The following is a 72,089-nucleotide window of genomic DNA, read 5'->3' on the forward strand; positions in this document are numbered from 1 at the left end:
ATTCAGAAGATTTCTTATTTGCGCATTCCCATACCTCCTCCAAATCACACCCTCGGTGGAAACTTTTGACCATCCAAAAAGGATAAGCTGGAGAACAAGCTTTTCTTCCTCTCATAAGTTCGAAGGGAGTGAAACCTGTAGCAACATGAGGAGAAATACGATAAGACCATACTAGGTCTTTAACCGCTTGAAAAATACAACTTTTAGACCTAAAAGCTGCTTGCACACATTCAACAACAACCCTATGGAACCTCTCGGTTTTACCATTGCTCTGGGGATAATATAAAGGGGTTCTAGTATGTTTAATACAACAGTTATTAAAAAAAACACTCATGTCCTTAGAAACAAACTGTACCCCGTTGTCAGTGAGAATTTCTTCCGGACAACCTTCCGTCATGAAAATTTTACTTAAGCAATCAATGACACTTTTAGAGTTGGGAACATTGATGGGTTCGACCTCCACCCATCTGGAGAGATGATCAACAAGAAAGTATTTAGAAGTATTAGGAATAACATGAAATGGACCAAGAAAATCCAAACCAATTTTCTGCCAAGCCCTGACTGGAGGAGGAACAATGGAATCAGTAACACCTTCTAAGACAAGTACCTTGTCACTAGTGTACAATGCTTAACTGCCTCTACAATTTGATTATCCATTTTTGGCCACCAAAAATTCGCTCCAACATTCCTCTTCGTAATAGTAGCTCCAAGATGTCCAGAATGAGCATCCGAAACTAATCTTTCTCTATAAACAGAGGGAGGAATGAATTTGTCACCCCTAACAATTTTGCCATTTTCCAAAGAAAGTTCAGAATTAATTTTCCAATAGATCTGAAGTTCAGAAGAAAGAGATTTTTCCTTTGGCCACCCTTTTTGTATATAAAAAATTACTTCTTTAAGGATGTCATCATTTTCAACTGCTTTAATCCAATCGTTTTCGGCGAATAAAATAAAGTCATGACTAATATTGGCCACAAAACACTCTTCAATTTCAGTTTCCCACTCTTGTTCATCAGAATCTTGTATGGGAAGTCTGGACAAACAATCTGCCTGTTTATTTTTACCTCCAGGGATGTAAATGGCCTTGAAGTTATATTCCAGTAATTTAGTAGAAAGCTTAGCCAAACGAGCGGTCGTACGTTTAATATTTTTGCCTGACAAAATATCGACTAATGGTCGATGGTCAGTTTGAAGGATCAACGGCCAGATGTAGGTGGCCGTTTCAGGCCATTTACCGATCGGTAATGGCCGATTTTGGCCGTTACCGATCGATAAATGGGTGACTGGTATGTAGGGGGCATTTTTTTACCGATTCGGTAAAATACAGATTCAGTAAATTTACCGCATCTGAGGCACCCAGATGTAGGTGGAACTCTTCTGAGTCCCAGAGGCCTTACCGAATCGGTATTTTACCATCAAATCCAATTTGATGGTAAAATACCGATTCCGGTGTGCATGCACATGTGTGTATGCACACCTATGCCATGTGACAGGCAGACCTGCCCTTAGGGCATGTATGCCTGCCACATTGCACCCAAGCCTGTTTTGGGGGTGCCAGAGGGTGTCAAAGTGACACCCCCTGCACCCTTGTGAAATTCAGTATTTACCGATTCGGTATGAGGTTCCGTGAGGCTCATGACAATGTTTTTGACTTGTTCGAATATGGACGAGTTTGGTATCTATGAACCGCAAATGACGAGTTTAGTGGGTGTACGCGTTTTCGCTACGCTAGCCTGAACCATTCGTCTTATTCGTGGGTTTCTCCATCTGAACCCACGGGTTCCATTTTAGATACGGCATCCATTTTGTCTCTTGCCCTCAAGTAGCCAGCGAACGGACACTGTCCGCTTCGTGACCCTGGGATTCCCAAGCTCCTGCGGAAGACACATGTTTCTTTGAGAGTGTCTTTATGACGAGGGGGATGACACTGCAAAGGCAGATGGCTCCGCTCGGGGCTCATCTTGCCGTGCCGGTCTATTGTTTCAGCCGTGCATGCATTAGGCACGAGTCCTTTGATCCTGCAATCACGTTTCCGATATTGCCCCCACACTCTCCTCTATCCGCTGTTCGTCTTTCCTTGCACCTGTTTCTGTCCCTTCCTTAATTCGTTTACAACTAGAGTGGAATGTGCCTAATGGTGAGATAATGTGCTTTTACAGTTGGGAACCGGCGATGTTACTGTAATTATGTTCCGGGCTTCTGAAACATGAATGCGACTCTTTTGTCATTTACTGTGGGAACTGAATTGTAACCTTTTGTCCGTATGTTGTGCAATGACGAAAATCTGTATAAAAGGAGCGATCCACTTGTACAATTTGAAGCAGTCTCCTAGAACCTACATGCATTGTACTTCTTGTGACTTCTGTGTTCCCTGCAGTAAATAAACCTCGATCTTTGACACCGAAGGAAGTGTCCCGTGTCTCTGTAATTTGTACGCCGGAACAGGTAACCCACGAAGGTTTCAGGTGTTGTCCCTGGCACCGCTGGACCTTAGAATAGTCCAGTCCTTCAGTTGGCGCCCAACGTTGGGCCACATTAACGGTACCGGTCCAAAGCCCGACGATCGTGAGGAACTTCGTGTGAAATCTCCGAGGGAAGGTGCACCCCGCTTCATCGATCCTGTTGTCGAAATAAGTGGCCCGAAGACTTTTCCCGCGAAGATTCCCACCTCCTGACGGCTGCGACGGACTGCTGCCCTGACTGTCGACCTGTTTTGGCACCTGGCATAGACCTTGGTACAGCGAGACGATAGACGGGCCTTCCTGGTGACGTCATTGATCTCTCAGTTAAGTATTTGTGGGTCGCTCCCAGTCCTTAGTTGTTGGTTCCTTCTTGGAACATTTGTTACTTTGCATTTTGGTACTTGGTTGTTTGCATGGTTCCATTGCATTTGTGGTTCTTAGTTGTTGGTTCTTAGTTGTTGGGATTTAGTTGACGATTGCAATTGTCAAGAACCGAGGGTCTTGCATTTTTGCGAGGACATCGTAATTCGATAACCCTTGAAGTTTGTCAGACGGTTAGTGTGCACGATGCCTGGCCATAGTTCTTTGTTTAATTGCTTTCAATGTTGCACAACGGATTCCCGGTTGGAGGACTCATGCCCGATACCTCCAGTCGGAACTCCAATCTATGAGTTATATAGTCGACATGGAGTGGGTCCAATTGCATATAATGATTGCTGGATCCGCTATACAAAAGATGACGTGTCCTTAGTTGGCCACCTCATGGTAGTTTCGAAACTGCAATTTTGGATAATCTAGAAACAAAATTGTTCAAAAGGAAAGTTAGGCCGGCCATGTTTGATTCCTTTCGGCTATGGCAGAAAGTGGCCAAGCAGAAGGAAATCAAACAGCTTAAAAGAAATAAGAGAGAAGGTATCGTTACGACGATGAGAAATGCAGAGCAATTTCAGCGAGACAAAGAAGAGAAGGAAAAATAAGTTTTCGATAGATTACAACGTATGGCGGTGGATAAATGTTATCCGGTTTTACCGTCTAGTACTGATAAGAAGGGAGAGGAAGCAGTAGAGGACCCTTTGTTGTCCTACCTACTGAAGTCACCACCTCCATATGCACAGGATACTACAGCTCCTGTGGTTCCTCCCGTTCCTCAACCTGTCGTTCCGGCAGCTGCTCCTCAGCCTGCCGCTGGTCCTGTTCTTGCGAATCCTCTTGTCCCTATTCCTTTACCTGCTCCTGTTCCACTTTCTGTCCCGGCTACCTCTGCTCTTGTGGCTACCCCTACTGTTCCTACCGCTCCTGCTGCTCCTGTATGTGGTCCTCATGTTGTTGCCCCTGTACTTTTCTCCTCTTCCCCGTCTGTTCGAAGACGCATTCCTAATGCTGTTGCTAATCTTTATTCGCCTTTTGGACCGATTCTTGGGTCCGATGTTTCTGATGTTCCCCAACGACGAAGTCAGCTACCTGGTGGTAGGGAACGTGCTCTCAATTCAATGAGCCCACACAGAGATTTGTGTTTGAGGAAATGTGCAAATGTTTACGTGAAGCGATAGCAAATGATGAGGTAAACAACGTACCGCCCGACGTAACTGAACTTCAGCTTCAGTTTTCGAGTGGTATGATTGTGGGTAGTAATGTTAGGCGTGCTGTAGAACATCTTCTATCCTTTCGTCCCACTGTAATACCTCGAGCACTGTTTAAAGATGATACTGAGGAATGGTTGGCAAAACCTGGTCAATATCCTATGCGAGAAGTTCCTCCAGTATGGATGCCAGGTAATCCTGGTGCTGCCCCTCCGGTCTTGCCGCACTTCCAGAGAGTGTTGATACACCTCCCATGGAAGCGATCGGAAGTTTTGCAGGTGAAACAATCATTGCCTGACCCCCGCAAAAATCCTGCAGGATACTATAAAGAGTTGTCCCAATTAGTAGATGCTACTATTATGAATCTTGCCGACATCGACATGTTGTTCGGCAACGTAGTGCCTCAACCGGTTTGGGCGAAAATCCGTCAAGAGAATCACGCCGCTGAATTAGGCGGTGATTGGGCTGCTCTTGCGGCGGCTGACGTACGACAAGTTGGTGGGGCTAAGCCTGAACAGCTCATTACTGATCTGCCCCAAAGAATCATTACGCTTATGAAGACGCTTATGCCAGCAATGAAAGTCAATTGGGATAAATTGTCTGCGTGTAAGCAAAAGAAGGACGAGAGTGTCTCCGATTTCTTTACGAGATTTGAGGAGGCATTCATCGATCACAGTGGTCAGGATATGAGCACCGAGGGAGGCCAGAGGATGTTCGTAGATAAATTTGTATCAAATTTGTTGCCTGACCTTAGCAACAAATTGAAAAATTCAGAGAGTTCGTGGGCCGTTTCTACCTCTGCCCAGATATTGGCCACGGCTCAATACTATGAAAATAGGGAGAAGGAGGAAAATGATCGTGCGGATAAGAAAACAAAGGATCTTAAAACTAAGGTTTTGTTGCAGCAAGCGTATCCTCCGCGCTCGAATCAAAATGACTCGCAACAGCAAAATCGATCGCAATCACAGTTTTCTAGGACGCAGTCGCGTACTGATTCCTCTACACCTAGATCTATGTTGGGGTATAATCAATGCGCATATTGTAGACTTGAGGGCCATTTGAAGTTTAATTGTCCTGCTCTACGTGACCGAAATAGTGGTGGTTCAACTAGAGGAGGTCGTAGTGGTCCCCAACAAGCTTCACGAGGTAGAGGTCGTGGTGTTACTCAAAATCAAAATGAGCGTTCTAATAATTCGTCTGATTCCAATAATTGCTTTGATCAGCGTGGTTCATCGTCGGGTAGATCTGCACAGTATCATGTGGATGATTATTACATCGAGCATGATATTGATGATAGTAATTACTAGGACAGCCACAGACAGAGAGAGGGAGTAGTATCAGTTCCGGTTGATCAGAGAGGGCCTTACGTCGCAGTCGCAACATCGGGCGTAGTTGAGCCTTTTCTGTTGGACACTGGTGCAGCGAAAAGTTCCATCATGCATTCGAAACTCCCTGGCGCACCTTTGTCTGGCTTAACAAATGTTTCCGTTGGATTCTCTGGCGCCCCCGTCAGCAATCTGGTCTCGAGCCCTTTGCCCCTTGCAATTGGGCCTCGTGAGCTGAAAGCTCCCTTGATTTTGACTACTGGTTGTGGTGAAAATCTTTTGGGCCTGGATTTGCTGAAGCGGTTATATGCGACTTTGTACTGTTCTCCTGCGGGAGTAGAGCTTACTTTGGGTCAGAGAGTGATCTCTCCTATGTATTTGTCATCTGATAAGCTCCCACCGGAATTGAGTTCTCTTCCTGCATCTTTGTGGGCAACGGGTCCCAATGGCGTGGGCCTGCTTGACATCTCTCCTTATGTTGTTCAGCTGAAATCGAATGTGCGGTTGCCGCGTATTCCCCAATATCGTATCTCACTTGATGCAGAACGAGCGTTGTTAGCGATCATCTATGATTTGATCGAGAAAGATGTTATCGAGGAAACTCGGGGAAACGTGTGTAATAGTCCTGTGTTACCTATTCTAAAACGAACTGATCCATCCAAGCCTCCTGTGTATCGTTTTGTTATTGATTTACGGGAGGTAAATAAAATTGTGATTCCACAATTTCCTGTGGTGCCTGATATTACGGCTTTACTGACTCTGATTCCAGCATCTGCCTCTTCGTTCTCAGTGATCGATTTGAAGAATGCTTTCTTTAGCATTCCGATTGCTGAGGAAAGCAGAGATCTATTCGGTTTCTCATTAGGAGGTCGCAGCTTTAGATTTAAACGCGCTCCTCAGGGCTACTGTGAGAGTCCATCGATCTACAGCCAAGCCCTTAAGAGTCAACTTGATGCGTTTGTGTTACCCACTGGTGCGGCCTTGATTCAATACGTTGATGACCTGTTAGTGGCTGCTGACACTAAAGAGATCTGTAAAAGTGCTACAGTTTCGTTGTTACAACATCTCTGTGATTTGCATCACAAGGTGTCACCTTCTAAGCTACAATATTGTTGTCAAGAAGTAACCTACTTAGGTCACTTATTGTCAAAGGAGGGAAGAAGGTTGACCCCAGAGAGAATTGCAGCGATCGCTCGAATGACTGTGCCAACAACTCAGAGAGATGTGCGTGCCTTTCTAGGTATTACGTCATACTGCAGGCAATGGATTCCAAATTTTTCATTGCTAGCGAAACCATTGGTAGCCCTCACGTGCAAGGATGTTCCAACTCCTTTGCCATTGACGGAAGAGTGTCAGAAAAGTTTTTCTGAATTACGTGATGCGCTGTGTTCGGCTCCTGTGTTAGGTACCCCTGACTACAGCAAGCCGTTTACACTATACGTTCACGAGAGAGAGGGTTGTGCGTTGAGTGTCTTAACGCAGCAATTTGGTGGTAAGCAGCGTCCATGTGCATATTTTTCCTCGACCTTGGACCCAGTAGCTAGAGCATTGCCGAGTTGTCTAAGAGCGACAGCCGCAGCTGCGATGTCCATTCGACAATCTGCAGGACTGGTCATGGATAATATGCTTACGGTGATGGTTCCGCATGCAGTTGACACTCTCTTGAACCGTACACAAACCCAACACTTGACGAGCGCAAGGTTGTCTGGTTATGAGTTGACGCTTTTGGCAAGTCATATACAAATTAAGCGCTGTAATGTGCTAAACCCTGCAACATTGTTGCCGACTAATATGGAATCAGATGAGGTATCACCCCATGATTGTTATTTACGAACTGAGGAAGAAACGAAGGGCCGTGTTGACCTAAAAAACACTCCATTGATAGACCCCGATGGTACTTTGTATGTTGATGGTTCGTGTTTTAAGTTGCCGAATGGTGATGTGACGACTGCGTATGCTGTGGTGACATTGAGTACGGTTGTGGTAAACTGCGAGATTGAATCAGAATTCCGCACAGGCGGCAGAGTTGATTGCGTTGACGAGAGCGTGTGTTTTGTCTAAGGGCAAACGAGTGAATGTGTTTACTGACAGTCAGTATGCGTTTGGTGTTGCACATAGCTTTGGACGATTGTGGAGAGAAAGGGGATTTATGACATCGCATGGTACAAAGATCCAGCACGGACAGCTTGTGAATGATCTTTTGGATGCACTTACGTTGCCTAAGCAAGTGCCAATTGTTAAATGCAGTGCGCATCGGAAAGTGACGGATGATGTTGGTCGTGGTAATGCTTTTGCGGATGAGATTGCTAAAGAGACAGCTAAAAACCTTGCAACCCGAATGTATGTTGCAAGTTCAGTTAGGTGGCCGGCGGAGACTGGTATGTGTGAAGACACTGTTGAGAGCGTGAAAGCGATTCAGAATGAGGCCACTGAAGCTGAAAAGTGGAAAGAAAGCACAGGAAAGTTAGATGTGCATGGATGTTGGATTGATGTCGGAAAATCAGAGATGGATGTTGCCGGATGCATATGTGCTAGCCGTTGTGACTATGGCTCACGGCTTGTCACATATTAGCGCGAAAGGTATATGCAAGTTGTTGTCCCCTGTATGGAAGAATGATGGTATCGCTAAGTGTGCTGAGAGAGTGGTAAAGAATTGTATGGTATGCGTGATGTACAATCCTGGCAAGGGCACTCCTACCCCACACCTGGCCATTTTGCTCCTCCTACTTGTCCCTTTGAGGGTATCCAATTGGACTTCATCCATATGGAAAGATGCAATAACCTGAAGTACGTTTTAGTGGTGGTTTGCGCGTTCTCCAGATGGATTGAGGCCTACCCTCTCAAAGATAATACTGCACTGTCAACAGCGAAAGTCCTGCTGAAGGAATACTTTCCTCGGTATGGAATGCCACGGATTGTATGGTCAGATAACGGAAGTGAGTTTGTGGGGAGTGTGATGAAGAGTGTGTGTAAGGGCCTTGGAATTCGACAGAAATTCCATAGCGCCAATCATCCCCAGTCAGCGGGTTTAGTTGAAGGGTACAATGGTACTCTGAAACTAAAACTTGCTAAGATTCAAGCTATGACTGGTCTGTCATGGCCTGATGCCTTGCCTCTGGCTCTCCTGTCGACTAGGGCGACTGTACACTCTCGAGTAGGGCTTAGCCCATATGAGATTGTGTTTGGCCGTCCTGCGAACGTTTGGGGTGTCCCTAGGCCTAGGTCCTTTGATAGTCTTGAGTACCCAATGTTAATTGATTATCTTCATGATCTGACTGCTAAACTGAGGTTAATTCATCAACAGGTTTTTGAAGCACTGCCTGCACAGACTGAGGGTCCTGGACATCGGCTCCAACCGGGTGACTGGGTGGTTACCCGTAATTTTGGAAGGAAGCGAAACTTGGAGCCGAGATTTGTGGGTCCTTACCAGGTCCTCCTCGCCACGAGAACTGCAGTTCCTTTGGAGGGTCGCAAAAATTGGGTGCATGCCACCCATACGAAGAAGGTGCCTATACCTTTGCCGGCAGATTCGTGAGTGAGGACTGGACTTTCAGCAACGGAGACTGAGACCCCTACTAAATTTGTGCAGTTCAGTGACGCTCAACTTGTAGGAGATACTTCATTGCAGTCAGACACATCTGTTGATTCTGTGCCTTTGGGAAACTCGAGACTTGAACTATCATCTAACCGACAGGACTCTGTTCCGCAATTTGAACAATTATTCGAGGAGCAAACTCGTCCTGGAAGAAACAGATATTTCCTCCGTTCTCATAACAAGGACTAATAAAAATACCTTTTGGTTTCTTTTCCCCTCTTTTGAAATTTACATTACCCCTTATTGTCATTTTAGAACATTATGAACATTTGTAGCCTCTATTAATTTTTGAGTTTTTTTCCACATGTGTTTTTCCACAGCTAGGAGATTTTGTATTTAAAGAAAACCTTTCATCCGGGTTGACCGTAGGGCCGTGCGGGTACTTCCTTCTGTTTAGCAGGTTCCTGACACTAGGTCGGTACTTTTGTCGATTCCTAGGAACTCCTGGGGATTGATAATCGCTACTCAGAACGAAGTGCGTCAAGAACGTTGCGGACGGTTTTTAGAGGATGAAGTTCTCAAAGTTGTCGGAAGTGGAGAAAACTCTAGCGCAAAGATCTAAACTGCATAAGGTTATACGAACGAAATTCTTTCTGTTTCAGATATTTCTGCTATTCCTGACTGTATCTATGTTATTAGTGGGTGTAGTGTACTTCGGAATACAATCATTATTGCCTTCTGTCTCACCAACTTCTTCTTCTATACCAAAATCTATTCCCATTGCTTCTCCGCATTCCTTTCATCCTCTACCTCAACACGAACAGGTTAGACGTGCGGAATTCATGAACAACTCCTTTGTCCAGCTCCTTCATCAGCATCAGTTGGTGATGAATACTACTAACTGTTGGGTGTGTGGGTTAATGCCACATACCATGGATAGGGGTATTCCGTATCTGGTTCTTCCTTATAGTTCCCAGGGTTCAGCTTGAGCATTCCAAACTATGTTTCGTAGTGCACTAGATTCCTACCCCCATCGAGAGCCACGCGCTCCAGGCTCTGGTCCCGGCCCGCATCACAAGCCTTTGGCAAGAGCAATTGCTGATCTAGATAGGGATATTTTCGATGCATCGCTTATCCCAGAGGAAGAGGTGCGAGCATACAGGGATCTGAGTGAGGCTGAGTATAGCAGGTCAGTGGGTGATAGACAGCTTAAAAGCTCGTCTCCGATCTGGATCGTACCCCACCTCGGTAATTTCTGCTTACAAGGACGTGGTCGAAATCCGCGAGCTCAGCTTGGGGAGAGTGCTTGTACTGAAACGTACGTTTTACCAACGCTCTCTTCCCCTGTTTTCCTGACTGCCAAGGGTACATACTTCGTATGTTACGATCGCGCATATACATGGTTGCCCTGTGACTTCTCGGGCATCTGTTATATTGTGAATCTGTTGCCGCCGACCTTTACAGTTGGTCGGATTATCACAAGACCAGAGTTGTGAGAGGCGTTATTAGCAAAGAGGATACTGCCGGTCAGGAAGCAGGAGACTTCTTTAGGGGTTTCCTGCCGTTTTGGGGACCTATGATCAATAGTAGGAACCTGAGACAACTGACCCGTGTGGTAGAGTCGACTGCTAATATAACTGCAAGTGCCCTTGGTAATCTAACAGCAGAGCTTCAGGCGGACAGGCTTATGACGTTACAAAATCGTATGGTTTTAGACGTTGTCCTTGCAGACAGAGGTGGTGTATGTAAGGTGATCCATTCGAGTTGCTGCATTTTCATCCCTGATAACGCTCCAACTGTCTATCAAGCCATCTCGAAGTTGCATAAGATCTCCGAGTCCATACACGTGGACGAAGGTGATTGGACGTTACTTGGATGGTTTTGGGGCCTGATGTCGACGTGGGGTTGGGAAATTCTGATGATCATTGGGGTTGTTGTAGCATTCCTGTTCACGTGTTGTCTTTGTGTACAGTGTGGTCCTGCCTTATGTGGCCTCTGTGCTACAACGTGTATAAGACGGCCATCTGTTACCAAGGAAGCATTAATGGATAGAATAATGTTGCAGCAGCATCTGAATGATCTGATGAATATCGAGATCGATTCTGATATCGACTAGTGCTTGCCTACATGAGGGCAAAAGGAGCGTCTGAGGTTCCGTGAGGCTCATGACGATGTTTTTGACTTGTTCGAATATGGACGAGTTTGGTATCTATGAACCGCAAATGACGAGTTTAGTGGGTGTACGCGTTTTCGCTACGCTAGCCTGAACCATTCGTCTTATTCGTGGGTTTCTCCATCTGAACCCGCGGGTTCCATTTTAGATACGGCATCCATTTTGTCTCTTGCCCTCAAGTAGCCAGCGAACGGACACTGTCCGCTTCGTGCCCCTGGGATTCCCAAGCTCCTGCGGAAGACACGTGTTTCTTTGAGAGTGTCTTTATGACGAGGGGGATGACACTGCAAAGGCAGATGGCTCTGCTCGGGGCTCATCTTGCCGTGCCGGTCTATTGTTTCAGCCGTGCATGCATTAGGCACGAGTCCTTTGATCCTGCAATCACGTTTCCGATATTGCCCCCACACTCTCCTCTATCCGCTGTTCGTCTTTCCTTGCACCTGTTTCTGTCCCTTCCTTAATTCGTTTACAACTAGAGTGGAATGTGCCTAATGGTGAGATAATGTGCTTTTACAGTTGGGAACCGGCGATGTTACTGTAATTATGTTCCGGGCTTCTGAAACATGAATGCGACTCTTTTGTCATTTACTGTGGGAACTGAATTGTAACCTTTTGTCCGTATGTTGTGCAATGACGAAAATCTGTATAAAAGGAGCGATCCACTTGTACAATTTGAAGCAGTCTCCTAGAACCTACATGCATTGTACTTCTTGTGACTTCTGTGTTCCCTGCAGTAAATAAACCTCGATCTTTGACGCCGAAGAAAGTGTCCCGTGTCTCTGTAATTTGTACGCCGGAACAGGTAACCCACAAAGGTTTCAGGTGTTGTCCCTGGCACCGCTGGACCTTAGAATAGTCCAGTCCTTCAGGTAAATACCGAATCAGTAATGCCCATTCATTCCTATGGGCTTCAAAGCCCATAGGAATGAATGGGCATTACCGATTCGGTATTTACCGAATCGGTCAAATTCAGTAATTTTCGGTAATTAAGAATCGGTAAATCTATTTTACCTACATCTGGCCCGAAAGGTCTACCCCATAAGTAAGATTTGAATTTTTCAACACTCCAAGCACAAGCTAGAAACTCTTTTTCTATAACAGAATATTTTCTTTCGACAGGACAGAGTACTGGAAGCAAATCCTACTGTAAATTCCCTGCCATTGGACAATTGTGAAAGAACCGCCCCTAAACCATATTCGCATGCATCAACAGTGATCACAGTTTCTCTACTACCGATAAAAGGTTGTAGAGCAGGTGCTTTAGTGATATGCTCTTTTATAAGCTGAAAACCCTTCTCACACTCATCAGACCAGCTGAAAGTGGCACCCTTTTTTAATAAAAGTCTGAAACATTCAGTAGTCTTAGCATAGTCTTTCATGAATTTCGAGTAAAACTCACAAAGACCTAAGAAGGATAAAAGCTGTTCTTTGTTGGAGGGTGCAGGAGCCTCAATAATACTTTTTACTAAACCTGGTCTAGGTTTGATACCATTCTCCGAAATGATATGACCAAGATATTCAACCTCTCTAGTTTTGAAAACACACTTGCTCTTCTGTAAAGTTACTCCTCTTTGTTCTAAAATGGTGAAAACCTGTTCAATTACTTTCTCATGTTCAACCTCAGATTGAGTGAAAACAAGAATGTCGTCTTGAAACACGACTACATTAGAAAGTTCCTCAAACATTTCAGACATGATCCTCTGATAGACGGCGGCAGCAGAGGCCAGGCCGAAAGGAAGACGACAAAATTGGAATACACCATCAGGTGTAACAAAAGCTGTAAGATGTCGAGATTGGGGATGCAGCTCGATCTGGTGATAAGCTGCCTTGAGGTCAAGTTTTGAAAACCAAGTAGAAGAACCTACTTTTGCTATTAGATCTTCGATGCGGGGAAGAGGGAAACCATCAACCCAGATGGCATCGTTGAGGCTGCGAAAGTCCACACACATCCTAAGGTCACCAGACCTTTTTCTTGCAAGCACAATGGGAGAAAGCCATAGAGTGGACTCAACCTTTTCAATAATTCCTTGTTCACATAGTGATGTTAAGTGTTTGGACAAATCCTCTCTAATACTAAGCGGGACATTTCTCAGTTTATGTTTAACAGGAATAATGTTATCTTTGACCTTGATAAAATGCTGAAAATTGGTGATTTTGCCAAGACGGCCTTCAAAAATGTTCTCAAACTTGCATTCCCACGTCTTACTATTTAGAATGTTACACAAAGGAACAGGAATCGAAAAAGCAGAATAAGGAGCATTGCATCCTTCAATAAATACAGGATTGGGTAAACCAGGTTGGATAGTAACACCAAACTCAGCTTGATGAAGGAGGCCAAGAACATTAATGCCTCGCTTTGCAACATAAACCTTCTCCGTGATAAATTTCCCAAAAATACCAATTTCAGCCCAAAAATAACCTAAAAGATCAATTCTGCTCCATTCAAAAGCTACAGTGAGAACATCCGGAGGAAGTAAACACTTGCCAAAAACTAATGTATTTTTCATGAGAAACAATAGTGATACGCGCTCCAGTGTCTACAAGTAATTGAACACACTGTTTTTCAATAGTAGTATCAACTTCTGGATCAGGAACATGTGATGTTTGCTTTACATCGTCTCTATCCTTAACAACAACTAAATACTCTTGACTAGTTACATCACATTCTAAATTCTCAGTTGTGTTTTCTGTAGAGTTTAAATCAGGAGAAGAATCACTCTCATTCATGACACACCTTACACTGCCTCTTTTACCTCTCATACAAACTCTAGAAAAATGACCACTTTTGCCACACTGGCTGCACTGTTGGTTGACAGCAGGACAATTTTTGAAATTAGACACATGGTAAGAAGAACCACATCTAAAACAAAAAGTTATTTGACTGAATTGTCTGTTGGGCATGAAAGGTCTTCTAGTACCAGTAGTTCCCATCCTTCTAAAATAGCCATGTGTGACACGAGAGGTAAAATTGGGTGTTTTATTAGAAGCTGCACTCGAAATAGAAGTATTGGAGAGAGCTTTAATCAAAAATGAGGGAAGAGGATTTGAAGTCCATTCAGTTCCCCTAGACAGATACTTATTAATCAAAAGGTGGAATGGACACTGGTATCTACTTTAACCATTGGTTATGTTTGAAAACCCTCATAGACGCCCTGATCTCACCCCACAATTTTTTATTAAAAGAGGTAGAAGTGGTACCTCTTTTAATAATTTTTTTTGGGTGAGACACTATTTTTAAATTTTTTGGCCCTTTCCTATAATTTCCGGACACTTCTACCTGTACCAGAGGTAGCCTCGGGTGAGGCAGGCATAGAGCACGTTATTTGACTACCCGATGACTATGCCATGACACCTGATGGGACGGAGAAAAGATATACACCGCATCGATAAGATCAGGGCGTCTATGAGGGTTTTCAAACATAACCAATGGTTAAAGTAGATACCAGTGTCCATTCCACCTTTTGATTAATAAGTATTGGAGAAAGCAACTTCCAATTGTTTAGAATCCTGCAAAGATGTCTCAATACTCTTTGCTATGTCAATTGCCTTATCTAAAGTAGGATCTTTGCAAGTCAACAATTTTCCTTGAATTTGCTTACACGAACAACGTGCCACCAGTTGATCCCTGATAAGTTGGGAAGTGAAGTTTTCAAGTTCGCACTTTGAAGCTAATATTTTTAAAGTTGTGACAAAAGTATCAATGCTTTCCTCAGGTTTTTGAGCTCTGGTGAAGAATTTGTAACGATGGACAACAATGTTTTTGGTTTTAATGAAATACTTGTCCAATTTGGCTATAGCAATGTCAAACTCGTCAGGATCTTCACCAGCAGGAGCAACAAAAGGAGGTAAATGGTCAAACACATTTTGGCCCTCAACCCCAAGATGATAGTACATAAGGCTTTTTTTCCTTTCTGCTCGAAATCTCAAAACATCAATTGCACCCAAGTAAGCCAAGTAAGCCATAAAAGATCTTATCCAGAGTTTCCATTCAAGAGGTGGGTCACCAGGTGTCTGAAGAAAAGGAGCCGGAGGAGTGACACTTTGCATTATATTAAGATGAAGATTAACAAAAAGTCAACCCCTTGTTTTCCTTTACTTAGTTAGAACGAGTAAAGCTGTGAAAGGAAAGTATCTCTGTAAATGTACAACAAAAATTCAAACTCTGCGCATCAATGTAGAGAAACTTTGAAAATAAAAGCTGCGTACATCAGGATACGCAGGATTTTGTAAAATCAGTAAATAGTAAAAATTGTGCACATTAAAATTAGAAATGCAATGCAAAGCATTAATCAGCGCTCTGTGAAAACCTTTGAGGAGTATCAGCACTCTGTGTAAACATCAGAAAAGTATTTGTTACAATAGAATTTAAATGCAAGTATATAAGGCAGTATGCAGTTAATAAGAATCAGAGCTGTGCGCACCAGCGAAGAAAAGAAAAACAAAATGAGACCATCTAAAGAAGTTGTGCGCGTTAATTGACAAAAGTAAATTAGAGCTGTGCGCATCAGCGAGGGAAAACTCTGTGAGGAAAATGCATCAGCGAGGGAAAACTCTGTGACGAAAATCAGCTGTGCGCATCAGCAAGGGAAAACTGTGTGAGACAAATCAGCTGTGCACATCAGCAAGAGTGAACGCTTTGTGACGAACACGTAATCTTAAGCTGTGTGCGTCAGCGTAGAATAATCCTCTGTGGCGAAGGCGTAGGCAATAAACAAAGAGTTGCCAAGGCTGCTAGCGTCGGCGGCGTGACGAATCAGAGTTGCTACGGCTGCCAGCGTGCATAGTGACGTTACGTCGTTAAGCTTCACTGGTGTACGCTCAAGGTTCTAATGCGGCATCACAACAGCGAGCAAGCCGAGATGAAAGGAACATACAGTAGTGAAAGTACGAGGCGCTGGGAGAGCAGAGCGAGAGGTAAGGAAAACTTCACAGACACAGAAACTGCCTCGCAGAACTCGGCTAGCACAGACTAAACCTTGTTGAACTTCTACAGATTCAGTCAATGCCTCGCTGACGATTAAATCAAATCGGCAAATTTAAACGCTGCAGATGCACATTAAAAGTCTTGAAAACAGCAGTGGTAAAGTGAGAACAAGTCCGACGGCTGTGACGGCTCTCTAGGTGCGCAGCAGGCATATAAAATTCGAAATTTACTCACATGAGTGTCGAGTCAAACTGGGGCAAACGTAGAAATGAAAAGTTCTGAACCTTGAGATCGTTCAAAAGAAGATGCCCCTTTAAATGTTAAGAACAGCTGACCATCCTTGTCGCCAATGTAAAGATGAGGCGGACGCAGGAAAAGGATGTTGTAGATTTATTAAAGAGAAGAGAGCCGTCCAGCCAGTAGATAAGACACAGCAGCTGCAACTGCCACACAAAGAACACTCGAGTGGAACCCCCAGCAAAGACCCACAGGTGACATCACAGTATTCCAAGATGGCATGACATCAAGCAGCAATAAATACAGATTACAGATCACCACAGGTTCCCACCTGGGTGCATCGCAGGGTTCCCTTTGTGGCCTTCGAACAATGCATAGACCCACAGGGCCGATATACCCTAGTAAAGGGAACGCTGGATGGCGCGCAAGTGATACTGTGAAGTATATACATCCCTAATTTTGATCAAGATAAATTCCTGATGAACATTAATGATGTGCTGGTGGACTGGGCAGGGTACCCAGGGATACTGGGTGGAGACTACAACGCAGTCATGAATATTAACATTAACCGTTCACATCCCCCGATTCTAGGAGCGGGATCAATCAAGCAGGCGGAGGCACTGGCCAGGTGGTCGGAGGGCTAGGCGTTGGGAGATGTCTGGTGTCTCAAAAATTGGCCCAGCAGAGAGTATTCCTTCTACTCCTCAACCCACCGCCTGCACACGCAGATAGACAGAGTATTCTGCTCCACTCCCCTCACAGCACAAGTCACACGCACTACTTATCTGGAAAAAACCTTCTCAGACCACAGCCCATTAGAACTAACCGTTGCCGGGGGAGCACTGCCACTACGGTCCCAACCTGGAAATGATGGCCTCAGATGTTAGAAGACCCTGTCTTTAAGAATGCAACAACGGACGGTATACAAAATTATTTTACAGAAAATGCCAACACTGCCTCCACTAGACACATAAAATGGGATGCGTTAAAAACCGTGATCAGGGGCATAGCTATTATTACTACAGCTGGGGTAAGGCACAAAATACACAACAACTTAAAACTGTTGAAAACAACATGAACGCCTTAGAACAAGAAGCGGCATGGTACCCCACACAGACAGCAGAATTACAAGAGGCACATGTAAAACCCGCTGAAATGCTGGAAAGCCTCCAAATAAAAGACTATAAGTCATACACTCAGTTAAAACATTCAGAGGCGGAAATATCAGGGGCGCTGCTGGAGCGCATTTTACATGATGTGCCACAAGCCGCAGTCACTCACGAGATAACCACACCGGGGGGTGGGGGGGTGGGGGGGGGGAATGCACTGTAACCACTCAGCGAGATATAAATGAAGCCCTCGGTACTTATTATGAAATTCTATACCAAGCCCCGCCACAACAGACAGATGACATGGTAGATGCCTTCTAGGAGGACCTACCTTTTCCTCAACGAGGTCGTACCGCTCCAGATGCTTTATCAGGCCCTATCAATAGGGCAGAGGTTAGGGTCGCTATTCGGACACTGCCACGAAATAAGGCCCTTGGCCTAGATGGCGTCCCAATAGAATTCTTTGACACCTTTGCGGATATTATGGTGCCCCAATTAGAACAGCTGTATAAATCTGCAATGGAAACAGGGTCCGTCCACTACAACGCAGGCTCTGGTGGTATCCATTCCTAAATCAGGCCGAGCTGCCAAAGACATTTCAGGATATCGCTCCCTCTCATTACTAGCCACAGAATACAAGATATTAAGCACTTCACCTCCTCCCATATCTACAGAATTTAATACATATTGACCAATGTGGCTTCGTGCAGACACGCAGTACCTCACTGAATATTTGCATACTGTACAACGTTAGGGGGACCATCTCTGAAACAAATCACAACGCAGGCTGCATTACACTAGATTTAAAACAGGCATTTGACACACTGGCAGTAGCGGCCGCTCCATTAGGGCGTTTGAGCACCGCCCCACTCCTTTCTCGCAGCGCGAAAAAGCAGAAAATAAAATGGTATATTAAACACCATTTTATTTTCTGCTTCTTGAGCTGCGAGAAAGTAGAAGTAGGGTATGCCTGCTTGGGGGCGGATGGGAGTCAATGCCTGGTTGGGGGCGGGTGGGTGGGCGAAGCAGTCATGCACACTCTACATTTTCTCTATGGAGGCTGCCCTACTGGACTCCCCACCAATCACAACCCTGCCATTGCAGCGTTGTGATTGGTTACAGGAGGGGAGGGAGCAGCATGCCTGTTACTTTGCCCAGGACCGGAGCAGCGACTGCTCTTGATTACAGGCAGATGTGTTTACATTTCTTTCCTCCCTGGTCTGTGCAGTGCACCTTGGCGGGCTCTTGCCGACCCGAGCAGGGAGATTGGAGCCCTAAGCATGGGACGCCTGAGTGAAGGCATCACTTTTACACAGACACACGGGCGATAAGTGCACCCAAAAAAAAACCTTTAAAGCCCACTGGAAACCCCTGCTCCTTTCTATGCCAGTGGTACAAAAGGGGGTGGTGATGGACGGAGCATCTGAACCAATCAAACACTCACACCCAGTCAACAGATCTGGGTTTAATCCATCACCGTTCTTTAGCCCACTCTGCCACCCCAGTTCAGACATGGCCATATGCAAATCAGTCTGACCCTGCGCCTCATGGGAACAGTCCAGCCCGAACTGCCAAGCCATGCCTTCCCTGGACCGGAAACAAGCTCCCGGGGACCGGTTTCTGGCATTTCAGTCGTCTTCGGCCCGGCTTGCTTGAATCCAGTGGCAAAGTGAGCAAGGGACTCACGTCTGAGCATACCCTGCCACACTTATGGAGGCCAAAAGTGGTACAAAAGGGGGTGGTGATGGACGGAGCATCTGAAACAATCAAACACTCACACCCAGTCAACAGATCTGGGTTTAATCCATCACCGTTCTTTAGCCCACTCTGCCACCCCAGTTCAGACGTGGCCATATGCAAATCAGTCTGACCCTGTGCCTCATGGGAGCAGTCCAGCCCGAACTGCCAAGCCATGCCTTCCCTGGACCGGAAACAAGCTTCCGGCGACCGGTTTCTGGCATTTCAGCCGTCTTCGGCCCGGCTTGCTTGAATCCAGCGGCAAAGTGAGCAAGGGACTCACGTCTGAGCATACCCTGCCACACTTATGGCGGCCAAAAGTGGTACAAAAGGGGGTGGTGATGGACGGAGCATCTGAACCGATCAAACACTCACAGCCAGTCAACAGATCTGGGTTTAATCCATCAGCCTTGGACTGTTCCCAAGACGGCTGAAATGCCAGAAACCGGTCCCCGGGAAGGTCCCCCCTCTTGTCGCCACTGGGCCAATCCAGGGAGGTCCCCCAGCTTTGCAATCTGCTCTCCGGTAGGGCCCCGGGCTTCTTCTTCTTCAGGGTTGGATTCCCCTAGGGTGTCGGGACTGGAGGGGTCAGGTTGTACGCACTCCCTTTCTCCTCCCTCTAAGATGGGGCTTTGGGCCCCTCTTTCTGGCCCCACTTCCTCTGGAGCACTCATCCGTGCGGCCATGGCCCGAGTGGTGGCGCACACCCACTCGGGTAGGCCCATCGTTCTCAGATGAGCCTTTCGTTCCACCTGTTTCCACAGAGAAGTCTCCAGGTCGTTGCCTAGTAAACAATCGACCGGCATGGAGGGTCGGACCACTACCTGCAGGGTGCCAGATACTTCCCCCCATTCAAAGGGAATTTGGGCCATTTTGCAGAGGCTCTCAGAATTGTCGGCCACAATGACGGGACAGAGGACGTGAGGGACAATCTGCTCCTTTGATACCAAGTGACAGCGGACAGCTGTGACACTGGCGCCAGTGTCGCTGAGGGCCTCTACCCGGTGTCTGTTTATAGTCACCCACTGCACGTACTTCATAGTGTTGGGTGGTAGCGGTGTTCCGGGGACTATTTCTCCATTCCCTAGGGAAACCAAGGACATCGCTACGGGTTCCCACTTCTCGGGAGCTTCTAACTCCTCGAGGGCGACTGAGGTCAGGTGACGGGGGGGGGGGGTTGCCAGAGATGGTGGGCTTTTTGTAGAGGGGACACTGGACGTCACTGGCATAGTGGCCTGGTTGTTGGCATTTGTAACAAGAGGTGGCGTTCCTTGGCCCCGGTCTGCCTGGAGGGACCCCAGGGGTCGTTACGGGGGGGGGATGGTCATCCTGGCTGCTGGTTTCCTTGGGGGCTATGTTGGGGCCCTGGCGGGAACTCCCGCGACCTACCTTGGCCTCCCTCCCCCCCTCGCTGTCGGGAGCCCTTCTCATTTCTAGCATAGTCACCCACTGGGCCCCTGGGGACCCGGGTGTTCACCCAGCGGTCTGGCTCCACGGCGAGCCGTCTGGGGTTAGTAAGCTTGCTGTCCAGGAGGTTCTGGTGCAGTTCCACAAAGCAGTTTAATGATAGGTGTTCCCAGGCTATCAGATCAAATAACTCTTCGAATGTGGTGACCTTGCTGCCCTTGATCCACCCTTCCAAGGCTCTACTGTAAAAGTTGACATATTTTACCCAGGTGGTACCAGGGAGCTTTTTGCAATCCCTGAATCGCTGCCTGTACATCTCTGGGGTGAGTCCATACCTAGCTACTAGGGCCTCCTTCATGTGGCTATAGGAATTCAGTACCGTGGAGGGGAGTTCTAGCAAGGTATCCCTCCCCTCGCTCAGGAATCGCCCCCACAGCTCGGCCCCCAATCCTTCTCTGGGACCCGGTGGGAGGTCATCGTGTTATTTATTATTTTTTGTCGCTATGTATAACTACTATTTTTATCCTATTTATTAATCTACTCTACCTATCATATTCGATCACATTTTTTCTATATTGTTTTATACTTATTTTGCTCTCATTTTGATATCATGTTAGTTATGCTATTTTATTGGGACGCTTCATATTCTATATTGTTTTATACTTGTTTTGCTCTCATTTTGATATCATGTTAGTTATGCTATTTTATTGTGACGCTTCATATTCTATATTGTTTTATACTTGTTTTGCTCTCATTTTGATATCATGTTAGTTATGCTATTTTATTGTGACGCTTCATATTCTATATTGTTTTATACTTATTTTGCTCTCATTTTGATATCATGTTAGTTATGCTATTTTATTGTGACGCTTCATAATTCTTTTCATTGCAAATTGTAAAGTTCATTGAGTTATTTATTATTTTTTGCCATTATGTATACTATGATATTCCTTTGCTCAGTCCACCCTCACCTATGATCATTTTAATCGTGTCCCATGTAACTGCTCAGACTGCTCTCTGTTTAATCCTCCTATTCACCTTTGCTTCTGTTCCAGCACAGAGACCCACGCAGGAATAAAAACGCAGGAAACATCTGTCGCAACCCCAGTGGGACCCCCGAGGAACATCGCTTCTAGGGGGTGGGGGGCCGGATTTTGCGGACTCGGACCATTAGAAAAATAGTAGTACAAAACCCGGAGGCCCCTGAAGAAACAAAGGGCCAAGAAGAAATAAGAAGGGCATTTAATTAGCCAGCATAAGAAGACGAAGTACCACGGAAAAAGTTGGTGAACCAACACGACAGAGAATTATAAGAGTGGCAAGGCAAGCAGGCTGAAGGCAACAGGCGGAACAGAGGTAAGTGAAAAAACTTTTTTTTTGTTTTTTAAATAAGAGTAAAAACTACAGTAATTAATAAGAGATTCCACCCTCAGCAGATTAACAGATTTTTTGGGCTAAAAACCTAGAAATGGCACCCAAGAAAGGGCTGAAATTACGTACAGTGGATGATCCAGGGAGGAGTAAATCATTGGAGGGCTCAAAATCCCTGGAAGAGAGCCAGGAAAGTCATGCATCCTCTATGGATAATAGTAAGGGGAAACCCAAGAAAAGAAAAGGCAAAAGGGCAACGAAGAACGCCCAGAAGGCGAAAAGAGGCTGCATCCAAACAACTATGAAACAGAGTCTATGGCAGCGTCAAAATCCATAAAGGAGTTTGTAGGGAAACACTATAAATCACTAAATCCAGCGATAACATCAGACCTAGACGGAGAAATAGTGGAAATCGATGGAGAGATTGGCGAAAACTCAGGCACGTCAGTAGGAAATCAAAGACGGTCAGATAAGGGAGGACCCCAGGAAGAAGTTAACCTTGAAATAGAAGAAGATAGGGAGAACCCCAAATCTTTAAACCAGACACTGCAGAGCCAAAACCATCAGATTTCTGCGCCCCGACTGTCATCCTCGCCAAAAATGTTCTCATTGGTGTCACCAGGGAATGAAGGACATAAGAGAAATGAAGGCCAGAACCAGAGTTATGTCCGGGGAGGTGCGCCAGATCAATTCCAGCAGCTCTTTACAACGCAAAAATGCCCACTACTTCAAGAGAATACAAGGTCAGGCCACTATATAAACCCAGTCAGAAACAATACACAGGATTCGGTGATCTCTGAAACTCCCTCATCTTCGTTGATGGATTTAATTCTGTTGCTTCAGAAGGCACTGCAAGGAATCCTGGAAGTAACACTCTCGAACAACGGAGTGATGAAAGCACAGAAACAGCATTTAAAGAAAATAGAAGAAGAATTAGGGGAGATAAAGAGCCAAATGCCAAGTAAGTTAAGGCCAACTGACATAGCCCCACCCATTGAGGAAAGTGCCTTGATAGTACTTGAAGAAGAAAGCATGGCAATCCCTGAAAAATCTCCTCACCCTACAGAGCAAACGGCAAAGGATGCCGTAGAGATTGTAGACAATGTCTATATCTCAAAAAGACCTATGCTGATAAAAAGGTGTGGAGGGTATGTAGCTCTTGGGACCAGGATTAGGGCAGAAAAACTCAGGCAACCGAAACCTGCAAGAAAGGGAAAAGGGAAGAAGACAACGGGGGGGGGGGTGCAGGCAGAATTAAATCCCGCAGCACCGACTTTCACAACTCGTAACCACACGTACGTAGAGGCAAAACCACCAAAGACCCCGAAAGAATCAAGGAAAAAGCAGACATGCAAGGAGGTAACTGAGAAATCTCCCTCGTCCCGTACTATGAAGCAGAAAGTTCGGACAATGGCTGAACAGACCATTGAACAAAGGTCAGTAAGCCCCCAAGCACAAAAACTACCCGGCATGGGAAAGAAAGGACGGCATGCAGGGAGAACAACTGTCAGCCAACAGGTGCATGAAACAAAGATGAATCCACATGAGAGAGACAATAACAAATGGTTATTCCTGGACCTGGTACCAGCCGGGAAGAAGCAAAAGTCGACAAGAAAAACAAGCCCCCTGAATCGAGCACTAATCTTGAGCGCATTTGCAAAATGCGGTAGTTTGAGGGGGCTCGGTACAAGCGACCTGCAGCATGTAGGCTTCATTGAGAACAGGAACGGAAAGGAAGTAACAAAAATCACCCTGTACTCGGACCTGGTAAAAAGGGCAATCCAGAAAGCCTCAAATGAGATAAGTCGACAGGGAATAAGGATTATTCCAGAGTATGAAATAAAAACCCCTAGAGACAATACCTTCTTAAAACAGCATGCCGGGCTACAGAAGAGACAAGTGATCCTCTGTAGAGAAACAGAAGACGACCGGGGTTGTCTGAATATTATGATAGAAAACACAGGGAATGAATCCTCATGGGACAATTGGTCCCTACACAGTAACCCTATGGGTGAATCCAATGACAGTAATACGTTGGATATGGAAGAAGATGGTGGGCTGAGTGACGTAGAATAGGACGGGGGGGTCGCAAGAACTAGGTCTCTTAACCTGGAATGTGAATGGGCTAGGCAATGAGAAAAAACGGGAATACATTAAGGAAATTATAAATAAAGTGGACATTGCCTGCCTTCAAGAGACCTGGCTATGCGACGAAACCCCAACCTTCGAAGGATATCTACAGCTACATCATCCCGCCACAAAGAAAAACCACGGGCGGCCCTCGGGGGGCCTGTTAACACTGATATCAACAAAAGCAATGAGGGAAGTCAAACTGTTGAAAACAAAATGCAAATGGGTCCAATCAAGTAGAATAGAACTCCTGACGGTGGAATTGAACCATAAAATGTTGATTTTATTGAATGTATATATGCAGTGGGAGAATGGGGAGGAGTATGAAAGGGAGATGAGGTGCTTTAAAGAGGACGTAGATAGTATCTTAGAAAAATATCCAGCAGATATAATAATATTAGTGGGGGATTTCAACCATAAATTGAACCCAAAAAAGGCAGACCTGTGGAATAGGGAACAGATAGAGGTGTACGGAATAAACCCGGCTAGTTTTCCAGTGGGGGAGATCTCGAAACAGGACTCAGAACTAGTACATGCACTAGGAGTTAGGGGCTTTCACTGTGTAAATGGGAGAATAGAGACAGACTCCCCAGCAGGAAAGACGTTTAATCTAGGGGAACAGAATTGTCCTATTGACTATATATTCTTGCAAGCCTGGAATTTCTACCAGATTAGGGATTTCAGGATAGAACAAAAAGAGGTGAGTGATCACAAACTTATCCACCTAATAATAGCAGGGGGTAGGAAATTGCAGAGGGATACCGTGATTAGTCAGGTGGTCGAATACCCAAAACGGGTGACGACACGACTAACGGACGAATATATGGAAAAACTGAAGGCCATGCAAATAAAAACGGCACCTGAAAATTTTGAGAATAAAAACCTGGAATGGTTTACAGGGAAGATAGAAGAAGTGGTCCATTGCCTAAGAATACATTTAAATAGGGAGAAACCCACAAGGGTAAAACAGATAAACCGAAGTAAAGGGTTCTCAGTGGCATGTCAATCCAAGAAAAAGGAGATACGCGCAGTACAAAGAAGGCAAAAAAAGAACTTCACACAAGAGAGACAGGATCAGTTAATTAAGCAGAAAAAAGAATTCAAAGTAATGGTAAATAACGCTAAAAGGATACATAAAGAGAAATGCTGGTTAGATCTGTTAGTAGCCATAGAGGATAAAAATCTAAGGCAATTTTGGAAATTAGTTAAGGCTGCAGCCGGAACAGCAGATGGGGAATTAAATTGCGTGGTGAGTGAGGCCGCATGGGAAGAGTACATAAGGGAATTGTACAGGGCAAGAACTCCCAGAGAGGAAGTGGAGGCCAAAATATGGCAAGAAATCTCAGAAGACCTAATAGCCAATTTCAACGAAGAACAAGTAGAGCTCACAATAAAAGAACTTAAGCTAACCCGTGCAGCAGATCCAGACAATCTCCCTGCAATAATACTGAAGTCGGAGGTTAATTGGTGGGCAAGATTTCTCGCAAGGATGTTCCATGTAGTTCTAAAAGAAGGAGTAATGCCACCTACCTGGAAGGGTGCTATAATTAGGCCAATCCACAAGAAAGGGAGCAAAGAGGCGCCACAAAACTACCGCCGATCAACCTCCTAGATATAGGAGAGAAAGTATTCTCTATAATTGTACTTAAACAATTGAATGAATGGGTTGAAGAGTTCCAAATAGTACCCACAGAACAGGGTGGATTTAGAGCGGGCCACTCTACAATAGATCATGGATTTGCTCTATGGGCTATGGCTAGGAAGTCGACGGAACAAAACGGCAAGTTATGCTGTTGTTTCGTCGACTTCAGAGCAGCCTTTGATTCAGTGGATCGGGCCTGCCTGTGGGATACCCTAAAGAGGTTAAAAATTCCCAGAGATCTCCTTATAATAATAAAGGAACTACATAGAGAAAATTGGGGGCAAGTTATCAAGGATATTGCGGGTTCTTTGACCCCAAAAATACCCATTGCTAATGGATTAAGACAGGGCTGTGTGTTGGCCCCCCATCGTTTTTCTATTTTTCTGTCAGATCTCCCGGCATATCTCGAGGTAGAGGGTAGTGCTAGCCCTAAAATGGATGGGAACAAGGTATCCTGCCTATTGTACGCGGACGATCTGGTAATAGTTGACCAGACTGAGAGGGGCCTCCAAAGAAAGCTTAATGCCTTTAACACATACTGTGCTAGCAAATTTCTAACTATTAATCTAGATAAAACCAAAACCTTATGCTTCGGGAAAAAGATAAGCAGGTTTAGTTGGTACATAGGTGATCTCAAACTGGAGACAGTAAATGAGTATCGATACCTGGGTATATGGTTCGATAGGGCTCTAAATTGGAATGCCCACCTGGAAACACAAAAAGCAAAGGCACTCTCTTCCATATGTGGTCTAAAAAGGTTTAACGGGGATTATGGATAGATGTCACATCGTCCAATGCTTAGAGCTTTTGAGGCAATGATCCCCTCTCAAGTCCTGTATGGAGCTGAGATCCTTTATTTGAGCGGTAAGGGATCTTGGGATGTGATAGAGGGGAAATGCATAAAAAGGCTCCTATCACTTCCTCAATCTTCTATGATACAAGCCATAAGAACAGAAATAGGCACAAAGTCCTGGGTGATACAAACTCAGCTGGCTGTAATCAGGTTTTGGAAGAGACTGGAAGACCCTGAAAGGAAAAAAGTAGCACACTGGTGTCGAAAAGAAATTCAGAAAAGTGAGCTAAAATGGGCAAAGGCCAGTAGGGAAACATTGATGGGAATTTGTAAAGTATTGAAGATCGATGTAGACCAGGAAACATACCAAGTCCCTAGTACCAAAGGTGAACTGAAGCAAAGGGGGAAAGAAGTCTCCAAACGGAGTGATATAGAATATTTAGCAAAGAAAAAATCAGTAGCGCATATGTTAAATGCTTGGTCTAATGAAAATTGGTTCCCTTACCTAGACATTTTACCCAACCGTGGGTACAGGCAAGAGATCCTGAGGCTACGGATCGGGATTAACCCATGGTTAGTAAACAGAGACCTCAAAACAAAAATGTTAGACCAGCAAGGACTCTGCAGGTGTGAGTTGGGAACCAAAGGAGACCTGCTACATATCTTACTAGACTGTTTGACACTCTTAGAACAGAGAAAACTGAGGCTGCGACCTGTATTTTTAAACTATGATATAAAAACAAGGACGCAGGCAGCTAGCCTTTTATCTGAAATCCCCTCCATTGATATTGTAATAGCCCTGGGGAAATTTATAAAGGGGGCCCTGAGTGCACTGAGAACCCAGGAATAACTGTAGTACTGTAGGAAATTTTAGTAGAATGAAATTGCTTGTAGGGGTAAGAAAACTAATAGGTTTTTTACATGTAAATATAGGTTTTAAGAAATGTAATTTTTAGTGGTATTTTGTATTTTCGATAATGGTGCGTAGATTCTTTTTAACGGATTAACTTTTAAAAAAAGATTTTATGAATTTACTGTGCAAACTCCTTCCTGTATTATGTTCACTGCATTCTTTAAAGACTATGGTCATAATAAACATACATTTGACTTTGACTTTGACTCTTCTCTTGTCACCAATCTCATCTTCTTCACCAAACGCCCGTATAAATGAAAAGCATATTCCTAGGTCACTTCCTGATCTCCAACTCATGCAACATCCCCTACGGGTTTAAACTCTCCACCAAACCATCTTCTTCCTTTCCCGGGGAAATAGTTATACCCATCTTCAAATCGGGAACCATACTCATCCAAGCATCTGAAAAACACCTAGACATCTTTGAACTACACTTCAACGCCTTTTCCGACCCCATTTCACCTTACCCCCTTCTAATGATCTACATATTAGCACTGTATCCCTAACCACCACACAATCCCCTGACCCTGCGCTCTCACCACATCCTACCCTAGAGTCATTACCCACCCATTTCCCTTTCACCTCTCCTATCTGACCCTACACAACCTAGTGTCCACATCTCCCTTAATCTCTCTCTCCACTCCATCGCTCCCTACTGATGCAACACCTCCCTCTACTACCCCCAATGATCAACCCTACCTCTTACCTCGCTCCTCTGTCCAATCCCAACTTTTATGGCATGCTTCCCCCTCTACATCTCCCGCCCCCCTATCGCTCCCCCCTGATTCTCCCTTTCCCTCCACTATGCCCATTAAACAACCTATTAGCACTCCACCCCAAACCATATCACAATCCCTGAACACGGCCATCGCACACCTTCTACCGCTTGATTCATCACCCACCATTCCAACACAGTCCCTCCTCCCTCCTCTCCACATCACTCCTCAACTCCTACTATCCCCATCTACCCTCACTGCTCCCCTCCCCTCATCGCATCTTCCCACTTCGATATGCTCTGTTACACAATCCTCTCCTTCCAACCTCCCCCCTATCATTCCCCCTCCTTACAACACTTCTTACATCCAAACAACTCTACCCCTCTACCCCACATCCCCCTCTTCACCTACCCTCACCCCTCCCCCCAGCACCTCTTCCTAAGTCACCCTGCACCGCTACACTCACCTCATCTCCCAACCTCCCAATCAACATCCCCCCTCCTTGCAACACTACATTCATCCAAACAACGCTTCCCCCTACATCCCCATCCCCCCTGATCTTCCCTGATTCCATTAATACATGCCTTCCCACCCCACAAGGCTTTATACCTTTTCCGCCACTCTTTACCCCCCCCACTTAACAACTCTTACTCGACAAACAGACAAATAAACACTGTCCCCCGCACCCATCAACTCACACTCTAGCCTCCCCGAACATTGAACCTGTCCTTTGGTTTCTCATCTTAGAACTCTCCTCTCTTAGAAGCGACATCTCACTCCTCTCTAAAACCATCTCCTCACTCAATGACAACCTCCTCAACACACCTACACACTGTCTGCCTAACTCTATCACCTGCAAAAACACCCCTCACTCTTACAACCATTTAACCAACACACTACCCTCTCAACCCTCTCAAATCATGTATCCACTCAACTCCACTCAACCACAACCTGGTACTCTACCAGAAACCCCGGAAGCTAAAACTTCTTCTAATCTAACTATTTCTCCATCTCCACCCACCAAAGCTTACACTCCCTCGAATTTAATTATCTCTCCACCCCCATTGTCGTACATTTTACCCCTCAGTCATAAATCTTCTATCCCGGTTCTCTTAAGAAACAGAAGTCTCCCCCTTCCTCCTTCCTCACCCAGACCTCCTCAACAACTCAGAGCTATCCACCCTTGCCCCCCTCTCAATCACCTGAGCCCCACTACCCAACGTTGCTTGATGATGAACTGCTGATCCACCTCCTACCCGACGCATATGTCGTCTATTCCAGTTCTTTTAGGAACAAGCAATCCCCACCTTCCTCCCTCCTCCCCCAGACATCCCCAACTACTTAAACAGATCCCCATCTGTCCCCCCTCTCCTCCAGCAGTCCCCACCCCCCTCTGCTGGATGTTGATAAATTGTAGATCTGCCTCCTGTCACGCTACGGAGATTGCTGAAACTATTCTCAGTGAAAGACATTGATATTGCTGTCCTAACTGAAACATGGCTCACACCCCACTCCACCCCCATCCTCGACTTGCTTATCCCCCCTGGTTATGATATCAACAGAAAAGACAGAATCGATCAAACAGGCGGTGGACTCGCATTAATTTTCAAAGCCGAACTTAACATCTCACTAGGCATTCTTCAAGACCCTTCATCCTTTGAATACCTCTGCGACGATCTCACCATACCTGACTTACCCACTACCCGGTTACACGTCATCTACCACCCCCAGGTAACAACATTTCCTTTACGGAAGAACTGACTGGTCTTATCTTACAATCGTCACTCTCCCATTTTAATAACCTCTTCCTCAGGGATTATAACATCCATTAGAACAACAATGCTGATCCTGCTGTCATCCTACTTAATAATACCATGGACATCACCAATATGTCCCAACTCTGCCTCGCTCCCACTCATAACAAAGGTGCCACCCTTGATGCCATTATAACGAACAACGATCTAGCCTCCTTCACAAATATTTTTCCGGTTGACTGGTCTGACCACTACCGCATCCTTTTCACCTTGACCAAAAATACCTCTCGACCAGCCCCCTCCAACATACTATCCAAAAAATCCACACGCAACCTTCACCTTATTCCTCCCGGCGAACTCAAAATAACAATTAAGGCTCACTTAGACTTACCACCTCTCTCTGACAGCACTAATGACCTAACCAACCATTATAACAACTCTATTCTTGAAGCCTAGACAAAATTGCTCCTATCAAACTCAAACAACAAAAAAATATACCCCCTAAGACCTGGTTCAATTCCGAACTTAATAATGAAAGACGGTCACTTAGACATTGTGAACGGGTCTGGAGATCTCTCCCTACCGTGGAGAATCTGTCTATTCTTAGGAATGCTCGTGCCCAGTACAAAAAACACATATTTAACAAAAAACCCTCCTTTCTACGATCTCAGCTGGATCAAGCCAGAAACCACCCTAGAGAACTTTTCAATATTGTAAAATAACAAACATCCACTGGCCCTCCTAAAATATTAGCCTCCACAGACAAATGTGAAGAAATAGCTAGCTTCTTTACGAACAAAATCAACATGATCGAACTATCCTTCTCTTCCCTCCCTCTCTCACCCAACCTACCACTACCCTACACACTCTTCCAAACACTCATAAGTCTACGTCGATCACTTTTTTCACCACGCCTGATACCTCTGATTCCCTACCTGATCTACTCCTGCTTAATACCTTTCATACAACAAACTCCCCCGCTGAAAACAACGCCTCTTGGAACGATTTTAGTCCAGTATCTGATTCTTTGATCACCAATATCATTGGCAAACTTAAACCTTCTGCACATTCCAAAGATCCTCTCCCCGCCACATTAGCTCAAGAACTCAAATCTACCATTGCCCCTATATGGACTGAAATTATCAACTCCTCTCTCTCCACAGGCTGTGTTCCTGCCTCCCTCCAACTTGGCCAAATTAAGCCCATTCCCAAAAACTCCACAGCTGACCCCAATGATCCAAACAACCTTCGTCCCATCTCTAACCTTCCCTTCCTCTCCAAAGCCCTTGAAAAATGTGTCCTAATGCAACTAGAGAAACATATTGTCTCATTCAACCTCCTTGATGTGTTCCAGTCCAGCTTCAGAAAGGGATGCAGCACAGAAACTGCTATGCTTAATATCATGGATGATATTCATCGTTCCCTTGACAAAGGAGAATCCTCGATACTTATCCTTCTCGACCTCTCAGCTGCATTTGATACTGTCCAACCCCCCACCCTTCTCAGCACTCTCAAAGATCGATTCGGCTTTGAAGGCACGGTACTCAAAGGGTTCTCCTCATTCCTAAAAAACAGATCCCAACAAATCAAACTTAGCCATTTCCTCTCCAAACCTCAACCTGTTTCACTTGGAGTACCTCAAGGTTCCATCCTCTCCCCTACCCTATTCAATCTGTTCATGGAACCACTCACCCTCATCCTCAAACACTCTAATATCAGTTACCATCTCTATGCTGATGACACTCAATTATACTACAAGATCAAATCTCACAAAGACATCCTTCACCTAAATGAGACACTGACTAAAATTCAAACCTGGTTCCATCTGAACCATCTCAAACTAAATCCCAAAAAAACAGAAATCATAATTTTCTTCCCCAAAAACAATCCTCTTCCCATCCAACTCTGGGTAAATGACATCAAAGCACTAAACTGCACTCGCTCCACCTCTAATACTGTTAAGTCTCTTGGCATCAGTATTGACCAAAATCGCAAACTCATCCCCCACATTAAAAATGCATCCAAAAGCGCCCTTTTCACCCTTCTCCACCTCAAAAAACTCAAACCTTTTATTCCAGCAGAAGATTTCAAACTTGTTGTCCAATCACTGGTCCTCTCCAGGATCGATTATGGCAACGCCACTTTGGCTGGCACTCCTAAAATCCATCTTGCCTCAATTAAATCTGTCCTCAACCTTGCGGCTAGACTCATCTCCGATTGCAGAAAATTTGATCACATCTCCCCATCCTCAAAAATCTCAAGTGGCTACCAATAGAAGGGAGATCCACATACAAAATTGCCTGCATCACTCATAAAGCTCTCCACCAAAACACCCCTTCCTACAAAACTTCAGAAAGCAGGTTTTTCCAGATCCCTGAGAAGCACTAGCTCACTTGTCGTGATCCCACCCAGACTTAAATGTCATAAGACCCAATCCTGTGCGTTTTCTGGTAATGCTCCCACAATCTGGAACTCCCTCCCAAAGGATATCCACTGCAACCCTTCCTATCATCTCTTCAAAAAAGAACTTAAAATACTGCTTCTCAACAAATACTGGGGTATCTAATGTCACTGACACTTTACATGTTCACAGTATCGTGATACTTAGTATTACGACACCATCCATGGCCACTCCTCACTCTCATATTATGCACTCCCCTCCCTCCTCCTCTATACTCATTCCTTCTCTTTCTCACCCTCGCCTCACTTCCATCTCTCTCCTTCCATCTATATCTATATACATTTTAATTGATATTTCCATGCTTCTCTGCCGCACTAGACATGTTTGAACTCATTATCACAATGTAATGCTTTCTTGCTTGTTTTTTACTCCACCTTCCTTGTAAAGCGCTCTGATACTCTCGGGTCCAGCAGCGCTATATAAAACCTTTGAAATAAATCGTTCCTATAGTATTCCTTGACTACGTCTTTAGGGATGTGATCCATGGCTTCTGCGCGGGGAGGGTTTCCTTGGTTCCCCGGGGGCCCGGCTTCCTCACTCCTAGCCTTGAGTTTGAGCTCCTTCAAGCTCCGTTCGTGCTCTAACTGGAGTTTCCTGCCCTCATGCTCTTGCTGCAACTTTTTTTCCTCCAACTCCCCTCGCAACCTCAACTCTTCCATAGCTAACTTCCTTTCTGCTAATAACTCCCCTTCAATTTTTAGCTTAGCTAGCTCTAACTCGTGGGCTCTGCTATTCTCTCGATCTGCCAGTCCCTCTTGGGACAGGTCTCTCTCTAGCATGCCGCTACACGCAAGGGAAACTGCTCTTTCCATCTCAGGGGCCCCGGGTTCGTCCTGCCATCCGTCCCCAGCGCCGTTCCCTTCTACATGGGGAGGAGGCGCCCTGGACTCTACCCAGGCCTTCAGGGCCTTCTGGAAATCTTCCTTGGTGTTTAGGCCAGTGGATGGAGATTTGAAAGTCCTTACAGAATTGTTTCAGTTCCCTATGGGTGTAATTCTCTAATTGGTCTTCTTGAAAGGTAGAGTTCCCGCTGGGTCCGGTAAGACTAATGGCGCTAGGTAGTGTGTCAGCTGCTCCCCTATACAATGACCACAAATGCTGATTCGGATCTCTTCCGCTGCTACCAGTGTTAGAGGGGGGAGGTCCCTGGGGGACAGAGGTAAGTACTCCTGACCACCCCGGGACCCCTCTCCTCCAGGAAAGTTACCGAGCACTAGAGTCAGACCCTCCAGAGGGGAGGGTTAAGCATTTTTGTTCATGTACATGGAGACACCACCACACTACAAAGGGACACCACACCAATGGGTTATAGGCAAAACAAGTTCTTTATATATGGCTTCTCATCAGATCAGGGATTATGTACACTTGGGCTAGGGGCCAGCTTTGCTTCTTGAATTGCCGGGATTCATGGAGGGGATATGCGGGAGACTTAGTGGGAATTCTCTAGGTACTCACAGTCTCCCCGGGTTAGTCTCTAGTCCGGTCGGCTCAGGAGGGCTGTGGTATTCAGCGCTCCTGGCACGGATAGTGGAGGCCACGGGATATGGAGGGCTGCAATGTAGAGGTATCAGGCGTACGACTCACAATCCTCGAGTCGCGTGATACCGATGGGGTCTAGAGCGGCGGGTTGGTGGACAACTCGTACCATCAACCACGCTTCGTTCACTTGATGTTCCACACACCCTAGGCTCCAGGTACGACTCGCACTTCTGAGTGCCGTAGGTTGGGTCGCCCCTTCTAGCGGTGACAGGCCAGTGCTGCTCGTACTTTGGAGCGCGAAGGGCTCTTGTGTCTGGTCTCCGGTGTGGGGCACACCCTGAAGCGCCACTGGTCTCCTTGCGCTCCCCTGGCCGTGGCGTACAGCTGTCGATGCGGTGCGTACTCTGGAGCGCACAGGTTCTCATGCGCTTCCAGGTACGGGACGGACAGATGAGGCTGCGGTGTGTCCTCTGGAGCGCACAGGTTCTCAAGCGCTTCCAGGTACGGGACGGACAGATGTAGCTGTGGTGCGTACTCAGGAGTGCACAGGTCCTCAAGCACTTCCAGGTACGGGGCGGACAGATGTAGCTGCGGTGCGTACTCAGGAGCGCACAGGTCCTTAAGCACTTCCAGGTACGGGACGGACAGATGTAGCTGCGGTGCGTACTCGGGAGCGAACAGGTTCTCAAGCACTTCCAGGTACGGGAGAGGCAGATGTAGCTGCGGTGCGTCCTCTGGAGCGCACATGTTCTCAAGCGCTTTCAGGTACGGGACAGACAGATGTAGGCCAGGTACAAGGCTCGAGTCGCGACGAAGTTAGCAGGGCTCAAGTCGGGGTCAACAAAGTGTCCTCACGGGGTCAGGGGAGCCGGGATCTAGTCAGCAGGGCTCAGAGTGTCTTTGGTGGGAGAGTGACTTTCTTCTTCTCCAGGATGGGCCGCAACCATGTCAGTAGGGCCCTCTTGTTCCAAGATTCAACTAACTCCACTCCCGAGGTGGCCCCCGTTATATCTCTCCTTTTTCCTTTCAAGCTCTAGCCCTCCCAGATGGTTCCTCAGGCCTGGGGCTGATTGTCGGTGCCTCCGGCCATCTGGCACTCATCTCCTTTGAAGTCTGGAGGTGGGGCTTTTCCGCTGCCCGGCAGGGAGCGGGCCGTTTCGGGCAGGAGGTGCGAACGAAACTCCTCCGCCCCATTCCACTGGGAAAAGGATCGCTACCACAGAGAATGACCTCTAATCTGACCAGTACATTTTTCATATAGCGATTGAATCACAAAATATTTCAAGGAGGATGCAGTATAAGGAAGAGAAAAGTGCACTATCTCATGTTATTTTTTCTTTTTTCATTTATTATCATTTTTATAATATTGTGTAGACATTAATTTTTTTATAAAAATATTTTTTCAACATTTCATATAAATAATTCTGTATCACACTCTGTTTGCAATTCGAAGAAATTTTTGGCAAAGAACCCCATAAAGTCACCATAACCTCATACCACTCATTCTATCATTCATTCTTCACCACTCACTCACAATCCTATACTCTTACAATACTAACAAATACAATACAAAACAATACATAAAAATACTTCAAAATTATCACTGAGACTCCCCTGTGAGTTTAGCAAAGTTTAAATATCCAAAGTCTCTTTTACTTGATATTATATAATTTCCAAACTGTTCATTCCTTTCCTTCTTTTTCCTTTTTGTTATAACTCTCTGTGGGGGGATCTTAGATGGGTACGGCCTACGTATGTTTCGGTGATTAGTATGAATTAGTTCACCTTCTTCAGGGCCAATATAGAACTAGACAGCAGACAAATATATAACACTCTATATTAAAAGCCCGGGTTCTTTTATCTGAAATAAGAACATATTTTGCTCAGTGTTAATTACAGTCCTTATAATGCATCCAATTCACAGTTCATTTTAGACATTTTAGGTTAGAATTCCATGCTATAGTGCGTTGTTCAGGCTCGGACAACGATGCCTGTGCTGAAACATTTATGACACTATCAGTGGCAAAGTATGAAGCTCCAAGATTCCCACAAGTATGTTAGTAAGAATAAAGATCAGATGAAGATAGTAACACAAGCGGTTGAGTGCTGAAATAGTGGGAAAAAGTGGAGAGAATTGGAGATATTGTCTCCTCAACCCGTGTTGTAAAAAGTCAGAATAAAAAATATAGAAATAATTGATAAGTGCATTGAGCCCCTCACCAAGCGATATGGTACTGTTCTTTCTAACAAATAGAGACCGCTGTTTGACCTTCTAGTAACAACGAGTCCTGTATAAAGTAGCAGTGGCCAAATCCTGCAAGCAAAGTATATTTACATGGATGAGTTAATATCCTAACTGACAATATTTATCGGTTATTAGACGTGGGAGAGTTTACCTTTATGGGAGTTATCCCACGTGGTGTAAACTCCTGTGTCAAAGTTAGGTTCCTTTTTCTTATTTTCTAGTGCTTCATACTGGTGCTCGGCAGTATGAGAATACTCTGAGTTGGTATGCCTGAGGAAAGTGACCTACAGAGATTAATCTTTGTTGGAGCATAATTAAAGGAAAGTCATATTACTCCCTATTAGTTACATATTGGCTAATGGTTTTTTGGGCACTGGCCCGGAGGTATCTAATAGGAACTTTAACATCTGGATTAAGACCTCGTTGGACCTGGTAGCCCCGCTAAAAGCCCTACATAAAAAAAATCAAGGCTAAGGAAGCGCCATGGTTTACCCCTAAATTACGAGAGATGAAACAAACGTGCAGGAAACTAGAGAGGGAATGGAGAAAGGCCCCATAGTAGAAAGGCGAACAAATTACAGAGAAGCGATCAGGAAGTATAAGGTAGATAGAAAGTTGGCGCAATCCTTCTTTTATGACCAGAAGATGCGGACGGCAGCCAATTCCCCTAGGGAAATCTTCCATATCGCGGAAACACTTATTAAGATCCCTCAAAATCTCCCTGACCCTAAAGAGGCCCAAGACCGCTGCGAGAAACAGGCGGAGTACTTCCATCAAAAAATTGAACTTATCTCTGTCTCTTTTGCCCCCGTTAAGAGTGCATCTAATCTCTCGCCCGAGGATACTACTGTAACCACTTACTGCCCTTTCACGGAATTCCCTTTGCTTGACGAGGAGTCACTGCAAATTTATTGCTAAAAGTGCTATCTGGCTTCCCCACTGACCCAGCTCCTACCCGCCACCTGCTACCAGTTGCAGACACAATCAGACCGGCGATTCTTAGTACTCTAAACGCTTCTATTGTCGCAGGAATGGTGCCGCTGGCATGGAAATGTGAACACGTCAGAACTCTTTTGAAAAAAACAAATCTTGACCTTGCAACCATGGCTAACTACCGCCCGATCTCTCTCTTGCCATGGCTGGGCAAACTGTTAGAGAAGCACATCAATTCCTCTTTGGTTAACCATCTGGAGTCTCACAATCTACTCCAAGATTCCCAAGCAGGCTTTCGTCCGAAGCTCGGAATGGAAGTTGCCCTTCTGGCAGTGACAGAATCAGCTCGGAGAGATATGGATCAAGGCGGCACCACAGCAATTATTTTGCTAGATCTGAGTGCCGCCTTCAACACAGTGGACCACAACATCCTGCTAGCACGTATTAGGCGGCTCGGCGTAACAGGGCCAGCTCTCTCCTGGCTGCTATCCTTCCCAGAAGACCAGGTGTTCCAGGTCTCGGAGGGTACCACTGAATCTATGCCATGGCCCCTCAACTGCGTGGTCCCACAGGGTTCCTCCTTAAGTCCGACCTTATTTAATGTCTATATGGAACCCTTGGCAGACATTGTGCACCCGTTTAACATCGAAATTGTCACCTATGCGGACGACACCTAACTGGTGGTCGGTTTAAACCATCCCGAGGGTTCGTCTAGCAATTTGGGCACCTGCTTAGAAGCAGTAGCCAGTTGGATGGCACTTTCCCATCTGAAATTGAACGGGGAGAAAACGGAACTGATGTTCCTGAGGAAGTCCCCTCCCCTGGACCAAGCATTGACTGGCCTTCTTGTATGGGCACCATGCCTGAACCAAAAAATCAGATTAAATGCCTTGGAGTATGGCTTGATAACACCTTAGGGTTTAACCACCAAGCCACCAAACTCTCTGCAACATGTTTCGGGCTGATGAGGATGCTGAGGAAAATCTTGCCGCTCCTCCCATTCCATGTCCGGAGGATCTTGGTGCAGGCTATCATCTTGTCCCAATAACACAATGAGGGGGGCAAGGGTGGGAAAATATTTAATGACCTTGCATTGTTGCAGTCCCTATAACTAAATAACAAACAATGTGCAACAATGGGTCAACACAAGAGTGCAGCAAGCTATGTGACTATGTGTGGAAGAGGGGGCACAATTCCTGAATCCCAAGTATCCTTGGTGAAAAAGTGTTCCCATCAGATACCCGTCCTGTACCGCCCTACATCACTTGGGATCCTTCACCCGAAGGAAGTGGAAAGAACCACTTAGGATTAGGTGGAGTGTAGCCTAATCAGAGTTTGAAGGAATGTGAAGTGTGTGGGTTTGAACTTAGTGTAGGTATCAGGGGGTACAAAGAATTAACATAAAGCAGTGCATAAAGTGCTCAATGTGGCAACTAGGAGTGGAAGAGTTAATATTGGGTTGTGGGAGTGGAAAATAGAGTTTAATAGAATCCTACCCACACCCAAGGTTAAAAAACAGTGCAAGTAGTGGTAACAAATAACTACTCAGATTGTAACTAGGTCGACATGTTTCTGCAGTGAGTTGGTTCAAGGGATACCAGTCTGCTTCATCAGGACCTTCTTATTGTTAAAGTGCAACTGCTGTTATCAAAAATTATAAGTGTGTAAAAAGAATCATATCACCTGCAAGCGCCAGTAGATATGGTCCAAACAAATAGGCAATAGACAAACACACATAGAGAAAAACACACACAGTTATTAAAGATTGCTGCGAAACACAGAGATATGCTCGTGAAGTATTTGTATGCCAAGCAGTTCATGGTCAGTATTTGTAATTACAATCAAATGTATGGGCCAGGTGCATACATCCTGGGCTTGAATCTAATTATTTCACTCACCCAAGTTCTGGGGAATGCGTTCTCCACCTCACCCGGCAACAGCTCAGGTACAAATGGAGCAGCGCTCTATTAGATGTGAGACAGAAAAAGGAAAACATGAAAGAGGAAGAGATCGCCAGAGCTCCATCCGACACCCCATTCACTCCATTAATGGGTATTTCTTTACACAAGTAGACGTGATTTATTGTTGGTATTTACACCACCCTGAAAATTTCCACTTGATAATTTAGGTAGAAACAAACTCACATTTCGGTTTTGCACTGTTTGCTCTGTTGAGTCTAAAGCTGCCCGTTTAATGCTGCTGAAAAAGCGTGGCTCAGAGCAGAAGAACGACATCTAGCTCTATATATGCAACGAGCAATCAAGCCCTGACATGGTATACCGTGTGTTTCCTGGAATGCCATACTGTCGCCAGAGTTCTGTATAAACTATTTATGTTGTGCTCAGGAAGAATAGATTCTATTTGCCCAAGTAAATGGCTTCTGCGTCTTTGTTACCGACACTTCAGAAACCGAGAGACAGCATTTCGATCTATATGCGCCTTTTAATGTCTGCCCCCGTGCTTTGGCGTTCCCCTCATTCTAATTACCGCGCCTTAGAAATCGATCGCCTAGAGGCGATTCCACTCAGGGGAGACTGGACTTCACAAAAGATTCCTCCCTTGCACCCCATAGCGCTTACCTGTCCGTCGGTACTCCTCGCCTTCCTCTAGGCTGACTTGTGGGAGGTACCGACTGGACAGGAAGCGGACTACTTATCTGTGCGCTGGTTGGTCCGGTGCACTGCACGTGTGCTCCGCGTCATCCGGCGCGTCTACCGGCGAGGTGGTCTAAGTATTGACTATCCGCTGATTGGTTAAACGAAACCTTGCGGTAACACGCAAGCTCCGTTCCTGGTCACTGTGTGTGTCAGGTGATCTATACTTAGCACTAGAACTACAAAATAGCTGGGAATTGTAGTTCTGGCATCGTTAGTGTATTTAAACAAAGCATAATCAGTGCTGGGACTACAAAGCTGATGGGATTTGTAGTTTGATTGTGGTGTTCGATCACTATGTAGTTTAATTAACCCAAAGGATGTCTAGTTTACTGGATGTGGTATAGATTTTTAGAATGATTTTAAATGATTTAAAACGGTCAAGGATTTAGACTGTAACTTTACAGCTCTATATCTTGATTTAACCTGTCCATAGTGTGGTTTATGTCAGACCAATATTTTATCCTTATATTTTGACTGGAATCGGGATGATGGCTAATGACAACGTGGCATTTTAGGACTGAATTCTCTAGGCACTGTACTTTCGGTGTCATAATTTATAGAGACATCCACGGGATATCTTCATTTAAACCCGTGATGTCCGTTTGGAGTTTGTACACCCACCTCTGTTCTCTGCGGTGTATAAATGTGCTGACATCAGTAACATGTTTGGGGATCATCGGCTGTTCAAGCACAGTCCATTGGAGGTCTGTTGGTGCATGATGTGCCTCCAAAAAGTGTTTAGTCATACGGGTTGCTTGTTTGTTACACCGTATTGAGCTCTTGTGCTCAGAGATCCTTATCTTTACCTTTCTCGTGGTCATCCCCACGTACTTTTTTCCACAGGGACAGCTTATTAAATAGATGAGGTTCGAACTGTTACAGTTCGTAAACCTCCGCTGTTCCCAGGGATGTTCTGTGCCAATATCGAGTGTTGTGGATTTGCGGGTTTGAGGACACGCTGCACATTGTCCACAAGGGTGGTGTCCAGTCACAGCTGGCATATCCCATAGGGTGCCTGTGTTTTTGGGGATTTCAGTTTTGGGTCTTGTGTGGACCAATTTGTCCCTAAGGCTGGGTCCCCGTTTAAAGGCAAATAGGGGAACTGGTATTGTGTCATTCCCCGTGTTCAAAATGCCCCAGTGTTTTTTAATGACGCTAGTTATTTGATTGGACATTGTGCCAAATGTTGTTACACACATCATTCTTTCTGTTTTGCCTTTTGGTGTTGAGTTCTCAAGGAGGCTCGCTCGATTGTTATTTTGTGCTCTTTTCTTGGAGCGATTTATTAATTGTTGGGAGTAGTCTTTCTCGAGGAGGTCTTTTCTTAGGTTATTAGCATGGTTTTCGAAAGAACCTTTGTCTGAGCAATTTCTATGTATGCGAAGAAACTGCCCGTATGGCAGATTGTCTCGAAGGGCCTTAGGGTGACAGCTATGATAGTTCAAAAGGGAATTGCGGGCCATGGGTTTTTGATAAAGCTCGGACTTCAATCCTTCAGCAGTGCCCATTAACATCAGATCCAGAAATGCCAGTCTATCTTTGTCAAATTCCATGGTGAATTTCAAGAACTGATTTCTGAGGTTCAACCACTCATGAAACTCTTTCAATTCAGTTTCTGTGCCTCGCCACACCACCAAAATATCATCAATGTAGCGTTTCCACGCACGCAGACACTGAAGATGGGGGTTGGTGTCTACGAGAATATGCTGCTGCTCAAAATGATGCACATACAGATTAGCGAGACTCGGGGCAAAAACACTGCCCATACTGGTCCCGCTAATCTGCAAATACAAGGAGTCTTCGAAGGCGAAGAAGTTCTCCGTCATGGCCACGGTTGCGAGGTTCATGATGAGTCTAACAGGGGTGATGGAGTTGAGTTCTCGAGACAGTAACAGATCTTCTATTACTTGGAGTGTCTCAGTCTGCGGTATAGAGGTGTATAGGCTTTCAACATCAAATGACACCAATAGATCTGTTTTGATGTCATACTCCATCTCGGGCAACAGTCTTAGTACGTCTTTGGTGTCTTTTAAATATGATGGCATCTCCCGTACCATAGGCTGTAAAAATACATCTACAAAGGTTGATAACGGTTCTAATATCGAACCTATCCCAGAAATTATGGGTCGGCCAGGAGGTGGACGTTGGGCCTTATGTATTTTAGGCAGCTGATAGAAGTATGGAATAAGCGGGTGTGATACCTGCAGATATTGACCCTCTTTGGGGGTTAGCCAACCTTCGGCTAATGCTTCTTCTACTATGTTAGCTATAATGTTAGTTAATCTAGCCGTAGGGTCCTCTTTGAGTTTTTTGTAGGAACGTACATCATTAAGTTGGCGAAGGCACTCATTCCGATATGCATCTGCATCCAGAATGACCACTCCACCCCCCTTATCTGCTGGTTTAATTACAATAAGGGGGTTCTCAGTGAGTTCTTTGATTGCAAGTTTTTCGACTTTGGACAAATTAGAGAACATCTTCTGTTTGTGTGAGAAGAGTTCTTTGACATCATGGTTAACCGCTTCCTCGAACGTTAACACCTTGGGTGGTTGGCCCAGCGTTGTAGGATTAAATGACGAGGGTTTCTTCAGACCGGTATTGCTAATAGTGGGTTCTTGGGAAATTCCACAATTTTTATTCGCAAACAAAAAGTGCAGCCTGATCTTACGATAGAGTTTGCTGAGTTCAGCTTTGTAGTCCCAGCACTTATTATGCTTTGTTTAAATACACTAACGATGCCAGAACTACAATTCCCAGCTATTTTGTAGTTCTAGTGCTAAGTATAGATCACCTGACACACACAGTGACCAGGAACGGAGCTTGCGTGTTACCGCGAGGTTTCGTTTAACCAATCAGCGGATAGTCAATACTTAGACCACCTCGCCGGTAGACGCGCCGGATGACGCGGAGCACACGTGCAGTGCACCGGACCAACCAGCGCACAGATAAGTAGTCCGCTTCCTGTCCAGTCGGTACCTCCCACAAGTCAGCCTAGAGGAAGGCGAGGAGTACCGACGGACAGGTAAGCGCTATGGGGTGCAAGGGAGGAATCTTTTGTGAAGTCCAGTCTCCCCTGAGTGGAATCGCCTCTAGGCGATCGATTTCTAAGGCGCGGTAATTAGAATGAGGGGAACGCCAAAGCACGGGGGCAGACATTAAAAGGCGCATATAGATCGAAATGCTGTCTATCGGTTTCTGAAGTGTCGGTAACAAAGACGCAGAAGCCATTTACTTGGGCAAATAGAATCTATTCTTCCTGAGCACAACATAAATAGTTTATACAGAACTCTGGCGACAGTATGGCATTCCAGGAAACACACGGTATACCATGTCAGGGCTTGATTGCTCGTTGCATATATAGAGCTAGATGTCGTTCTTCTGCTCTGAGCCACGCTTTTTCAGCAGCATTAAACGGGCAGCTTTAGACTCAACAGAGCAAACAGTGCAAAACCGAAATGTGAGTTTGTTTCTACCTAAATTATCAAGTGGAAATTTTCAGGGTGGTGTAAATACCAACAATAAATTACGTCTACTTGTGTAAAGAAATACCCATTAATGGAGTGAATGGGGTGTCGGATGGAGCTATCTGCAGGTATCACACCCGGTTATTCCATACTTCTATCAGCTGCCTAAAATACATAAGGCCCAACGTCCACCTCCTGGCCGACCCATAATTTCTGGGATAGGTTCGATATTAGAACAGTTATCAACCTTTGTAGATGTATTTTTACAGCCTATGGTACGGGAGATGCCATCATATTTAAAAGACACCAAAGACGTACTAAGACTGTTGCCCGAGATGGAGTATGACATCAAAACAGATCTATTGGTGTCATTTGATGTTGAAAGCCTATACACCTCTATACCGCAGACTGAGACACTCCAAGTAATAGAAGATCTGTTACTGTCTCGAGAACTCAACTCCATCACCCCTGTTAGACTCATCATGAACCTCGCAACCGTGGCCATGACGGAGAACTTCTTCGCCTTCGAAGACTCCTTGTATTTGCAGATTAGCGGGACCAGTATGGGCAGTGTTTTTGCCCCGAGCCTCGCTAATCTGTATGTGCATCATTTTGAGCAGCAGCATATTCTCGTAGACACCAACCCCCATCTTCAGTGTCTGCGTGCGTGGAAACGCTACATTGATGATATTTTGGTGGTGTGGCGAGGCACAGAAACTGAATTGAAAGAGTTTCATGAGTGGTTGAACCTCAGAAATCAGTTCTTGAAATTCACCATGGAATTTGACAAAGATAGACTGGCATTTCTGGATCTGATGTTAATGGGCACTGCTGAAGGATTGAAGTCCGAGCTTTATCAAAAACCCATGGCCCGCAATTCCCTTTTGAACTATCATAGCTGTCACCCTAAGGCCCTTCGAGACAATCTGCCATACGGGCAGTTTCTTCGCATACATAGAAATTGCTCAGACAAAGGTTCTTTCGAAAACCATGCTAATAACCTAAGAAAAGACCTCCTCGAGAAAGACTACTCCCAACAATTAATAAATCGCTCCAAGAAAAGAGCACAAAATAACAATCGAGCGAGCCTCCTTGAGAACTCAACACCAAAAGGCAAAACAGAAAGAATGACGTGTGTAACAACATTTGGCACAATGTCCAATCAAATAACTAGCGTCATTAAAAAACACTGGGGCATTTTGAACACGGGGAATGACACAATACCAGTTCCCCTATTTGCCTTTAAACGGGGACCCAGCCTTAGGGACAAATTGGTCCACACAAGACCCAAAACTGAAATCCCCAAAAACACAGGCACCCTATGGGATATGCCAGCTGTGACTGGACACCACCCTTGTGGACAATGTGCAGCGTGTCCTCAAACCCGCAAATCCACAACACTCGATATTGGCACAGAACATCCCTGGGAACAGCGGAGGTTTACGAACTGTAACAGTTCGAACCTCATCTATTTAATAAGCTGTCCCTGTGGAAAAAAGTACGTGGGGATGACCACGAGAAAGGTAAAGATAAGGATCTCTGAGCACAAGAGCTCAATACGGTGTAACAAACAAGCAACCCGTATGACTAAACACTTTTTGGAGGCACATCATGCACCAACAGACCTCCAATGGACTGTGCTTGAACAGCCGATGATCCCCAAACATGTTACTGATGTCAGCACATTTATACACCGCAGAGAACAGAGGTGGGTGTACAAACTCCAAACGGACATCACGGGTTTAAATGAAGATATCCCGTGGATGTCTCTATAAATTATGACACCGAAAGTACAGTGCCTAGAGAATTCAGTCCTAAAATGCCACGTTGTCATTAGCCATCATCCCGATTCCAGTCAAAATATAAGGATAAAATATTGGTCTGACATAAACCACACTATGGACAGGTTAAATCAAGATATAGAGCTGTAAAGTTACAGTCTAAATCCTTGACCGTTTTAAATCATTTAAAATCATTCTAAAAATCTATACCACATCCAGTAAACTAGACATCCTTTGGGTTAATTAAACTACATAGTGATCGAACACCACAATCAAACTACAAATCCCATCAGCTTTGTAGTCCCAGCACTGATTATGCTTTGTTTAAATACACTAACGATGCCAGAACTACAATTCCCAGCTATTTTGTAGTTCTAGTGCTAAGTATAGATCACCTGACACACACAGTGACCAGGAACGGAGCTTGCGTGTTACCGCGAGGTTTCGTTTAACCAATCAGCGGATAGTCAATACTTAGACCACCTCGCCGGTAGACGCGCCGGATGACGCGGAGCACACGTGCAGTGCACCGGACCAACCAGCGCACAGATAAGTAGTCCGCTTCCTGTCCAGTCGGTACCTCCCACAAGTCAGCCTAGAGGAAGGCGAGGAGTACCGACGGACAGGTAAGCGCTATGGGGTGCAAGGGAGGAATCTTTTGTGAAGTCCAGTCTCCCCTGAGTGGAATCGCCTCTAGGCGATCGATTTCTAAGGCGCGGTAATTAGAATGAGGGGAACGCCAAAGCACGGGGGCAGACATTAAAAGGCGCATATAGATCGAAATGCTGTCTCTCGGTTTCTGAAGTGTCGGTAACAAAGACGCAGAAGCCATTTACTTGGGCAAATAGAATCTATTCTTCCTGAGCACAACATAAATAGTTTATACAGAACTCTGGCGACAGTATGGCATTCCAGGAAACACACGGTATACCATGTCAGGGCTTGATTGCTCGTTGCATATATAGAGCTAGATGTCGTTCTTCTGCTCTGAGCCACGCTTTTTCAGCAGCATTAAACGGGCAGCTTTAGACTCAACAGAGCAAACAGTGCAAAACCGAAATGTGAGTTTGTTTCTACCTAAATTATCAAGTGGAAATTTTCAGGGTGGTGTAAATACCAACAATAAATCACGTCTACTTGTGTAAAGAAATACCCATTAATGGAGTGAATGGGGTGTCGGATGGAGCTCTGGCGATCTCTTCCTCTTTCATGTTTTCCTTTTTCTGTCTCACATCTAATAGAGCGGTGCTCCATTTGTACCTGAGCTGTTGCCGGGTGAGGTGGAGAACGCATTCCCCAGAACTTGGGTGAGTGAAATAATTAGATTCAAGCCCAGGATGTATGCACCTGGCCCATACATTTGATTGTAATTACAAATACTGACCATGAACTGCTTGGCATACAAATACTTCACGAGCATATCTCTGTGTTTCGCAGCAATCTTTAATAACTGTGTGTGTTTTTCTCTATGTGTGTTTGTCTATTGCCTATTTGTTTGGACCATATCTACTGGCGCTTGCAGGTGATATGATTCTTTTTACACACTTATAATTTTTGATAACAGCAGTTGCACTTTAACAATAAGAAGGTCCTGATGAAGCAGACTGGTATCCCTTCAACCAACTCACTGCAGAAACATGTCGACCTAGTTACAATCTGAGTAGTTATTTGTTACCACTACTTGCACTGTTTTTTAACCTTGGGTGTGGGTAGGATTCTATTAAACTCTATTTTCCACTCCCACAACCCAATATTAACTCTTCCACTCCTAGTTGCCACATTGAGCACTTTATGCACTGCTTTATGTTAATTCTTTGTACCCCCTGATACCTACACTAAGTTCAAACCCACACACTTCACATTCCTTCAAACTCTGATTAGGCTACACTCCACCTAATCCTAAGTGGTTCTTTCCACTTCCTTCAGGTGAAGGATCCCAAGTGATGTAGGGCGGTACAGGACGGGTATCTGATGGGAACACTTTTTCACCAAGGATACTTGGGATTCAGGAATTGTGCCCCCTCTTCCACACATAGTCACATAGCTTGCTGCACTCTTGTGTTGACCCATTGTTGCACATTATCATCTTGTCCCGCCTGGACTACGGGAATTCCTTGTATTTAGGCGCTCCGGCTGGTACCATAAAAAAACTGCAGGTTACTCAGAACTCTGCAGCTCGCCTATTGCTCGGACTTTCTCGCAGATACTCAGGGTCTGCCGCCCTGAAAACACTCCATTGGCTGTCAATGCAGGCTCGGATCGAATTCAAGGCGTTGTGTATAGCCTACAAAGCCATGTGGCGCACTGGCCCAGCATTAGTTTGCTCTCTAGTCTCCCCTTATCATCCGCCAAGCGCCTTATGATCTGAGGGTACAGGCCGGGCAACAATCCGCAAAATCAAACGAGCAAGGTGGGGAGGACATTCGTTCTCGTGGAATGCCGTTTCACGCTGGAACCTACTACCCCTCTCCCTCCGCATTGAACCAGATCTACTCAAGTTTCGGAAACGGCTGAAGACCCTTCTTTTTCATTAACGTGTACTTTCTGACAGTCGCCTCTCCTCCCCCGTCCTAAGCGCTAGGAGACCTCAGGGCAGAAGTGGGCTCTACAAAATACCATTACATTACACTACATGTTTACTTGAACGCGTTTTTGCACGTTGTATAAATGCAATGAACATAGAGAAAAAAGAGGTTATGTGAAAAAGTTCGTCAGATCGAAACGCGCCAGTTTAGTTTAACAAATAAATACCAGTGATAAAATATTACTGCGTTGGTGTGGCTGTTTTCTCAGGAGTGACAGGCAAGGAAGAATACATGTTGAGTATACATATATATATTCGCTGAAAAAACTACAGGTTACAAGGACGTTAGAGTTAGGTTCAGATTTCACTGGGTCAAAACATAGAAATTCAGCTGGTATAGTTACCTGAGCTAATACCCATATACGCCAAAACCCAAACCTAGCCCTGAACACTAAAAATACCCCTGTACCCCAAAACTCATACCTATCCCTAAACCCTAAAACTACCCCTGTACCCCATAACCCAAACTATATCTGAACCCCTTATGCCTCTGCAATGCACAGCTTATGACCTCACATATTGCATCACTCATGACATGGTCAGTGTCATCGCCAATGACAACATCCACAGAACCCCTCACACACCACTCCTACCCCCATAGAACCTATCATAGACCCAATCCCAACCCCACATAACCCCTCACATACCCATTCACAGACCCATACCAGTACTCACACAACCAATGACTCATCCAAAGAGCCACTCACAAATCCACTCACTCAGATAGATACAGCACATTCCTGACCTTTCCCTATCACGCAGTGCAGCTAGGTGGCTTGCTGGGCTGCGCTGTGTGCCCCTAAGTGTAGCAGAAGGACATGCAGTATGGACAGTTTTTTCTCAGTGAAGAGTAAAGAGAGGTGCAGCGTGCCCAGATCTTCTCTTTTTTAAACACCACTCGGACTGTAGTAAAAAGGGATTCCGTTTGCAGACCACAGATGGGCTCTAAACACCCTGCACAGAATAGTCAAAGGCAGAGGGGTCTGCACAGATTTCCTCTTGTATATTAAATACCCCTCACAGTGTAATAAAAAGCAGTATAGTGTGTGCATATTAACGTTCCTGTCAACAGCCCTCATAGAGCAAGGAAAAGCAATGCAATATACAGATTTTCTTGGTTCTCAGAGATTATTAGTAAGCTGAGCAAAATTTCGCACAAAGTAGCAAAAAGCAGGGCCGTTTTCACAGACATCTTCTTCAAAGTGCAGTAAAAAGCAGAGCAATGTGCACCGATTTCTCACAGTGCAGAGTGCACAGACTACTCATAGTGCAGTACAATGCTTGGCCGCATGCACAGATCGCTCATAGTGCAAACAGCCGTGCAGCACGCACTGATTCCACGCAGTACGATGCAGGGCAGTGTGCACAGATTTCTCATAGTGCAGTAAGATGCAGTGCAGTGTGACAGGTTTCTTATAGTGCAGTAAGATGCAGTGCAGTGTGCACAGATTTCTCATAGTGGAGTATGATGCAGGGCAGTGTGCACAGATTTCTCATAGTGCAGTAAGATGCAGTGCAGTGTGACAGGTTTCTCATAGTGCAGTAAGATGTAGTGCAGTATGTCAGGTTTCTTATAGTGCAGTAAGATGCAGTGCAGTGTGACAGGTTTCTCATAGTGCAGTAAGATGCAGTGCAGTGTGCATAAATTCACCCTTAAACACACGTAATGAACACAAAAGTCTCCAGGGCCGGAAGGAAAGCCCCTTCACCCTCCCAGAGGTCCCCAGGTAGAAGAAGCCAGCTCAGTCCACCCCCTTCAGTGATTTCTCATAGTGGGGTAAGACGAAGTGCAGTGACACCGATTCCTTATAGTGCAGCAAAGTGCAGTGTGCACAGACTTCACACGGTGCAGTTAGATACAGTGCAGTGCACTGACATAGACTTGTCATAGTGCAATAAGATGCAGTGCACTGCACAGACTCCTCATAATGCAGTCAGATGCAGTGTGGCGTGCACAGATGTCTCAAAGTGCGGTAAATAGCATTGCAGTACTCCGAATTCCTCATAGTGCTGTAAGGTGCACTGTGGTGTGCACAGATTCCTCATGGTGCAGTAAGAGGCGGTGAAGCGTTCACAGGTTTCTCAGAGTGTACTACGTTACAGTGCAGTGTGAACAGATTTCTCAGAGTGGAATATCGCGGCAGGATACTCCAGAGTAGTTGTGCGCGTTATAAATCTCTTATAACATAACATAACATAAGACGCAGCACAGTGTGCACAGATTTCTCATAGAACACTAAACTGCAGTGGAGTGTGCATAGATTACTCATTGCAGTACAATCCAGTGCAGTGCACAGATTTCTCACAGTGCAGTGGCACATACTTCTCATAGTGCTGTAAGATGCAGTGACATGTGCACAGATTTCTTATAGTAGTAAGATGCAGTGTGCACATATTTCTCAGTGTAGTAAGATGAGGTGTGCATATAATCCTCAGAGTACAGTAAGAAACAATGCAGTGTGCATAGATAATTCATAGTGCAGTAAGATGCAGTGCAGCATGTACAGACTGCTCATAGTGCAGTATATACAGTGCAGCGTGCACAGATTTCACACAGTGTAGTGCACAGACATAGACTTGTCATAGTGCAGTAAGATGCAATGCAGCATGTACAGACTGCTCATAGTGCAGTATATACAGTGCAGCGTGCACAGATTTCACACAGTTCAGTGCACAGACATAGACTTGTTATAGTGCAGTAAGATGCAGTGCAGCATGTACAGACTGCTCAGAGTGCAGTATATACAGTGCAGCGTGCAGAGATTTCTCACAGTGTTGTATGATGCAGTGCTGCGTGGACAGATTTCTCACATTGCAGTGAGATGCAGTGTAGAGTGCAAAGATTCTTCACAGTGTTGTAAAGATGCAGTGCAGCAGCACATATTCCTCATGCAGTAAAATGCAGTGCACAACGCAGTGATTTCCATTGTGCAGAGGGATGTTGTGCAGAGATTACTCATAGTGCCGTCAGATGCAGTGCAGCGTGCACAGATTATTCATAGTGCAGTAGGATGCAGTGCACACATCCCATCTTCAACACAAATTATGCCCACAAACACCACCAGGGCAGGCAGGAAACTTCCCCAGGGCCCCCAGATAGAAGAGCCCAGCTCAGACCCAGAGCCCCCCGGATTGAAGAGCCCAGCTCAGCCCAGGGGCCCCGGATAGAAGAGCCCAGCTCAGCTCCAGGGCCCCCGGATAGAAGAGCCCAGCTCAGCCCCAGAGGCCCCCGGATTGAAGAGCCCAGCTCAGCCCATGGGCCCCGGATAGAAGAGCCCAGCTCAGCACCAGGGCCGAGATAGAAGAGCCCAGCTGAGCCCCAGGCGCCCCCGGATAGAAGAGTATAGCTCATCCCCAGAGGTTCCCAGATAGAAGAGCCCATCTCAGCCCCGAGGGCCCCCGGATAGAAAAGACCTGCTCAGTCCCAGGGGCCCCGGATAGAAGAGCCCAGCTCAGCCCCAGTGGTCCCGGATAGAAGGGCCCAGCTCAGCCCCAGGGGCCCCAGATAGAAGGGCCCAGCTCAGCCCCAGGGGCCTTGGATAGAAGAGCCAGCTCAGCCCCAGAGGCCCCAGATAGAAGAGCCCAGCTCAGCCCCAGGGGCCCCCAGATAGAAGAGCCCAGCTCAGCCACAGGGGCTCCCAGATAGAAGACCCCAGCTCAGCCCCAGGGCCCCCGGATAGAAGATCCCAGCTCAGCACAGGGCCCCTGGATTGAAAAGCCCAGCTCAGCCCCAGGGGCCCCGGATAGAAGGGCCCAGCTCAGCCCCAGTGGCCCCAGGATAGAAGGGCCCAACTCAGCCCCAGGGGCCCTGGATAGAAGAGCCCAGTTTGGCCCCAGGGGCCCCCGATAGAAGAGCCAGCTCAGCCCCAGAGGCCCCAGATAGAAGAGCCCAGCTCAGCCCCAGGGGCCCCCAGATAGAAGAGCCCAGCTCAGCCACAGGGGCTCCCAGATAGAAGACCCCAGCTCAGCCCCAGGGCCCCCGGATAGAAGATCCCAGCTCAGCCCAGGGCCCCTGGATTGAAAAGCCCAGCTCAGCCCCAGGGGCCCCGGATAGAAGGGCCCAGCTCAGCCCCAGTGGCCCCAGGATAGAAGGGCCCAACTCAGCCCCAGGGGCCCTGGATAGAAGAGCCCAGTTTGGCCCCAGGGGCACCCGATAGAGGAGCCCAGCTCAGCCCAAGAGGCCCCAGATAGAAAAGCCCAGCTCAGCCCCCAGGGGCCCCCGAATATAAGAGCCCAGCTCAGCCCCAGGGGCCCCCAGATAGAGCCCAGCTCTGCCCCAGGGACCCCCAGTTCAGCCACAGGACCCCCTGATAGAAGAGCCAAGCTTAGCCCCAGGCCCCCCGGATAGAAGAGCCCAACTCAGTCCCAGGGCCCCCCGGATAGAAGAGCCCAACTCAGCCCCAGGGCCCCCGGATAGAAGATCCCAGCTCAGCCCAGGGGCCCCGGATTGAAAAGCCCAGCTCAGCTCCAGGGGCACCGGATAAAAGCACCTCGCTCAGCATCAGGGGCCCCAGATTGAAAGACCCAGCTCAGCCCCTGAGGCCCCCGGATAGAAGGGCCCAGCTCAGAATCAGGCCCCCCAGATAGAAGAGCCCAGCTCAGCCCCAGGGGCCCCCAGATAGAAGAGCCCAGCTCAGTCCCAGGGGCCACCGGATAGAAGAGCCCATCTCAGCCCCAAGGGCCCCCGGATAGAAGAGCCCATCTCAGCCCCAAGGGCCCCCGGATAGGAGCGCCCAGCTCAGCCCCAGGGGCCCCAGATAGTAGAGCCCAGCGCAGCGCGAGGGGCCCCCGGATAGAAGAGCCCAGCTCAGCCCCAGAGGCCCCCGGATAGAAGAGCCCAGCTCTGCACCTGGGCCCCCAGATATAAGAGCCCTGCTCAGCCCCAGGGGCCCCAGATAGAAAAGCCCTGCTCAGCCCCTGAGGCCCCCGGATAGAAGAGCACAGCTCAGCCCCAGGAGCCCCCAGATAGAAGAGCCCAGCTCAGCCAAAGGGGCCCCCGATAGAAGAGCACAGCTCAGCCCCAGGGGACCCCGGATAGAAGGGACCAGCCCTCCCCAGGGGCCCCCGGATAGAATAGAGAAGCTCAGGAACAGGGGCCCCCGGATAGAAGAGCGCAGCTCAGCCCCAGAGGCCCCCAGATAGAAGAGCCCAGCTCAGCACCAGGGCCCCGAAATAGAAGAGCCCAGCTCAGCCCCAGGGGCCCCCGGATAGATGAGCCCAGCTCGGCCCCACGTGCCCCCGGATAGAAGAGTATAGCACAGCCCCAGGGGCCCCAGATAGAAGAGCCCAGCCCCCCAGAGGCCCCCGGATAGAAGAGCCCAGCTTAGCCCCAGGGGCCCCGGAGAGAAGAGTACAGCTTAGCCCCAGGGGCTCCGGATAGAAGAGCCCAGGGGCCCTGGATAGTAGAGCCCAGCTCAGCTCCGGATAGAAGAGCCCAGCCCTCCCCAGGAGCCACCGGATAGAATAGACCAGCTCAGTCTCAGGGGCCCCGGATAGAAGAGCCCAGCCCCCCAGAGGCCCCGGATAGAAGAGCCCAGCTCAGCCCCAGGGGCCCCCGGATAGAAGAGCCCAGCCCCCCAGAGGCCCCGGTTAGAAGAGCCCAGCTCAGCCCCAGAGGCCGCCGGATAAAAGAGCACAGCTCAGCCCCAGGGGCCCCAAGATAGAAAAGCCCTGCTCAGCCCCTGAGGCCCCCGGATAGAACGGCCCAGCTCAGCTCCAGGGCCCCCAGATAGAATAGACTAGCTCAGCCCAAGGGGCCCCGGATAGAAGAGCCCAGCCCTTCCCAGGGCCCCCCCGGATAGAATAGAAAAGCTCAGCCCCAGGGGCCCCGGAACATAAGAGCGCAACTGAGCCCCAGAGGCCCCCAGATAGAAGAGCCCAGCTCAGCACCAGGGCCCCCAGATAGAAGAGCCCAGCTCAGCCCCAGGGGCCACCGGATAGAAGAGCCCAGCTCGGCCCCAAGTGCCCCCGGATAGAAGAGTATAGCACAGTCCCAGGAGCCCCAGATAGAAGAGCCCAACCCCCAGAGGCCCCCAGATAGAAGAGCCAAGCTCAGCCCCTAGGGCCCCGGGTTAGAAGAGCCCAGCTATGCCCCAGGGGCCCCCAGATATAAGTCCTCAGCTCAGCCACAGGACCCCCTGATAGAAGAGCCCAGCTTAGCCCCAGGGACCCCTGGATAGAAGAGCCCAACTCAGCCCCAGGGCCCCCGGATAGAAGATCCCAGCTCAGCCCAGGGCCCCCGGATTGAAAATCCGAGCTCAGCCCCAGGGACCCCGGATAAAAGAGCCCCACTCAGCCCCAGGGGCCCCAGATTGAAAAACCCAGCTCAGCCCCTGAGGCCCCCGGATAGAAGGGCCCAGCTCAGAATCAGGGCCCCCAGATAGAAGAGCCCAGCTCAGCCGCAGAGGCCACCGGATAGAAGAGCCCAGCTCGGCCCCAAGTACCCCCGGATAGAAGAGTATAGCACAGCCCCAGGAGCCCCAGATAGAAGAGCCCAACCCCCAGAGGCCCCCAGATAGAAGAGCCAAGCTCAGCCCCTAGGGCCCCGGGATAGAAGAGCCCAGCTATGCCCCAGGGGCCCCCAGATAGAAGACCCCAGCTCAGCCACAAGACCCCCTGATAGAAGAGCCCAGCTTAGCCCCAGGGACCCCTGGATAGAAGAGCCCAACTCAGCCCCAGGGCCCCCGGATAGAAGATCCCAGCTCAGCCCAGGGCCCCCAGATTGAAAATCCCAGCTCAGCCCCAGGGGCCCGCGAATAAAAGAGCCCCGCTCAGCCCCAGGGGCCCCAGATAGAAAAGACCTGCTCAGCCCCTGAGGCCCCCAGATAGAAGGGCCCAGCTCAGCTCCAGGGCCCCCAGATAGAATAGACTAGCTCAGCCCAAGGGGCCCCAGATAGAAGAGCACAGCTCAGCCCCAGGGGCGACCTGGATAGAATGGACAAGCTCAGCCCCAGGGACCCCCAGATAGAAGAGCCCAGCTCACCCCCAAGGGGCCCCAGATAGAAGAGTATAGCTCATTCCCAGGGGTCCCGGCTAGAAGAGCCCGGCCCCACCAGAGGTCCCCGGATAGAAGAGCCCATCTCAGCCCCTAGGGCCCCGGATAGAAGAGCCCAGCTCAGCCCCAGGGGCCCGCGAATAAAAGAGCCCCGCTCAGCCCCAGGGGCCCCAGATAGAAAAGACCTGCTCAGCCCCTGAGGCCCCCAGATAGAAGGGCCCAGCTCAGCTCCAGGGCCCCCAGATAGAAGAGCCCAGCTCAGCCAAAGGGGCCCCCGATAGAAGAGCACAGCTCAGCCCCAGGGGCGACCTGGATAGAAGAGCCCAGCTCAGCCCCAGGGACCCCCAGATAGAAGAGCCCAGCTCACCCCCAAGGGGCCCCAGATAGAAGAGTATAACTCATTCCCAGGGGTCCCGGATAGAAGAGCCCGGCCCCACCAGAGGTCCCCGGATAGAAGAGCCCAGCTCAGCCCCAGGGGCCCACAATAGAAGAGCCCAGCTCAACCCCAGGGGCCCCCAGATAGAAGAGCCCAGCTCAGCCCCAGGGGACCCCGGATAGAAGAGCCCAGCTCAGCCCCAAGGGCCCCCAGATAGAAGAGCCCAGCTCAGCCCCAGGGGCCCCGGATAGAAGAGGCCATCTCAGCCCCAAAGGCCCCCGGATAGAAGAGCCCAGCTCAGCCGCAGGGGCCCCTGGATAGAAGAGCCCAGCTCAGCCTCAGAGGCCCCCAGATAGAAGATCCCAGCTCAGCCCCAGGGGCCTGCGGATAAAAGAGCCCCGCTCAGCCCCAGGGGCCCCAGATAGAAATGCCTTGCTCAGCCCCTGAGGCCCCCGGATAGAAGGGCCCAGCTCAGCTCCAGGGCCCCCAGATAGAATAGACTAGCTCAGCCCAAGGGGCCCCGGACAGAAGAGCCCAGCCCTCCCCAGGGGCCCCCGGATAGAATAGACAAGTTCAGCTCGAGGGGCCCCCGGATAGAAGAGCACAGCTGAGCCCCAGAGGCCCCCAGATGGAAGAGCCCAGCTCAGCACCAGGGCCCCCAGATAGAGGAGCCCAGCTCAGCCCCAGGGGCCCCCGGATAGAAGAGCCCAGCTCGGCCTCAAGTGCCCCCGGATAGAAGAGTATAGCACAGCCCCAGGGGCCCCAGATAGAAGAGCCCAACCCCCCCCCAGAGGCCCCCAGATAGAAGAGCCCAGCTCAGCCCCTAGCGCCCCGGGATAGAAGAGCCCAGCTCAGCCCCAGGGGCCCCCGATAGAAGAGTATAGCTCAGCCCCAGGGCCCTCAGACAGAAGAGCCCAGGGGCCCTGGATAGAAGAGCCCAGCTCAGCTCCGGATAGAAGAGTCCAGCCCTCCCCAGGAGCCACCGGCTAGAATAGACCAGCTCAGTCCCAGGGGCCTCGGATAGAAGAGGACAGCTCAGCCCCAGGGGCTCCCAGATAGAAGAGCCCAGCTCAGCCCCAGGGGCCCCAGATAGAAGAGCCCAGCTCAGCCCCAAGGGCCCCTGGATAGAAGAGCCCAGCTCAGCCCCAGAGGCCCCCAGATAAAAGAGCCCAGCTCAGCAGCAGGGCCCCCAGATAGAAGAGCCCAGCTCAGCCCCAGGTGCCCCCGGATAGAAGAGCCCAGCTCAGCCCCAAGGGCCCCCGGATAGAAGAGCCCAGCTCAGCCCCAAGGGCCGCCGGATAGAAGAGCCCAGCTCAGCCCCAGAGGCCCCCAGATAAAAGAGCCCAGCTCAGCACCAGGGCCCCCAGATAGAAGAGACCATGCTCAGCCCCAGGGGCCCCAGATAGAAGAGCTCAGCCTCAGGGGCCCCCGGATAGAAGAGCTCAGCTCAGCCCCAGAGGCCCCCGGATAGAAGAGCCCAGCTCAGCACCAGGGACCCCAGATAGAAGAGCCCAGCTCAGCCCCAGGTGCCCCCGGATAGAAGAGTATAACTCATCCCCAGGGGCCCGAGATAGAAGATCCCAGCTAAGCCCAGGGCCCCCGGATTGAACAGCCCAGCTCAGACCCAGGGCCACCGGATAGAAGAGCCCAGCTCAGCCCCAGGGACCCCCGGATAGAAGAGCCCAGCTCAGCCCCAGGGGCCCTGGATAGAAGAGCCCAGTTTGGCCCCAGAGGCCCCCAGATAGAAGAGCCCAGCTCAGCCCCCAGGGGCCCCCGGATAGAAGGGCCCAGCTCAGCTCCAGGGCCCCTAGATAGAATAGACTAGCTCAGCCCAAGGGGCCCCGGATAGAAGAGCCCTGCCCTCCCCAGGGCCCCCGGATAGAAAAGCCCAGCTCGGCCCCAAGTGCCCCCGGATAGAAAAGACCTGCACAGCCCCAGGGGCCCCAGATAGAAGATCCCAACCCCCCCAGAGGCCCCCGGATAGAAGAGCCAAGCTCAGCCCCTAGGGCCCCGGGATAGAAGAGCCCAGCTCTGCCCCAAGGGCCCCCAGGTAGAAGACCCCCAGCTCAGCCAGAGGATCCCCTGATAGAAGAGCCCAGCTTAGCCCCAGGGGCCCCCGGATAGAAGAGCCCAACTCAGCCCCAGGGCCCCCGGATAGAAGATCCCAGCTCAGCCCAGGACACCCGGACTGAAAAGCCCAGCTCAGCCCCAGGGGCCCCGGATAAAAGAGCCCCGCTCAGCCACAGGGGCACCAGATTGAAAAACCCAGCTCAGCCCCAGGGGCCCCCAGATAGAAGAGCCCAGCTCAGCCCCAGGGGCCACCGGATAGTAGAGCCCATCTCAGCACCAAGGGCCCCCGGATAGAAGAGCCCAGCTCAGCCCCAGGGCCCCCGGATAGAAAAGCCCAGCTCAGCCCCAGGGGCCCCAGATAGAAGAGCCCAGCTCAGGCCCAGGGGCCCCCAGATAGAAAAGCCCAGTTCAGCCCCAGAGGCCCCGGATAGAAGATCCCAGCTCAGCACCAGGGCCCCCAGATATAAGAGCCCAGCTCAGCCCCAGGGACCCGTGGATAAAAGAGCCCCGCTCAGCCCCAGGGGCCCCAGATAGAAAAGCCCTGCTCGGCGCCTGAGGCCCCCGGATAGAAGTGCCCAGCTCAGCTCCAGGGCCCCCAGATAGAATAGACTAGCTCAGCCCAAGGGGCCCCGGATAGAAGAGCACAGCTCAGCCCCAGGGCCCCCGGATAGAAAAGCCCAGCTCAGCCCCAGGGGCCCCAGATAGAAGAGCCCAGCTCAGGCCCAGGGGCCCCCAGATAGAAAAGCCCAGTTCAGCCCCAGAGGCCCCGGATAGAAGATCCCAGCTCAGCACCAGGGCCCCAAGATATAAGAGCCCAGCTCAGCCCCAGGGGCCCGTGGATAAAAGAGCCCCGCTCAGCCCCAGGGGCCCCAGATAGAAAAGCCCTGCTCAGCGCCTGAGGCCCCCGGATAGAAGTGCCCAGCTCAGCTCCAGGGCCACCAGATAGAATAGACTAGCTCAGCCCAAGGGGCCCCGGATAGAAGAGCACAGCTCAGCCCCAGGGGCCCCCGGATAGAAGAGCCCAGCCCTCCCCAGGGGCCCCCGGATAGAATAGACAAGCTCAGCCCCAGGGGCCCCCGGATAGAAGAGCGCAGCTCAGCCCCAGCGGCCCCCGGATAGAAGAGCCCAGCTCGGCCCCACGTGCCCCGGATAGAAGAGTATAGCACAGACCCAGGTGCCCCAGATAGAAGAGCCCAGCCCCCCAGAGGCCCCAGGATAGAAGAGCCCAGCTCAGACCCAGGGGCCCCGGATAGAAGAGTATCGCTCAGCCCCAGGGGCCCCCGGATAGAAGAACCCAGAGGCCCTGGATAGAAGAGCCCAGCTCAGCTCCGGATAGAAGAGTCCAGCCCTCCCCAGGAGCCACCAAATAGAATAGACCAGCTCAGTCCCAGGGGCCCCCAGATAGAAGAGCCCAGCTCAGCCCCAGGGGCCCCAGAGAGAAGAGCCCAGCTCAGCCCCAGGTGGGCCCCCGGATAGAAGAGCCCAGCTCAGCCCCAGGGGCCCGCGGATAGAAGAGCCCAGTTCAGCCCCAGAGGCCCCAGGATAGAAGATCCCAGCTCTGCACCAGGGCCCCCAGATAGAAGAGCCCAGCTCAGCCCCAGGGGCCCGCGGATAAAAGAGCCCCGCTCAGCCCCAGGGGCCCCAGATAGAAAAGCCCTGCTCAGCCCCTGAGGCCCCCAGATAGAAGAGCCCAGCTCGGCGCCAGGGCCCCCGGATAGAAGATCCCAGCTCATCCCCAGGGGCACCGGATAAAAGAGCCTCGCTCAGAATCAGGGGCCCCAGATTGAAAAACCCAGCTCAGCCCCTGAGGCCCCCGGATAGAAGGGCCAAGCTTAGAATCAGGCCCCCCAGATAGAAGAGCCCAGCTCAGTCCCAGGGGCCACTGGATAGAAGAGCCAATCTCAGCCCCAAGGGCCCCCGGATAGATGAGCCCTTCTCAGCCCCAAGGGCCCCCGGATAGAAGAGCCCAGCTCAGCCCCAGGGCCCCCGGATAGAAAAGCCCAGCTCAGCCCCAGGGGCCCCAGATAGAAGAGCCCAGCTCAGCCCCAGGGCCCCCGGATAGAAAAGCCCAGCTCAGCCCCAGGGGCCCCAGATAGAAGAGCCCAGCTCAGGCCCAGGGGCCCCCAGATAGAAAAGCCCAGTTCAGCCCCAGAGGCCCCGGATAGAAGATCCCAGCTCAGCACCAGGGCCCCCAGATATAAGAGCCCAGCTCAGCCCCAGGGGCCCGTGGATAAAAGAGCCCCGCTCAGCCCCAGGGGCCCCAGATAGAAAAGCCCTGCTCAGCGCCTGAGGCCCCCGGATAGAAGTGCCCAGCTCAGCTCCAGGGCCCCCAGATAGAATAGACTAGCTCAGCCCAAGGGGCCCCGGATAGAAGAGCACAGCTCAACCCCAGGGGCCCCCGGATAGAAGAGCCCAGCCCTCCCCAGGGGCCCCCGGATAGAATAGACAAGCTCAGCCCCAGGGGCCCCCGGATAGAAGAGCGCAGCTCAGCCCCAGCGGCCCCCGGATAGAAGAGCCCAGCTCGGCCCCACGTGCCCCGGATAGAAGAGTATAGCACAGACCCAGGTGCCCCAGATAGAAGAGCCCAGCCCCCCAGAGGCCCCAGGATAGAAGAGCCCAGCTCAGACCCAGGGGCCCCGGATAGAAGAGTATCGCTCAGCCCCAGGGGCCCCCGGATAGAAGAACCCAGAGGCCCTGGATAGAAGAGCCCAGCTCAGCTCCGGATAGAAGAGCCCAGCCCTCCCCAGGAGCCACCAAATAGAATAGACCAGCTCAGTCCCAGGGGCCCCCAGATAGAAGAGCCCAGCTCAGCCCCAGGGGCCCCAGAGAGAAGAGCCCAGCTCAGCCCCAGAGGCCCCCGGATATAAGAGCCCAGCTCAGCACCAGGGCCCGAGATAGAAGAGCCCAGCTCAGCCCCAGGCGCCCCCGGATAGAAGAGAATAGCTCATCCCCAGAGGTTCCCAGATAGAAGAGCCCATCTCAGCCCCTAGGGCCCCCGGATAGAAAAGACCTGCTCAGCCCCTGAGGCCCCCAGATAGAAGAGCCCAGCTCAGCTCCGGATAGAAGAGCCCAGCCCTCCCCAGGAGCCACCAAATAGAATAGACCAGCTCAGTCCCAGGGGCCCCCAGATAGAAGAGCCCAGCTCAGCCCCAGGGGCCCCAGAGAGAAGAGCCCAGCTCAGCCCCAGAGGCCCCCGGATATAAGAGCCCAGCTCAGCACCAGGGCCCGAGATAGAAGAGCCCAGCTCAGCCCCAGGCGCCCCCGGATAGAAGAGAATAGCTCATCCCCAGAGGTTCCCAGATAGAAGAGCCCATCTCAGCCCCTAGGGCCCCCGGATAGAAAAGACCTGCTCAGCCCCTGAGGCCCCCAGATAGAAGAGCCCAGCTCGGCGCCAGGGCCCCCGGATAGAAGATCCCAGCTCAGCCCCAGGGGCACCGGATAAAAGAGCCTCGCTCAGAATCAGGGGCCCCAGATTGAAAAACCCAGCTCAGCCCCTGAGGCCCCCGGATAGAAGGGCCAAGCTTAGAATCAGGCCCCCCAGATAGAGAGCCCAGCTCAGTCCCAGGGGCCACTGGATAGAAGAGCCAATCTCAGCCCCAAGGGCCCCCGGATAGATGAGCCCTTCTCAGCCCCAAGGGCCCCGGATAGAAGAGCCCAGCTCAGCCCCAGGGGCCCCAGATAGAAGAGCCCAGCTCAGCCCCAGGGGCCCGCGGATAGAAGAGCCCAGTTCAGCCCCAGAGGCCCCAGGATAGAAGATCCCAGCTCTGCACCAGGGCCCCCAGATAGAAGAGCCCAGCTCAGCCCCAGGGGCCCGCGGATAAAAGAGCCCCGCTCAGCCCCAGGGGCCCCAGATAGAAAAGCCCTGCTCAGCCCCTGAGGCCCCCGGATAGAAGGGCCCAGTTCAGCTCCAGGGCCCCCAGATAGAATAGACTAGCTCAGCCAAAGGGGCCCCCGAAAGAAGAGCACAGCTCAGCCCCAGGGTCCCCGGATAGAAGAGCCCAGCCCTCCCCAGGGGCCCCCGGATAGAATAGAGAAGCTCAGGCCCAGGGGCCCCCGGATAGAAGAGCGCAGCTCAGCCCCAGGGCCCCCGGATAGAAAAGCCCAGCCCTCCCCAGGGGCCCCCGGATAGAATAGAGCAGCTCAGGCCAAGGGGCCCCCAGATAGAAGAGCCCAGCTCAGCACCAGGGCCCCCAGATAGGAGAGCCCAGCCCCCCAGAGGCCCCTGGTAGAAGAGCCCAGCTCAGCCCCAGGGGCCCCGGATAGAAGAGTATAGCTTAGCCCCAGGGGCCCCGGATAGAAGTGCCCAGGGGCCCTGGATAGAAGAGCCCAGCTCAGCTCCGAATAGAAGAGCCTAGCCCTCCCCAGGAGCCACCGGATAGATTTGATTGATTTGATTTGATTTATCTATTTGTATAGCGCGCGAATGCCCGAGGGCGTCTTGGCGCTGAGATATACCACTGGCTCATTAAAGGTGTTGACTAGAGCTGTTTAGAGAAAAGCCATGTTTTAACTTCCTTTCTGAAGGATTTCAGGGATGGACTGGTTTTTATGTCTAGTGGTAGTTGGTTCCAGATTCTTGCTGTGTGTACCAGGAAGCTTCTTCCGCCCCAATTAGTTCTCCTGAATCTAGGGACCCTCATAACTTTCATTTGGCTGGATCTGTGAAGTCTATTTGGCTCATATAGTTGCAGATGTGTTCTTAGAAATTGTGATCCAGTTCCGTTTAGTGCTTTGTATGCCAAGCATAGTGATTTAAATTGTATCCTACTTACAATTGGGAGCCAGTGCAGGTTTTTTAGTTGATGGCTTACTTTTTCGAACTTTGGTATTCCTAGTATCAGCCTGGCTGCTGCGTTCTGCAGGCGTTGTAGTTTAAGTAGGATTTTCTTCCTTGCTCCGGCATATAAGCCGTTCCCGTAGTCCAGTCTGGACAAGGCCAGTGCTGTCACCACTGTCTTGCGTGAATCATATGGTAGGTACGGTAGAATCTTTTTGATCATTTTTAAGATGTACCAGAGTGATGAAGCTAATTTGCTTGCTTGAGCGTCGAAAGAAAGGTTAGTATCTACCATGATCCTTAAGTTTTTCACCTTTTCTGACGACTCTGGGCATCTTCCCATATCTTTAGGCTACCATAAGGGGGACCATATGTTTGTGTCTGCTCCTAGTATCATGACCTCACTCTTGTCACCGTTCAATTTTAAGCAGTTCATTCTCATCCATTGACTGATTTTTGCCATGCAGAGTTGGAATTTTTCTGCTGTGTCCTGTACCTCCTTACTGACTGACACCACAATTTGGGTGTCGTCGGCGTAAGATATAGGGGTGAAGCCGTTGTTCCTTATTATCTGTGCGAGTGGAGCTACATATAAATTAAAAAGAGTGGGGCTCATTGATGAGCCATGTGGGACTCCGCATGGTAAGTTGAATAGATTGGATTTCGCTTCTCCTGATTCTACTGAGAAGGTTCTGTTCTCTAGGTAGGAGGCTGTAAGAGCGCATGCTGAGTCATGTATGTTTGCTGTTTTTAACCGCGTTGTAAGGATTTCGTGGCTGACCGTATCGAAGACCGCTGATAGGTCGAGTAGTATCAAAGCGGCCTTCGATCCGTTGTCCATTATTTTCCTAATTTCCTCCACTGCTGTGATCAGGGCCGTCTCCGTCCCATGTTCTACCCGGAAACCGAACTGAGAATGGTCCAGCCAATCTCCGTCCATCAGATGTTGAGATAGCTGTTTGTTTAACAGTTTCTCCAAGATTTTTGCGGCAAAAGGGATCCTGGCTATGGGTCTGTAATTGTTGGGATTTTAGCAGTCTAGGTTAGGTTTCTTTAGCAGCGGTCTGATAGATATCGTTTTCCAGTCGTCTGGGAAGATATTGGTATTGATAATTTTGGAGAATAATTTTTCCAGTACTAGGCTTAGTTGTATGGAACATACATGCATTATTCTGGGTGGACAAGGGTCCACTGGGCTACCTGAATTGGTAGTGTGGATCTCTTTCTGGATCTGCTCAGCTGTAGGGGGTGTAAATCTAAAAGCTGATGTTTGATTTTGTTGGATTACTGGGTTTATTGGGTGTGATGTGTCCTTTTCTATTGTTTACTCTGATTTTTGAAGGAGTCGTATACTGATGAGACTGATAGAATAGACCAGCTCAGTCCCAGGGGCCCCGGATAGAAGAGCACAGCTCAGCCCCAGGGGCCCCGGATAGAAGAGCACAGCTCAGCCCCAGGGGCCCCGAGACAGAAGAGCCCAGCTCAGCCCCAGGGGCCCCATATAGAAGAGTATAGCTCAGCCCCAGGGCCCCCAGACAGAAGAGCCCAGGCGCCCTGGATAGAAGAGCCCAGCTCAGCTTCGGATAGAAGAGCCCAGCTCAGCCCCAGGGGCCCCTGGATAGAAGAGCCCAGCTCAGCCCCAGGGGCCCCAGATAGAAGAGCCCAGCTGAGCCCCAGGGACCCCCGGATAGAAGAGCCCAGCTCAGCCCCAGGGGGCCCAGATAGAAGAGCTCAGCCCCAGGGCCCCCCGGATAGAAGAGCCCAGCTCAGCCCCAGAGGCCCCCGGATAGAAGAGCCCAGCTCAGCACCAGGGCCCCCAGATAGAAGAGCCCAGCTCAGCCCCAGAGGCCCCTGGATAGAAGAGCCCAGCTCAGCCCCAGGGGCCCCAGATAGAAGAGCTCAGCCCCCGGTGTCCCTGGATAGAAGAGCCCAGCTCAGCCCCAGAGGCCCCCGGATAGAAGAGCCCAGCTCAGCACCAGGGCCCCCAGATAGAAGAGCCCAGCTCAGCCCCAGGTGCCCCCGGATAGAAAAGCCCAGCTCAGCCCCAAGGGCCCCCGGATAGAAGAGTATAGCTCATCCCCAGGGGCCCCAGATAGAAGATCCCAGCTCAGCCCAGGGCCCCCGGATTGAACAGCCCAGCTCAGCCCCAGGGGCACCGGATAGAAGAGCCCAGCTCAGCCCCTGTGGCCCACGGATAGAATAGACAAGTACAGCCCCAGGGGCCCCCGGATAGAAGAGCGCAGCTCAGCCCCAGAAGCCCCCAGATAGAAGAGCCCAGCTCAGCACCAGGGCCCCCAGATAGAGGAGCCCAGCTCATCGTTGTCTGCAGCCGTGCAGCGGAGGTGAAGTGCTGCTGTGCGATCCCCGCGACCCTCCTGCACTGTGCCCCCGTGGAGCGGATGGCCTAACTTCGACATAGAGACCACTGAGGAGATCGACGGGATGGAGGTGCGCGCCCTCTCATGAGCGGTATTGGGTCCTGAGAGGTTGCAGCCGTGCGGCATGTATGCAGGCAGGGGACTCAGGAGAACCCGCGATCGGCCCGATGCGGCTGCGAGTGCCGGACTGCCCCAAGTAACAGACGCGCCGACGTCCCATGCCGCAGTGGGAGCTCGCACACGCCTGAGAATCCTTTGAGCGCTGGAGGGTGATTGCAGTCAGTTTTAATCAGTGACTCCCCCATGACTGCGGTTGCACACAGGGGAGGAGACAGCCGTGACCGGGACTGGGCTGCGAGATTGAAACCCTCCCCATAACCTAGTTTTAGCAGCGGCCACAACTGAGATGCACACATCGGGGGAGGCTCTGCACGGGGCTACAGAGGTATTCCCACTTGACTCTGCATCGAGCTAAAGAGAAATCCCCACCTGGCATCTGAAACTGTACATTACTGAGGCCCACAATCACTGCTCGGGAGGGTGGAATTGTCTGAGAGTGTTGTCCGGGGACCATCATGCGTCTCCGGACGCGAGCATACCACTGCTCTGAATTTTTGGTGGCCTTCACTCATTAAACACGGTTAGCGCCAAGTTTAATCTAGGGCGCCCGAGCACCACAGAGCCTGGCCCACTACACACATGCTGACTGGGGGCCTATTGTTCTTCACAGCTGCAGAGGATACGTTGCAGGAGCGGCGTTGTGGAGTTCGTTGCGTCTAGTACTACCCTCGCCAACCACACAGTGATAGTATCTTGGTCCCACGAGATGCAGCACCCCGGCACGGCCTCCGACAGGCCGCACAATGGGGAAACCGGATAAATCTCAGCCAAAAATACATTTTGATCAAGCCAAGAAAACAACAGATTCAAGCACAGCGGAACAATCCTCCACTCAAGCACCTATGAGGACGCGAACCCTGCTGGGTCGGTGGATTTTCAGTCAATGTTCACGACGATCCAAGCCACGCTGACTAACATAGATGGGAAGATCGATACCTTGACCTATAGAGTGGATCATATGTCGGAACGGCTCGATCCCACAATGAGAGGATAGATATGTTGGAAAGACGGATACCGGATTCAGAAGACGCACAATGCCACATGGACACAAAACGAGAAACGGTCAAGAAAGCATTGGCTGCTATCATGGCTAAATCAAAAGATTTAGAGGCGAGATCCCGCAATAACAACTTGCGCGTCATGGGTGTAGGGGAAACGACAAACATGGGAAACATGGAGCGCTACATCAAAAATTTACTAGTGCCCCTTTTTGGCAAAGACACATTCTCGGATGTCTTCATCGTTGAAAGAGCACACAGATTACTTGCCTCCGCCAGACCGCGTCCGATCATTGCAAAACTTTTTAACTATAGAGATCGGTTTGCGGCGCTTCGAAAAGCCAGGGAGCTGGGAACCTTAACACATGATGGGATGAATATTTCCATATACCCAGATTTCACGCAATAAGTGCAAGAGGCGCGGAAAAAGTTTGTAGCAGTCAAGAAATCACTGAGGGACCAGAATATTCCATACGCGATGCTCTACCCAGCACGGCTTCGGATTACCGAAGGGGGAGAAAAACAAAAACTACAATGACCCTAAGGAGGTCCTTAAATTTTTGCAGCTGAAGGGCGCTCCAGTACCACTTAGAAAATCATCGAAGGGCGTGCAGGAGGAGCAAGGACACACTTCAGACGTTGAATGATTGACGGACCGCCTCGACCCTTGTACAGTACTGGGTCATTGCAGCTTGTCTGCAGCCGAGGACGAGCTGCATGGACACAGATAAGTAAACATCATGAACACACGTCATGATGTATGGTTCCTGAAATTTTACTTTGGGGGCATGCACATAATGTGGAGCTTTTCTTGGTGCTGTGGTCTGCATTTTTCATGATAAGTGGTTTCTTCACCCAGGTCAGAGGTCTGCAAGGTGCAACTTAGATGATTAAGCAACCCCCCCCCCCCCGTGTGACTAGGTCACTGGGGTTTCCGGCGGGCAGCTCCCGCCTCCATGTGTGCACCATATTATCATCTTGTTTGTAATGGGGTTTGTTTGAAGGGAGGTTCTAGAGTTTGTTTGTGGGATGGCTTTAGCAATTTGGTGCGGCTGAAGTGGGTGGGGGAGGGGGGATGGCAAGTTTCAAAATCTGGTTTTTTTTAATGGGATTGAATTACCAGAGACGCTTGAACTTACACGGATTGCATCCTTTGACCTTGGCGGCAGGACACTGACACAATTACACTTAACGTCTCGTGATGACAATGAGCAAGAAATATAACTGTATGACATGGAGTGTCAGAGGGCTTAATACCCCCCAAAAGAAATCACACAAGTGTTTGCCTACTTAGACCGCCACATCGCACAGATCGCCCTCCTGCAGGAGACGCATCTGAGTATGTCCACTGAGGTTAACATCGCAGGAAAATAGGCAGGATACAAGCTAGCCTGCTCGTATTCCTCATATGCAAGAGGGGTACTCATATTAGTGAAGAGAGGCATTGCATTTACGCCTATTAACACATACATAGACAAAGAGGGGTGATGCGCCATGGGGCAAGGTAAGCTTGGACCCTCCCTTGTCACCATCATAAACACTTATGGGCCAATAGCGGACGAGCCGTACACTTTCCTACGGCTGGCCTGAAGCGGTCATTGTGTGAGGGGGGACCTAAACACATACCTAGATCCTCATCTGGATAAATCAAGCTCGCTGGGGATACGTACACCCGAAATAGCAAAGTGCATTAATGATGCTGTACTTGAATTTGCTCTTGTAGATATCTGAAAACTGCGTAATGGTACAGCTAAGGAGGGTACGCATGCTACACCTGCACACAATAGCTGGTCCCGATTGGACTACTGGCTTCTCAGTGAGAGGGCCAATGACTGGGTTACGGATGTCACGATCCTCCCACGCACATCGTCGGCTCATAATCCGATGCTGCTCTCCTTTAAACATGCAACTAATGTACATCGCCCATACATATGGCGCTTCCGTGCGCAGGCTCTTTTGGATCCGCTGTATAATAATACTGTGAGGGAAGCCATTGAACAATATTTTGCTGTAAACACAGGTACGGTGGACAGTGCATCCACACTGTGGGAAGCTTTTAAAGTGACTATTAGAGGGGTTTGTATTAGCACCACAGCGGGCATTCTTAACCACATCGCTGCTGTGGTTATTTTTCCCCTGTGCTGGAAATTCCAATTCTTCTTTATTCATGACGAGCTCAGCTCGTCATCAGCACAGCTCAACTGTGCCTCATGACGAGCTGAGCTCGTCATGAGCATGGAAGGGGTTAAAGATCTTCGAGGCCAACTAACACAGGCCAAGCACAAACTAACAGGTTCAGTACGGCAATACACAGACAATCCCTGTCCTGAAACCCTAGCTCGTATACATGAACAAAAAAGGGAATACGACTCACTGGCAGAATCTGAGATACGCTACATTGCACGCAGACATGTGGTGCGAGCCTATGGGGAGGGAGGGCGCCCGGGCAGAAATTTGGCCACTAAAATAGGAAGTTGTGAATATTATCACCACATACCTAAGCTCATAGACCAGCAGGGCATGGAGCATTACGCCCCTGAGGTGATAGTGTCTATTTTAAACATATGGCTGTCTCTGTAGGGGGGGGGGTGGTCACTGCATCTCAGAGTGAAGCTCTTATTTCAGTTATTATACTCATTTATTTTAAAAGTTTTATATAGCGCTGGCTAGACCCAGAGGTATCAGAGCGCTTTACATGATCAGGATAGAATAAGGCCACAAGTAGTAAAAAAGCATAATAACAAAGTAAAAAACAACCATATTACAAAATCAAGGAGGAATGAAGCAATAGACAAAGCAGTATTCTTTTCAATTTATTTATTCAGCACTTCAAAAGATACGATAAAAGTACATAAAAACATTGAGAAAGATAAAAAACCTGATTAAAAAGTTAGAAAGATAAAAAACATTACATTCTTATCAATTATGTCCATATATCCGGTGTCTCAATATACAGGGCATTACAATCCACTCATCTGTCTCGAGTTCCTTAACCTCATTGCCATCTTGATGAAACTCGAGATACAGGACAATGTATAAGCATCAGTAGCCTTCTGCAAAAACAATAGAGCTACCTTGGCATGTCTAAATTTAGCTCGTTTCAGGATTCCCAAAAGGAACTTACGCCTAGGTAATGAATAAAATGAGCTGAACAATACAAAGTGATGGGTATCCTGCGGAGACCGTTAAGGTAAAACCAAGAGGATCAGAGACTAAGTGATGCAACACATTAAACCTAAAACGGGTCATATAAAATCTGTCCTGTGCGTTAGGAGTCACTGAAAGGTAGGGTTCCCTTCCGCTTTCCGTTTTCAATAGTCTATAGGACACAACCGTAGATTTGCGCTCTTCTGTAGCTGCCCTGCGCATGGTTGTCCATTCACCAAACAGTTTCTTAACGGTTGTCTTAGTCTGGGCAATAAGGGCAATAAGGGCTTCAGGCGCGGTATAGAAGTTCTTACAACCTATAGCCTCTAGAGTGGATTTTACATACTTTATCCAGGGGATGGAGCACCCTTTGTCTCGATTCAGGCAGTCTGTGATGATTTGCCTACTCAGGCCAGCCTCGGGGTTGGACCAAATTTTGACCCAGGTCAGAAGCGGCCTGATCTTGATTTGCTCTTCAATATAAGGTTCTCCCAGTTGGCAGACGTACTATGTGGTACTTTCAGGATATTTCTGAAGAACTTATTTTCTTCTGCCTGGACCTGGTATGTATTCGCAAAACCCCAGAATTCTGCCCCATATGCTGCTTTAGTACAGCATATTGATCTATATAAATTCATCACTTGCTCAGGGACCATCTACCCAGCCTTCTCCCATAACCCATTATCGCCCCAGCAGAGGCCACCAATTTTGCAGCCCGTTTGTCCACCAGAGGTTTGAACTTTAAGAGCCCATCAAATAATACACCTAGGTAGGAAAAAGACTGAACCTGACCAATTTTGTAAGTTCCTATCTTATAAGAAAATGTTGTGTCTGGCATTGCCCCCGCTAACATAACATATGACTTGTCCAGGTTTTCTGACAAATCAAGTGTTGCCATAAAGCTTACAAATCCGTTGATCAGCCTCTGCAGCTCCCGCGGCGTCCGGGCTAACAACACCGCATCATCCGTGTAAAGCAGGACGGGGACTGGGCGGGAACCTATTTGTGGGGAATCCACTCCAAGTTTTCATGGTTCCCTGTCCAAGTTGTTAATGTACAATGAGAACAAAAATGGAGCTAGGATGCAGCCTTGCCGCACTCCACTAGTGCATGGAAATGATGAGGTCTTGCCTCCATCTTGATTAAAGCAGACAGACGCGGTTGTGTTCCAGTACAGGGCCTTGAGGGTGTTAACTAAATCTTCTTCTGCCCCTAGGTCTATCATCAAGGCCCATAGCTTCTCCCTGTTCACATGGTCAAATGCCGCAAAGAGGTCCATGAACCCCAGATAGACCGCCTCCTTGCTGGCTATAGTATACTTGGCGATCAACAGATAGAGGTTCAGGCATTGGTCCGTGGTTGACCTTCCCGCCCTAAACCCATATTGGATATCTGTTATTAACTGGTGGTCGTCAACCCAGTCAGACAGGCGGTTTAAGATGACACGGCCCAGCACCTTCGCCGTGACATCAATCAAGGATATCGGGCGGTAGCATAGAGGGTCATCCCGATTCCCTTTTTAAAATATTGGAACTATAGTTGCCGTGGACCAAGAGCGCGGCAGGCCTGCCTCCACCGCTGCGTTCAAGGTCCTTGTGAGGATGGGTGCCCACAATTCTACATTACTAAGATAAAGGTCGGGGGGATGCCGTCTGGCCCAGGTGCTTTATTTTTGGTTAGCCCCAGGATTGCCCCTTCCACTTCTGCCAGGGTAATCTCTAGCTGTGCCGTCAATTGTAGCTTCTGCCCCACAGCATTATTAATTTCACCTGTATGATTATATAAATTATTGAAGTGGGCATGCCAATGCTCTGGTAAAATGGTATTCAGAATTTTTGGGGCGTTTTGAGTCCTGGAAACATGGTTTATTTATAATTTTCCAGAACTCAGTCAGATCTCTTCTCTCCGCCGCCTCCCTTAAGTCCTCCCAGGCCAGCCTTTGGAGGCTGGTTTTGCGGGTTTTTAGGGCCTTCTTATATATCAACCTACATTGGGCTATGTGAGTGTTATCCCTGGGATGCATTTTTAGGCTGTATTTAAGATCTTTATGTGCCTTTGAGCATTCTTTATCAAACCATCGAGGTGTAGTGGCTATTGTCCTAGTCGTGGTGGTCTTTAAAAGTCCCTCGATGAGGTTGGCCAGCTCTTCAAATGCGGATACTACCGGCACGCCCTTGTTATTTAGGTCGAGGCATACATTTATTGCATCTGACCCTGTGGTTATTAAGATTTTATAAAACCTGTCCCCATCTATTTTGGACCATCTAAGCCTCCTCCCTTGGTCTGATATTCTCTCTATCGTTCCTACTCTAGATGGTGCATTTTAAATTTTTAGTCCTTTAACTCCAACACCAATGGGTTATGGTCGCTAAATATGCTATTTTCAATATCCACCCTACTAACCCATGTTTTTAGTATAAGAGAGACCATGATATAGTATATATATATTAGAATGACATCCTCTGCCCTTAAAGGTTGGATTAAGCTCCCCACCGCTACCCATTTCAACCATGTCCATGGTATGGACCAGATTATGGCTTTTCATCACCCTATCTATCTCCCACCCCTCTGGAGAATTCAGGAAGTGTGGTCCTTTCTCCACTGTGCACCGTGACCAGTCGCTGTTTAGTGGTCTTAGGATCCCACAAAGATGGCAATTAAAATCACCTACAAGAACCACCGATGGGGCAACTGCTGCCTTTGCCACCGATAGCTGGGCACTTAAGCAGGAGTCCAGTTCTTTTACTGTGTTTCCCTTGCTATTTGCTCCCACCGCGTTGAACCAATTAACCAGGGTGATGTTTACCCCTTTTGAGCGGAAACCTATCGCCTGCATATTATGTGATGTCCAGTTTAAATTGGACCAGGCCCCTTCTATACGAAGGTCTACATATGTGATTAACCCTCCCACCGCTCTCCCTGAAGATGACCTTTGAGCAGGGACTGGGAAGCACTTAAACCCCTCCATGGAGAAGTGATTGGAGTCAATCATCCAGGTCTCCTGAAGGCATATAACATGAAACCTAGTGATGTATTGCCTCCATTCTTGGTCCTCAAATTTAGCAGGAAGTCCGGCTACATTCCAGGACACAATTTTTAGTGTGTCCTGCCCAACTAGAGTACTTGCCCAACCACAACGGGGTAGGTGGTCATATTTCCCTCATTAATCGTTATTTCATTTGCTGCAGTTTCCTTATTTAAGTTTATCTCTTCCTTTTAACTGGGCTGGGTAAATCCCAAGTATCTTACTAGGTACCTCATGGGCTGTGATCTGGGTCCCCCGTTGGTGCTCCAATTCACCCATCTCTCTGCTTCCCTCGTGCTTACTACTAGGGTGGTGGTTGGAATAATTCCCTTCAGTTCAGGCCCTTTCGTAAACTCTTCACTGACAATTTCTAGTGAAGAATTCCCATCCTGTAGTAGTCAATCCACCTCCCCCAGCACGCTGAACCTGTTCCAATGGGCTTGTAGTGGGTATGTGGGTTGTGTGGAAATGTGCCCTCCCCAGACAATCGCCAATGTTGCCTTCTATTTGGTGGATCATAATGACCCCTACTGCAATGAGCCCTGTTCGTGTAAATTGATCTCTGGTGGGGGTAGGGTAAAAATATGACAGATGTAATGGATAAATTTGGGTGTTTGGTCTACCAGACGGGGCATTAGAAATATGGTCCACAGCAGAGGTGTCCCTAAAGTTAATTACTATAGTATCTCCTGCCAATGTCTTCGGTCCCCTCCCAATCCAATCTACTCTTCTGACCGCAAGAATTTCCCCTGAGGCGTTTGGGGGTAATGGGGGGACAAAGCAGTATAATAC

This window comes from Lissotriton vulgaris, unplaced genomic scaffold, assembly GCF_964263255.1.
Source record: "Lissotriton vulgaris unplaced genomic scaffold, aLisVul1.2 SCAFFOLD_1389, whole genome shotgun sequence".
Lineage (NCBI taxonomy): Eukaryota > Metazoa > Chordata > Amphibia > Caudata > Salamandridae > Lissotriton > Lissotriton vulgaris.